At 33.9% G+C, this 72,089-nt stretch overlaps 2 protein-coding genes and 1 long non-coding RNA gene across 4 annotated transcripts; all 3 read right to left on the bottom strand.

The window, feature by feature from the left end:
- Positions 1–23,516: 23,516 nt before the first annotated feature.
- LOC108341402 (zinc finger BED domain-containing protein RICESLEEPER 1-like) lies at positions 23,517–24,502 on the bottom strand. Its single transcript, XM_017579089.1, has 2 exons — positions 23,909–24,502; positions 23,517–23,813 (listed from the first exon to the last, which is right to left on the bottom strand). Exons 1-2 carry the CDS (start codon positions 24,500–24,502, stop codon positions 23,517–23,519), a joined length of 891 nt encoding a protein of 296 aa, XP_017434578.1.
- Positions 24,503–30,355: 5,853 nt separating this feature from the next.
- Positions 30,356–34,879, bottom strand: LOC108342775 (uncharacterized). Its single transcript, XR_001833430.2, has 3 exons — positions 34,766–34,879; positions 34,540–34,637; positions 30,356–30,546 (listed from the first exon to the last, which is right to left on the bottom strand). It is a non-coding gene; the product is annotated as an uncharacterized LOC108342775 (long non-coding RNA).
- Positions 34,880–35,356: 477 nt separating this feature from the next.
- LOC108343201 (uncharacterized oxidoreductase At1g06690, chloroplastic) lies at positions 35,357–46,865 on the bottom strand. 2 transcript variants are annotated; one of them, XM_017581317.2, is made up of 10 exons: positions 46,324–46,865; positions 44,457–44,548; positions 44,350–44,390; positions 44,099–44,263; positions 43,733–43,755; positions 43,536–43,607; positions 42,840–43,007; positions 36,742–36,824; positions 36,598–36,660; positions 35,357–35,638 (listed from the first exon to the last, which is right to left on the bottom strand). In XM_017581317.2, exons 1-10 carry the CDS (start codon positions 46,541–46,543, stop codon positions 35,453–35,455), a joined length of 1,113 nt encoding a protein of 370 aa, XP_017436806.1. In that variant the 5' UTR covers positions 46,544–46,865; the 3' UTR covers positions 35,357–35,452. The 2 variants fall into 2 exon arrangements, with proteins under 2 accessions (XP_017436806.1, XP_052734734.1); XM_052878774.1 differs by having other exon boundaries at positions 44,457–44,544; positions 46,324–46,462.
- Positions 46,866–72,089: the final 25,224 nt, after the last annotated feature.

Raw genomic sequence — 72,089 nt, 5'->3', positions numbered from 1 at the left:
CCAAAAAGGTTCACATCCAGAGAAAGATCAAACAGATCAAGAAGAGACAAAATTCAACTTATTCTATTGCAAAAACTTATCAGTTGATTTTGATGAACTCACTACAAGGAAAAATCATACAATCTTCAATCTTCAAAAGATGAACGGATTCGTAAGAAATCTTAGATAATATTATAAAGAAAATGTGTGTTTTTAAATAATGAAACTCGTTTATAAAATTTTTATTTATACTTTAAACTTTCATTATTAAAATAATTGAGTCACACCCCACACTATCAATTCTAAAATATTATTTTTTAGGCTATTAGACATTTTATGAGGACACCATCTATTAATGAGTTTCTAGTAATGCTAAAATTAGTTAAATCATCAACTATTTACTTGTATTCTTTTAAATGATAACTAATATTTTCTACATTTATTTATATATCACAATTTTTCATCACTTTAATTTTAATTTTAAATTAATTATCAGAAGCAATAAATTTGATTTCACTTGCATAATTGTTTTAATTTTGTAACTTCAGTTAATTTGACCTCTTCCTATATCTTTTGGTCAAAACGTTTGTTTAGATATTACTTTTTAAAGTTGAATTTGATTACATTGAATTTAATATTTTTAGGATTTCAAAAATATGGTTTGTTATATTTGGATCTTCTATTCTTTTCATAATTTTTAGTTCGGAATTTCAATCATGATAAATTAGTTTCTTACGTTTAGTCAATTATTATGTTTAGGTTTTGTATTATTTTTCATTATTTAACATACTTATTGATGGATAGCGATGTCTTAGTATAAATTTTGTGAGCAATCTTATTTTAATCATTCTTAATTAAAAAATTTAGTCTTGATAAATTTGTTTCTTTCATACGAGTAAAAAGAATTTCTCATGATAATATGGGAGTGGATCAATTTTTTTTTTAGAATATACCTTGGTAAGATCTGAACCTTGTTTTTTTCTTTTGCAATTCACTTACCACTATAAGAAATTGGCTAATTACCGGCGGCATAATACCGAAGGCCTTGAGGCCGTCTGTAAAAGTGAGGTGCCGACAGTCATAAAGAGAAGTACCGACGGGTTTAGTGAAATTAAACTATCGAAGGTCAGGAAGAGAATAGCGAGGGATGTGTGACCTTCGGTAATAGGCTCGACCCATTAAAGTAAGTGATTGGGTCTATTCGTCGAGGTCGTCCCCAATTTCCTGAAATTGTGAAAACCCTCCCTGCCCTACCTCTCTCGTCTACGTCTGCCATCCTTTTACTTCGTGCTTCCATTCTCTCGTCTACCTCTCTCGTCAACCTTTGGCTTCCTTTTCATTTGTGATTCCATTCTCTCGTCTACCTCTGTTTGTCCGGTGGCATTGTGTACCTGTCCGTTCTGTTCGGTCTCATCGAGGTTCTTCGTGTCGTTGTAGGTGTTGTGGGTGGGGTAGCCACAGGGGTGGTGATTCGTCGTCATTACGCTTGGCGCCATAGGAGTGGTGGTTCGTGGATGTACGCGTGAGGCTTGTGTTGAGAGCTCGCGGTGTGCAGGGGCTTCCATCGAATTGGGTGTTATGTAGTGCGAGGTAAGTTCTGTGTTTGCTTGATGGGTATTTAATCATTTGATATCAGTTTCGTTAATAGTTTGATGGCTTGCTGCCCTTTTTTCATATCAGAAGACAACACCTGGGAGGAGTCGAAGCAATAAAAGAAAATGATAGGGAGATAGGAACCACGGGACAATAAAGGAAAAGAGAAGTGCCTATTAGCGCACCAGCTGAAAAATCCCTTTGCCTTTACTCTAACAAGTAAGCAAGCTTCACTCCTTTCTTGTTTATTTATTCATTGGGTTGTGGTTTTGTTAGTTTTACTGGAAATGAAATGAAGCTTAGGCAGGGTTACTCTCCATCAAAAGGTTTTCTATTTTTATTGCCCTCCTTTATTGCCATTAGAGTTTTCCTCATCCTTTATGAACCAGAGCACAAGTGATATCCAAATTTTGTTCTGTAATTTGATCTTTGTATTATTTCTGTGATTCTAAAGGTGTGTCTGTGTTGACCTGTATAAATAATTATATATTTGTAATCTGTATCTTATTTTTTATGCATTTGATTTCATATTGTCGATGGTCATTAGTTGTTGTAGAACAAACTTTTTGTGCATTGTTTTTGGAGGACATAAATACAGATATTTCTGTTGTTAATAAGTTGGAACTTTTAGCATGATGAACTAAGACCACAGAAGGAGGAGACTGTGGATGATTATCGCTCCCTATATGAAGATTATTTTGATTATTATATTTATGTCTCTCACCAGTATTGTCACAATTGTTACAATTCTGCTGATAAGTTCTTTCTTTTCTTTTCTCTTTAATAATAGTATAGGATTTTGCTAGCAGTTAACGTAGTCTTAACCCCCTATATCTGATATTACTTCCATTGTTACTGCCCATCTTGGAACCTCTAGTGGTACTAGTTCCTTCCTTTCATGTTGTATTAAGGTTACTCCTCGTACTATGTCCGCTTTTGGTTCCTATGAACACTTTTGTGCCCAAAATAACCCAATAACCTCCCTGATACCTTCCAGCTGATTGGCTGCTCCAACTGGCTGCCCCCTATTGATGCCAGAATCTTTGGTGACCTCCTTAACGTCCCTGACAATCTCTATTTCAACAAATCTTTGGGGTTGTGGGCCTAATCTGGCTCCTTATATCTCCCTATAGTCTAACGAAGAAATAGCCCAATAGGTGTTCCTCTATCAACTCAGATGCTTGTTTATTAATCTTTTAAAATCCTAAATATATTCCTCCACATTCCCTTTCTGCCTTAATGCTGCCAGTTTCTCAACGTACACCTATGTTTCCCCCAAATCTTGTAATTAAAGATCTAGTTAGTTCTTCCCAAGATTCTAGGCAAGGAACCACTCAGGTTGTTGTAGGAGAGGTCCCTATACATATTCAAGTCATAAGAGTTAACATAACAGTCTTTTACATAGAAAGGAAAATTAACATAAGAGTTAACATAACAGTCTTTTGAATGTGCCCCTGGTTCTGTAAGCTAAAACTGAAATATGATTAGGCAAAAAGGAAAATTAATGGTGCAACAAGGTGATAAAGACTTACACAAGGGTTTGACCTTCGATGTTGCTAAGAGACTAAGGACAGGATCCTGTAAGGATGTTATTGTTTAACCTCCTAGCATGCAAGTAAAATAATTTAGATTAATAAGAAACACAATTTCATCAGTCACTACTAAAGCAAATAACAAACTCATAATCATTGTAACCATTAGGTTCTTTAGATTTGGCACTGTGCATCGAAGCCTAGTTTCCCCATTTGAACAGTTTCAAATGTCCAAGCAGATCTCACAACTTTACCTTTTCTCTACTTTCACCATACATCATTTGTTGTAATCCAAACCCTTTATAATCCTATCTTGTACGTACCCCTTCAATCAGGGACTTTCTCTCTAAAATAAACCATCATGCTTTGCATCACTCAAGAGCTATACAAGTTTCCTAAATAGGTATTTTCTTATGCTATCTACTTTTATAATTTTAAAGATTCGTAGGCTTTTGGCTTGATATCAAAGTCTTTAACCATAAAGAATTAGGCTCAAAGTGTTGTCTGGTCCATTTTTGCCACAAAAATGACTCACAATTTGGTGGTTTAAGACATAAAATGTCACAGTAATGGCTATAGCTCAAAGCTAATCACTCCAACAACTTGATTTAGTGTTTTTAAACTGGTTCAAACTTTGAATTGGCTCAAATCCAAGCTGTTACTCAAAAACACCTTGCCACTTCCCAATTTTTACTCAAAATTGATGGTTTAGTATACTATTATGCACTTAGACCATTATATCACTAATTGAACTCTGCTAGCAACTTTTAAACATCATTTTAGACTTGCTCAAACTGTCACACAGCAAAGAAATGCTATCATTCGAAAACTTACTTTGTTATGGCCAAAAATGCAGAAAAATCACTCCATCACACCACCAAAATTGAGTTCATAAGATTCAATGGACTAGGCAATGTTAAAAGTGACTCTAAAATGTGTAACTACACAAGACCGAGCTGGAAAACAACAACTAGGTAGAGTTAAACTCGAATTATATTCACACACAACTCAAACAGCACGGTCCAAACTGCACTAAATTAGAATGCACTAGAATGGTCAAATTTTGCTAAGTACACTAAACTAGCCTAAGAAACTACAAAGAAATTGTCCTAAGAAGTTTAGAATGGTAAAAGAATGCTAACTAGAAACTCACACTACAAAAAAAACCTAGAACTCAAAATATGACACCCTAGAACCTAAAAAATGTACTAAATAGGTCACAATTTCGAAATAGACCTAAAGTAACCTAAGAATGTGTAATGTTCTTATCCTAAAAAGTTTAAAGTACTTAAATAAAGTTAAGAAAGATGTCAAATTGGATCAAGTAGCACAATCTCAAAATTTGGCTACTTAAACCTAAAAAGTGTACTAAATAGGTGAGAAAATGAGAGTTGACCTAAACTAACCTAAGACTATGTATTCTACACATCATAACAAGTTTAAAGTTGTTAAAGGAAGCTAAGAAACATGTCAAAATAGATGAAGTAGCTACATCTCAAAGTTTGCCTACTTGAAACCTAAAAAAGTAGATGAAGTAGCTAAAAATCACTACTCAAAGCTGAAAAAAATTGTATTACAATTGCAAACTGCACTAAACTAGAAAAATAAACTACAAATAAACTATCCTAACAAGTTGAGAATGGTAGACACCTAGCTAATTAAGAACTGACACTACAAAAAATACCTAAAACTCAAAATATGACAACTTAGAACCTAAAAGTAGTACCTAAAATACACTAAATAAGTCTATTAAAGTACTCACCAAAACAGTAAAATAACTATCTACACAACTTTTAAAAGATAAAAGAAAGATAAAAATGAAGTCCCAAATGAAAAATAACAAGAAAAACAAAATTTGACTATTGAACACCTATAAATAGACTAAAGTAGGTGAGAAATTCGAAATTGACCTAAATTAGCCTAAGAATGTCTAATCTTCATATCCTAACAAGTTTAAATTAGTAAATTGAATGTAAGAAAGATGTCAAATTGGATCAAGTACCTAAAACTTAAAATTGGACTCCTTAAAACCTAAAAATGTCTACTAAATAGGTGAGAAATTGGCAATTAGACCTAATGTACATTAATTTTAATTAATGTTAATTAGATTAACAAGTCTAAACTAGTGGAATGAAGTTAGGAAACTTGTCCAAAGCAAAGAATCACCTCAAACTCAAAGTTTGAGTATTTATAACCTAAAAAGTTCACTTAAAGGATCACAAATTGTCAATTCACCTAAAGTAAAGTAATTTTAAGTAATGTTAACATCCTAACAAGTCATTAGTAGTTAAATGATGCTAGGAAAGTGGTTAAAAGCAAAGAATTCCCTAAAACTCAAAATCACACTACTTTAAACCTTAAAAAGTGTAGTAAAATTGAGTCATTGCAGGTCATTTTTCATTTTGCTGTGATTTTGTGATGTTTGGAAGTTTAAACAAGTCTAAATTGATGTATTAAAGCTGTCAGAACCATTCATGTGAAGTTACGAAGACCTGTATGCAATTTAGTATGTCAAATCATGATATTTGAGCCATTTTTGGAACTTGCAAAGTGAATATGAGTTCTAGTTCTGTTTTGTGCCTAATTAGAGGTCAAACAAGTGTATTTTGATGAATTAAAACTGTTGAAATGATTACCAAAGTGTCAGAATGGCTTAGGCACAATATCACTTCCAAAACCACAAATTTTGAGTCAATTTTGGGAAGTAGAAAGGTGATTTTGAGTAGCAGTTTGGTTTTGAGTTAAATATCAGTTTTAACATGTTTCAATTCATGAAACAAAGTTCTTGAAGTGGTTAGTATTGATCATTGTTGTGTAATTTTATTTCCTTGCAGAAATTTGTTATCAAACTTGCATTTAGACCATGACTGAATGTTCATGTATATGTTGTATGTTGATGTATATATTGTATGTTCTTGTATATTGTATATTCATTTATTAGGCTACAACTTGATTAAGTTAAGTAGTCATTTAAAGTCCTATGGTACTACACACATTCTCAATGGAATGAGAAGGGTAAAAGTACCTTAAACACTTACATTGTACAAAATATGTGGAAGTACTCTATAAAAGAGAACTTTAGTAATGTCAGAAAATTGACTCCCCCAAATTTAATACACAACCACTTAGGATGTCAAAGGCATTTCAATACTGAGGACTTCTCTTTGCATGCCCTTATTGAATGCCTATGACAATAGTGTTCAAATTGCCTTCCATGTTCGACTTGAGTAGTAATAGGTTTATTACTTATGTCACATGGAGTGTTGCTGTTTTGGCTAAGTTTTTATTTGTTTGGCTTGTCACAGAACATGGCCCATTTTCCCAACCATCGTGGATGGATGTACGACCGTTGTTATAGTGGAAGGAGAGGTTTGAAGGAATCTTTTGTCATCGGAGTTGAAGAGTTTGTGGAGACGGCCCGACGATATCAATATTATGCTCTTGATGGAGGGATTCGATGTTCATGCATCAAGTGAGAATGTACAAGGATTTTGAAAGATGAAGTCGTCAAATTTCACCTATGCCAAAAAGGGTTCATGCCTAACTATACGGTTTGGACATTTCATGGTGAAGAAATTCCTTCGACCTCCATTGCAGCTGAAAATCGGCTTGCATCAGGTTCGAATACTATTGTACATACATATGAGATAGATCAATTTGCCTATATGCAAGAGATGGTCGACAATGCTCTTCGTCGCCATGATGAACAAGAAGCAAATGATAGTCATGATGAAGAGTCTCCAAATGAAAGCACTCAGAGGTTTTATAATTTACTGACAGAGGCAAATCTACCTGTATTTGAAGGTTCATCTAAGTCAAAATTGTCAGTGTGCATTAGACTCATGGCTGGAAAATCTAATTGGAACGTTCTCATTCAAGCAATGGACTTCTATACAAAATTGATGTTAGATTTGACACCACCAAACAATTTTATGCCGAAGAATTATTGCCAAGCGAAAAAATGTGTTTCAAAGTTGGGATTGGAAGTCAAGAAGATTGATTGTTGTGTTAATGGATGTATGTTATTCTATGACAATGATAATGGCAAAAATGATGCATTGTTGGTTGAATGCAAGTTTTGTGGCTCACCTCGATATCATACGATGCATGCTGGACGGAGGCAAAAAAAAACAATTCCCTTAAAGTCCATGTTCTACTTGCCTATAATTCCAAGATTACAAAGAATGTTTACTTCAATGCAAACATCAGAACACATGACATGGCATGATGGTAACAAAACTGGAGGATTTTTGCATCATCCTTCTGATGGTGAAGCTTGGAAGCACTTCAATCGTAAACATCCACCATTTGCTAGTGAACAGCGTAACTTCAGACTTGGTCTATGCTCTGATGGGTTTACCTCGTACATTCAGGCGTCTGCATCACCATATTCATGCTGGCCCGTGATAGTTACCCCATACAATCTACCACCTAAGATGTGTATGACAAAGCCTTACATGTTTTTATCGTGTATAATACTAGGTCCATCTAATCCCAAATCATTGATTGATGTTTATTTGGAGCCTTTGATTGATGATTTAAAGAAGTTATGGAATGGTGTTTGGACGTATGACGTTTCAAGGAAGCAAAATTTCCTTATGAGGGCAGCCTTGATTTGGACTATTAATGACTTCCTAGCATATGGCATGCTATCTGGTTGGAGCACGCATGGTCGATTAGCTTGTCCACTTTGCATGGAACATACAAAGTCATTCCAATTGAGTTATGGTCGGAAAAGTAGTTAGTTTGACTGCCATCGATGGTTCTTGCCCATTGATCACCCCTTTAGAAGAAACAAAAAGGCATTTCGCAAAGGGCAAGTTGAAACGGATATGCCCCCGCCGAAGTTGACTGGATCACACGTTTGGAGAAGAGTGAAAGACTATCCAAAAGTCACTGAGTCTGATCAGAATAGGATAGAAGGGTTTAGAGAATGAAATAATTGGACTAAAAGAAGCATATTTTGGGAACTTCCCTACTGGAAAGACAACTTGCTAAGACACAACCTCGATGTCATGCACACAGAAAAAAATTTCTTTGACAATGTCTTCAACACAGTTATGAATGTTATAGGTAAGACAAAAGATAATGAGAAAGCAAGAAAAGATTTACCTCTGTATTGTGGACGAAAAGACTTAGAGTTGAAGGCGCAAGGTAACAGCCGATTATTTAAACCAAAAGCAAATTACACTATGTCAAAACACGAGGCAAGAATAATGTGTGGATGGATCAAGGAGCTTAGAATGCCAGATGGATATGCTTCTAACTTGTCCAGATGTGCCAATGTTCAGAACGGTACTATTCAAGGGTTGAAGAGTCATGATTGTCATGTATTCATGGAGACTTTCATCCCTCTTGCGTTCAGTTGTTTGCCAATGCACGTGTTAAATCCACTGATAAAAATCAATAACTTCTTTAAAGATTTGTGTTGCACGACACTAAAGGAGAATTCCCTTAAAAAGATGGATGAAAATATCCCAATTATTCTCTGCAAATTAGAAAGAATATTCCCTCCTGCATTCTTTGATTCAATGGAGCATATTCTAATTCATCTTGCATATGAAGCTTGGCTTGGGGGACCTGTGCAATACAGGTGGATGTATCCATTTGAAAGGTTTATGGGAGAATCCAAACGTTTAGTTAAAAATAAAGCTAGAGTAGAAGGCTCAATTTGTGCAGCTTACTTGCACAGAGAGACAACATATTTTTGTTCACATTATTTCAAAAACTTCATGTTGTCCCCCACTCATGTCAAAAATGAAATGCAATGGCAAGTTGAACCACATGAAGGTGCATTATCAGTTTTCCGACAATCAGGCCGTCACGCAGGGAAATAATTCACTCATTAGTAACTGATGCTGAATTCAACTTTGCTCATGTCCATGTCTTAATCAATTGCAGTGAAGTTAAGTCGTACCTTGAGTATGTCATCATCCATCTCTTATCTTTCCAACGGTACAATTTTTATACACTAATGAATTTCATTTGTACCAGCTCATTTGTTGTGGTTGAGCAAGTCGTAGAAGGAAATACTTCTGCTAGAATACACTCAGAGTTTACCCATTGGTTTAGAAATCAGGTGTCCGTACTTTTTCCTATGTTTAGAGCAAGGTTAATTTGACTCTTGCTTTTATAATTTTTTTAGTATCTTTGTAGGTTTTTAATCAGGCATTAACTCCCACGGTTCAAGAGTTAAGACATCTCTCGAATTGGCCAATGAGATGTGTCAAAGAATGACACACTTACTTCACCAATGGTTACAAATTCCATACACATGAATGGTCTAAAGGAAAGAAAACATCAAATTGTGGTGTGTATGTCAAGGGCCTAACAGAGGGTTGTTATGATGATTTCTACAGCATCATTCATAAAATATATGAGCCAGAGTACAACAACACTACTTCTCGAAACATAGTAGTACTTTTTTATTTTGAATGGTTTGATCCTTCTAGAGCCGGTACTAGAGTGGATCCACGCTTTAATATTATCGAACTCAACCAGAGATTAAGATATGGACCGTTTGATCCTTTCATTCTACCAACTAATGTCAAACAGGTTTATTATGTGCCATATCCACCATTCCGCAATATTGACAAGCGTGGTTGGGCCGTAGCAATACAAACCAAGCCTAGAGGTCGCATTGACTCAAATGAGGTTGAGGAAGATGTTGCCTACCAACTTGACCAAATGTCACAACCACAAGAAATTATTAAAGTTGAGCGTATAACCGCATTGGTCGACCCTGATGGTGATGAAGATGAATTAGAAGCAATAATAAAAGGTGATGAAGAACAAGAAGAAGAAGAAGAAGAAGATGATGATGATGATGATGATGACGAAGAAGAAGAAGAAGAAGACGATGATGATAATGACGATGATGAAGAAGAAGAAGATGAAGATGAAGATCATGATGACGACGATTGAATGTTGGACATCTATTGTAGCAAATTGAACTATCATTTGAGTAGAGTTATCTAAAATACCATCTTAAAAGTTGTATGCAATTATTTATACATTGACTTTAAAAACCATTGATCCTTCCTTATTCATTTCTATTTTTTCGCTTTATTTGTAACCATTTTAATGTAGTAATGACAGGACAAGGTTCAAAACGTCCTGATAAAGGAAAGGGGGTAGCAAGGCCTAAAAAGAGGCAACGGCAGGCACCAAAGTATGTACTTAGGGTGCCTGCTAAACTACCTACCATTGCTGCCCGCAGTACATAATCTGTGGGGCCTTCTCCTACCCCTACAATACAGCCTCCTAGCCCTGCAGTAGACCCTACTCCTAGCTCTGCAATATACCCTTATCCTACCCCTACAGTACACCCTTCTCCTACCCTTGCAGCATACCCTTCGACTACCCCTGCAGTAGACCCTCTTCCTCCTCCTGTGATTATAACCCCCACTCGTCCCCCTGTGGTTATTACCCCCACTCCTCTCCCTGACCCTACTTCTATACCTTCATCATCTTGTATACCGCCTTCTAAGACTGTCACACCATCTGCTGATCCAGATTCAAGTGGTGATGGTGAAGGACTTGACCTGCCCCTCCATGATCGACCATGGATTGAGCTGTATGGTAAAGGGTAAGATTTTAATCCCTTGTTTAACAATTTTGATGTTTAAACCCTACTATAATTCAAATGACTTTTATTATGCAGGTTTATTCCATCTACGGTTGCTTCCTAGGCCATCACACGTTCAATTAAGCAACAGTTTTTAAGTTCATGGCCTACTTGGGGAGCAATACCTAATGACGACAAAAAGCCATTCTGGGAGCGCTTTCAGGTGAACAATCCATTAAACTAATTGTCCCTCTTATTTTAGTATGTTCATTAATCAATGTTTGTTCTGTTTAATGTTACAGATGAAGGTGCAGTGGAAACCTGAACATGAAACACAAATACAAAGAAATTTCCAAATGAAAGCATCTCATCAGCTGTTAGAGATGTTACTGGCTCATTGGAATATAGTAGAGTTTCGCAATAAGTGTGCCAAAGCGCAGAGGAACAGAGCATCTGAAAAGGGTGGCACCCTGCATACTGGTGGGTCGATAACCTTTCATGAGCATGCCATTCGTATGGTAAAATTTCATTACATAACTTTTTCTTTCATATATAAGTTATGTATTTTCTATTTCATATGTACACTTGTAATTCTAAATTATGTTACAGGCACAAGCTCTGGGACGGACGGTCCATGTTGATGAGGTCTTTGCACAAACTCATGTAAGGAAGGGCACTAATCAATTCGTTGATGAAAGATCATGGAAGACTCATGTAAGCAAATAACACTATTACTATTACTAATTTTTCATTTATGTTATTCTATCATTTCCCTAACATTGTTTTTAATATTTCAAGAGGAAGAATTTTCTACGAGACTTTCACAGGCTAGATCTGAACATGAGTCAGCTCCTACACCGGATGATGCGAGTAATGCAGAAGATGACATTCGTAGGACACAGTGCTGGGTTGACATCATTGGTGGGAAGAAAAAGGGATGAGTGTACGGTGCAAGACAACTTGCTGCAAACTATACAACATCGAGAGGAGGTACTCTGAAGCACCAACCTTCTTCTTCCACCATTACTGCTGACGAGGTCGTTCTCCGCCTCACGCAAGCACTAGAGCAACGTGACCAGGAAATCACTGATTTGAGAGCAGAGTTTACAAACTCTAAGCTCCTAGTCATGAGAGTGTTGCCTGAAACTTCACAGGATGAATTCAATATCCCTCCGACCCAGCCACGACCCTCTTCGTCACCCGCTGTCCCTCAGCAGCCCACATCAGCCCAACCCTCATCAGTCCAGCCGACATCAGTTCAACCCACACCAGTCCAGCCATCTATAGAGGAGCAGGATGATGAAGATCATTCTGATGATAACTATGTACATTATTAGTTTCATTTTGTTATTAGTTGTTATAGAAACATTTGGATATTAGAACATTTGGAGTTTAGATCATTTGGATGTTAGATCAATTGGATGATTTGGATGTTAGAACATCATTATGTTACATTGTTTTATGTTTTAAATATAAATACATGTTCTATGGATTAATGGATCATTCAAATGTTATATTGTTTTTCTGATCAATGATTACATCATTGAGATGCACATTATGCAGGTCTGTATGTGATTGGAAAATGTTATGCAGGTCTGTTTGTGTTGTGAACAGTTTGGTTTCATAAGAAATACAATTGTGCCTTAGATCTGCCTCCAACTTACCGAAGGGTTTTGCCCTTCGGTAACTACCCACGTTAGGTAATTACCAAACCGAAGGGCGGAAGCCCTCGGTAAATGTTAGCGACAACGGATTTACTGAGGTCTCTTTGACCGTCGATAAGCCATCTGTAATTACCTTTTACCGACGGTTTCGGGTTGTTTCCGAGGGCTCCTGGCCTTCTGTAATGCCCTTCTTTTTTGTAGTGTACGTTTGTAGCATTCTATAACTTTACTTCACCTATTTTATATTGTTTGTTTATGTGCATTAATGCTCACATGCCACCTATACAAGATTACTTTGTGTATTGTATATGGCCGAAGACTCTTTGGTTCTACCAACTATAACTTTAAAATGATGAGTTAACCAAACAACAACAAGACACCACGTATTGAGGATTTGATACCGGTTGCTTTGTGGCCAGTAGAACTCACACAATGAATATCGAAAACTTTGTAAAGGATGAATTGTCTATCGGATACTAAGGATTGTACCTTTAAAGGAGTAAGTTCAATGTCACATTAGCGGACACTAATGGTTGAATATTGAGTATTGTGTTCCCCAAAGTGAAGGCTATATGCCATCCTCTGATAAACGTATTCCTTATTGGAGTTGGGTGTTGCCTGTTGGTACATACCTCTACCTACCGAAGACATTCACACATTAGGTAACTTAGCTAAAAATGATTGCAGATCACCACATGTAAGTTGACCATGGTTAGCAAAACCACCTCTATAAATATATTTTAACTAGGTTATGACTTCAATTTTGCATAATCAAACTTTGACTAGAATCTTAGACCTAGAGTATTAACTTGAGCGTTAGAGAATCTTCTGCATGTATCTGACCATTTGGTAGAAGACAAAAAAGGCATAGAGGACGACTACCAGGTAGTAGGAGTTCATGAAGTGGAAGAAAACTTTGCATAATGCATTCGACTCTGTAAGTACACTTTGGATCCTAAAAAGGAGCATACTTGATAATGGATTTTGCTATACACCCATTGAAAGATGCATAGCAAATGGCTACTATCGGTTAAAGATGTCAAGAAGGACTATTATTATGAGATGTCCATAAGCCATTACTATTAATTTTTTTGCAATATTTTTCATCATTGGAGACTTGATTTCTAATATATATACTTTTTCTTTTGGTTGCTTTTATCCTTTATTTTTTGTTGATTACATATTGATGAGTGCATATTTACGTTCTTATTTAGCCTTTAATATTGGATTCTTAATTAGCTTTTGTACTTTAATAGAATATTTTAATTAGGATTTGTTATAATTAGGTTTATTTAGCATGAGATACAAAAACATGTTAAGAATATTATTTTAGTTGCATAAAAGTTTTTTTGGCTATTTTCACGTGTGTTAGTGCAGCTCTAGCTAAATTAAGCTCATTGAAGTGTGGAAATAAATTGGTTAAATTTTCATGACACCTTAAAGATAAATCCAAGAATAGAAAATAATCCAGACCACAAGAATTCAATCCAAGCATAGCATGAAAAAGTGAAGAAATTTGGCTAAGCTAAAAGGAGGGAACAAGCAACAAAAATTGGATGTTGCGATTTTCTCTATTTTTTCTACCAAAAGGGCTTTGCTAATTGATAAATGTTTATGATTAAAGATAATTTGGAAAAAACATATCTTAAGATATTTTACTTGATATTGTTAAATAATTAGCTTATTTATCTATATTAATAAATATCAAAAAATAATATTTGTCAAATCTTTTTTAGTCTAGCAAATATCTTCTCAAATATTTTAGATCTCCAAAACAATCAAATACATTTTGAAGATCTTAGATTATTTAGAAGATAATTGGAGGAGATTACATTATCATAAAAAAGATTACAACAATAGAAAAGCCTGGAAAAAGACTCAATCCAATTTCTATATAAAGAGACCTAGGGAAACACTTTAGGGAGTTGAGGAACCCTTTGGGGGGTTCAAATTTCGTCCACCTTCTCTTCTTTGATGTTCTCCACCCTCTCTTCTTATATTTTTCATGTTATTTGAATATTCCATGGAGTGTTAAGCCTTTGGGTTCATTCTGCTGTAATTTCTTAATTGCATTCTAAGGTTAGATGAATAAATTTGTTTGTTCTTTTGATTCTTGTTGTGATTTATTTTTATCTATCTTTTGCTTCTTAATCAAGTAAAAATCGTTACTTTTACTTGAAGTGGACATTAGAGACAAAGGAGATATTAACATAATGTTCTTCACTTGAAGTCATGCCTAAAAAGAACGTACAACCTACTTCAAGTTGACTAACCCAACGGTTATCGTACAAAGAAAGAGAGAGCCCGAGTATCAAGGCTAAAAGCTCAAGTCTAACAGACATATATCCATGAAGCATTTAAATAGAAGAGTCTTCAAAAGAAAAATCAAGAGGATAGCTTAAGTGGATAGTCAAGTGAAAAACTTACAACGAAATATCCATCCTACAAGCATTCAAGAGAGAAGAAGAGAAAAAGCTCAAGAAAAATAATACATCTGAGCTGAAAAAGAGAAAAAGAGAAGAGAAGATTAAAAAGAAAAAGAAATACTATCGAACTTCATTGTAATATTGCTTACTATTGTAAGAGAGAAGAGAAAAACACTTGTGAGTGTTTAAACTGCTTTGTATTGTATTTGCATCCTCTCAGTGAGAGTTATAGTCTGAATGACTTGTAAGAAATCGTTGATTGCAATTCGGAAGAGAATCAAAACACTGATAACTGAACTGAGTTTGAGTTGAGGAATCTAGGCGTGGTATTCTAGTACCAACAGTGGTGTGAATACTCAAGGAAATCTAGGAACGATAGTCTAGTATCAAGAGTGGTGCGAATACTCAAGGTAATCTAGGAACGATAGTCTAGTATCAAGAGTGGTGCGAATTCTCCCAAGGGTAATATTTCTCAGGGATGAGGGTATGAGTACTTGGTCGTCTTAAGCTCTTGATCTTCAGACTTAATTTTCTAGGAACGCTAGGAATTGCACGAACTAGGAATTAAGGCAGGCTTATTGCACCAAGGGATTGGGTTCTAAGTACTTTAGTGAGTGATGTTAACATTAATGCATAAAGAGGAATTCCTATATACATGAGAGGGAACTTGGTGAAATCTAACCCCAACAACATATTCATCTCATATTAAACAACATCCGTTCATCCTTGTGTTACTCTATTATTGATCAATTTGCATTCATATTTAATTTTCTGTCTTTGCATTTTAAACCAATGATCTCTTTTATTTCAAGTCTTAATTAATTAATTTATCACACGACTGTTTAGTGTCGAGAGTCCTCTGGGATACAATACTTGGTCTTACCATTTTATATTACTTGTGCGATTTGGTACACTTGGCAATCCATCAACAATACTCAAACCAGAGTGGTGAGAATACTCAGTTGTAATCTTGTGAATATTTTAGTGAAACCCTCTACGGAGGAGACTAGGCGTAGCTCAATTGGAGTGAACCAGTGTAAAAATATTTATGCAATTATCTCTTCTCTTATGAAAACGATCCTCTTGCAAAAATCTATAATTGTGTTTTCTTTACAAATACAAGAATCTTCCAAGCTAAACGATTATCTTTCATAAGAGAAGTTCTTACAAAACGCTGCAGTAAAAATGGATCGTTTAATGTCTTCATGTTTTGAAGTTTAACAAAAAGCAATAAAAACTTTATGAAATCTAAATGTCTAAAAGAAAAACTTTAGTAAATGTGCCGATATTTAACAAACACACCAACAAATGAGATTTCAGTAAACATTATAATATGTCTAAAAGATTCTTGTTAAATGCCCTCTTGTTATACATTGTTAAACAATGCTAAGCAAGCTCTAACTATATCTTGGAAAATAACGTGTAAAATGATTTTTTTTTGGGAAATGCACTAAAAGATATGAACATCGTTCCAAAAACAATTGTGTTGAGTAACATTGTTCTAAATGGGCTATTGAACCAAACATAGATCACGAAACAAAACGTTGTTAGTAAACGCCTTGTATAGGCTAAACGATACCTTATTACAAAACGATATCTTCATCCAACAATGAAATCTTTATGAATTACTTGGTATCTTTTTATAAATGCTTAAACTATCAAATCTTGTTTGAACGATAGAAAATTTGAAAAGCATATAGTTGTTTTGAACACGCATTAAAGAGCATTAAATACACAACCTTTCAAAACAACAAAAGTGATAAGAAAAATGATATATCTGCCTGCATTCACATATACTTTACTCTTTGTAGTTGCCTATGTCAAGTATCCAACTTCTTTATCATATATAGGTAAGAAGTTGACGTTAAAGACAAAGAAGACATTCGCGGAATATTCTTAGCATCAAAAGTTGCGCTGAAAAATTCGTACAACCTACTTTTGATAAAGTACTCAAAAAGCATGCATGCTCTAACAAGTTGACTTCAACCTAGTGCTGCTACCTATGAAAAGGCCATGAAGATTTGAAGAACAAAAACAAGCACTATCTGACAAATATTTTTCGTGAAGTCTATAAACTGAAGGTCCATGAAGAGAAAATCAAGAGAATAGGCGCACAAACACGAAAGAAATCATCTTAGAAGAAAATCAAATACAAAATGTTAAAATAGAATGACTTAGTTTCTCACACCAAGAGGGGGGTGAATTGGTAAAGTGTAAAAATATAAGGTTTCAAAACTATTTCACAAAATAAGATGCTTTTACACTTTTCTTGAATAGCAAGTTAAAAGATATGCAATGCAGCAGTAAACTTAATCGAATATACTGATAGCTTAATCGACTTAACAAAAGAGAGTAAGAATCAAAAAATTCAAAAACTGAATTTTATACTGGTTCGGCCAACCTGCCTACATTTAGTGACCTTCCAACCACAGGAAGCAAATGCACTATAAAGATCAAGGCTTATACAATAAGGTTTTTACAGAGACCTCACGTCAAAAGTGTTAAACACCTCTCTAACCCTATAATTTAAATATGGGCAACAACACAAACAAGACCAGCAGTAAAAACACCTTTTTTTGTTGTCTATCCCTTTGAGGCAACCTCAAAGTTAAGAACATCGTTCTTCTTCCTGCAAACACAAAGGGAATTCAAGCCAATCTTCAAAGATTGCAAATCCTGATCACACAGAATACACCCAGTTGTGCAGATTGATAAGACGTTCAAATCAACAAGTCTTGCTTCTCTAGAAACCTCAAGTCTTTGATCACCACGATCAATCTTGGTTCTTGGAGTTTTTCCTTTCTCTGTAAGATCACACAACTTTCTCTAAAAGATATGAAAATGTCAAATGCTCAAAAGTTCTTACAGAATTCAAATCAACGTCAATTTATAGTAATACACACATCAGACACATTTTAATCGATTTAGCTACTAATGAAGTCGAATACATCTTACAGTTATAACAGACTAACATCAGTCGAGCTCATTAATTGAATGCACATTTAATACAGTCGACTTACAATAAATGTTTGGTCAATATATTTAAAAAATATGATCGTTAAGACAGTTATGTCAAGTATTCAATCAATTTTCAAAATAACAATCAACTTAGTCGAATACAAATTGCATGCAGTCGATTAAGAAAAATCACTTAGCACATTTTTGAAAATTTTTCTCTTCAAAATAACTCACAGCATGTACACTTGATAAAAGTTTGTGCAAACACACGAGTTTTAATCGATTCATCCCATAATGTAATGGACTTAAAACTGTTGTTTTGCTACACATTAAAATTCAACCAAAGTGCTTGTGGTTTTCCATTTCCAAAAACTTATGTCATGCATACACATATAAAATCACATATTAAATACAGTGATATGCAATGAACAACACAATCATATTCACAAATATGCTTATACTGATTTATCAGAGTAAACAAAAGCATATAACATGTAACACAAAATACTCATGTGTTATTAATTATTATTTTTTATGAAATTTACATGTATTAAAGTATTTATATATTTAATGTAATTATTATTTATTTAATACTATATGTATATTTTTTCTTTACCAAGACTCTATAGGTACTATTATAATTTGTCATCTAGTATATTAATTGTTAAATATTTATTTATGTAACCATATTTCATATTAAAATAACAGTTTAATTACTCTTTTTATTTCTATTTTGGTTGAAAAGTTTAAATTAATTTTCATTTTTATTTTTGTTTCAATCAAGTTTTAATTTTCAAAAAATTAACTCAATTAGGTTATTTTCATTAGTATTTTATGATATTAAATTACGATATTAAAGACATGTCAGGTGTCAATTGAAAGTGTTTACTTATTTTTAATTTTTAATTTTTTTTTATATTTCTTTGCAAAATTTGATGTTTTCCACATGTGTTAGTGTCACATGACAAGATAGTGTCATGTGGCAAGGCAATGTTACATGTTATTATCTTTTATTCAATCCAGTTTCTATATATTTTTGTTTAGTTTCATGTTTTTTTAAGATAGAACAATGTTGTCCTTCTCTCAATTGGGACCAAATTTATTATTTATGCATATTTTATAATGATAAAATACAAAATTTGTATAAATTTTATACTAACAATGTAACATCCCAAAATATAGTATAAAACCATATCAAAGAGTGGTCACAGACATGATCATGATAGAACAGTTAACAATAATATAAAGTCTAACTTACAGTTATCCAAAACAACTATAAATTTAAACTTTATATACAATGTGGATAAACCAAAACTATTTACAAATACTAATCTAAAGCTAATTAAACTGTAGTATCTTCATCACCAAGAGCCTGCTCCATTGACAATTCATCTCCCCCTACTCACACCCACAGGATGATCATTACAATTCAAAGAACACAGCCACATACAAAGACAAGCACAAAAAGAAGGGTAAGCTAGACATATAAAGATTTATATACAAGTATAACATACATCCATACTCAATTCATGCATATGAAGTAGCCAACTTCAAACATCCTAAACATGTTATAACTTAGACTTGACTGTCCGGACTTAGAATGATTGTCGAGCTATGGCAGGTTGTGAACTCGTGGTGGTCTCTACTGCTTTGCAAAGCCATTGCCAATGGGTTTCACCCTACCACACTCACAAGGTTAGTCTGTTCTGGGCCTTGAGGCATACTAGAAGCCCCCAAGACTAAGACCTCTTGCTACTCCTCACCACATGTGTCAATCCTCTCTACGTGAGAATAAAAGACCATTGGAGTTCAGGATAACCCCCAAGACTGAGCTTCCTACGATCCTTCTAAACATACTTGAATCTCACCGAGAGATTCCACTTTGAAAATTACTTTCACCACTTAGAAACCATACTTTGAATCGCAACTCATAACTTCGATACTCATATAACTCATACACATTCATAATTGAATCAAGATATGACATAAACCAAACTAGTGAACAAAGAAAGGAAAAATAAAACTCTAACCTGGACTAGTCGCTCAGCGAACCCACTCGCTAAGCAACCCCAGCTTTTCTCGCATAGCGACCCAACACGCTATGCGAATACACAAACAGTACATCCATACTCCAAACTACTCGCTCAGCGAGCTAGGTTGTTGAGCGAATTAAACTACCAATGATACCAGACCCCAACCTCTCGCTTAGCGCTCCAACTCGCTATGCGAAAGTTCAGATAGTGGTCTAAACCCCCCAAACACTCGTTGAGCGCACCCGTTCGTTGTTCGAATAAAACTCACAATGCTTCCAAACCTTAACCAGTCGCTCCACGCACCTTCTCGCTCTGCGAATAATCAAACAGTGAGTCAGCCTCCACCATCACTCACTGAGCAACTCCACTCGCTCAGCGAGTCTGCATAATCTGCAGCACCAAATCTGTAGAATTACGCAACTTACACCAAGTTTACCAATTCAAACTTCTAACCCTACTAGATTGTGTTATGGACTTAATTAGACTTGAACAAATGTTTCTAAACCTTACTAACATCATTCTAAAGTCTTTTCTGACCAAATTCCACTTCATAATCCACAAAATCCCAACTTATGAACTCAGTTTTCATTCTACCACTTTTTGCACAATTTTGAGCAACTTAGGGACTCTAACAAGTCCCATAAGACTTACCAAAGCTATCCCGACAGACTAAATAAGCACCTAACCTCAAATTCCCATTTTCACTAGTCTACTTCCTCAAAACTAACCTTAAACATGACAATGTGCCTCTACTCAAAATCACACAAGATTATCACACATTTCAAACATTTCATACAGCCAATAACAAATCCAATATGATCTCATACAGTTCAAAATCAAAGTTCATCAATATACACTCGAATAGTTAAATTTCACATGATACATCTTCTCTAAAAACCTAAATTTAGTTTCAGTCAATACAATGCACATAGAATCATCACACATACACATTAAATCACTAATTAAAGTAATAATCTAGCTTCCCTTACCTCAACTCAACAACTAAAGATCTTTAAACACTCTGCCGATTACTTGTGGTTAGAAAACCTACAATTTACCGATTGATAATTGAAGAACAACCTTAGAATCACAAACAAACTAAGAATCTAGGAAGAAGAACACTTGAATCATGCAAAAACAAAATTGTTTTACATAATAAGAACCCTAAAGACTAAGAAAAAGGGGTTTACCACTTACTTGCTCTATTCAACAAATTGATTGGTCAGTTTGGTAGCCCTCGACGCCAGGATCACCTAGATAGTTCCTTATCGTCGATTAGATGGTTGAGAAGTGAGAAAGGTTAGAGAGAAGTGAGAAAGAGAAGAGAATAATGTTTTAGAGAGATAGAAGGTATTTAGATAATAAACCGAGCTTTAGAAAGTTTTATTTATATTATAAGATTACTTTATAATAAAATACTCGGTCTCATTATTTTAATACACGTATCTACTTTAATACTCTATTTTCTAGGTTTTTACAAAAAAAGTATTCTTTGACTTAAAATAAAATTTAAGGTTAAATATGTGTTTAGTCCTTGATACATTTTGGTTCCTAAACTTTAAAAATGAGTGAATATAGTAATTTTAATTAAATTACATTAAATTTTTGTGACGTGTTAAACATATGTATCAAAGTTGACATTGAAGTGAAAATAAATGCATTCATTTTTTAAAATTTGGGACCAAAATATATCAAGGTTTCAGACAAGAACCAATTATAATTTTACGTCAAAGTTCAGGGACTAAAAACATATTTAACCCTAAAATAAATATTTGTTTGACTTAAAAAAATTAAAATTTAAAAAATCAATTTTTATTATATAATAAAAAAATACAATAATTTAAATAATTAATATCTATAAATTATATTTTAATTACTTTTATTGTTATAACAATAAAGTAATTTAATATGTAATTACTTTAATTATTCTAATTTAATATGTTAAAGAATCAATTTTAATAAAAGTATCACTAGAACATTTATACAAATAATAAATTTGGTTTTGATATTGTGATGAACAACATTGCTCCATTTTAAAACAAATCGGGGATGGAATGAATCACACAAACATATATATAGACTAAATTAAATACAAGACAGTGATACTTGACATTATCCTACCATATGACATTGTGTCATGTGTCACATCACGAGACCTAACATGTGGATAAATATAATTTTACCAAAATTTTATTTTAAAAACTAGAAAAATTAAAAAACCACACAGTGACACATGACTTATTCTTAATGCAGTTTGCAAAATATTAACAAAAAGACTTAGTTAAATCAATTTTTCAAAAATTAAGACTTGATTGAAAAAAAAAAGTTGAAACCTTTTTCAATTAAAATGAGTAATTAAGTTTAATGTAAAAAAACTATTTTATTACAATATTTATTTTTTCTTTAAAATTGAAATTTTAGCCTAAAATAATTTAAAATAACATTAATTTTTTGTTTGTAAAGGAAAATTTTTGTGCATAAGTTACTGAAAATTATAATAATTAGAAAAATGAAAAATGATGCAGTTTTTTAAATTATTATATTTTTTTACATAAGAGTTAAGACAATAAATTTTAGATGTTATATGAGGTTTTAATAGTAATATAGTTGAGATAGATGTCTAACACAAATTTATAAAAAAGATGATAGTGGAATATTTAGAAATATATATTAAGACAAAATCGTCTAAGAGAAACTAGTCTCTCTAGCAATCCATGATTTGAAGTTTATCAAACTATACTCAATGAAATATTGTTCATAGAAAGAAGGGTCCAAAAAATTAGATATGCCTAAAAGACAAATACATACACTAAATGCTTAAGCATTTATATTCAAGCTACTTGTATCACCAAGAGTCTCATAAAGAAAATAATGTGTAACGTCTAGAAAGAAGACTCTAAATGCTATAAAAAACATATAGAACATAGTGTGTCAGGATAACCAATAGTCATTCCACTAAGCAATTTGCTAGCTAAATTCCACTAGCAGAATATTTATACTTTATAACGTCTGAACTAAATAACGCATGAATGATCTAGCATCCAAGCATTAACCTCACTTAAACATAGACACAAGATTGCACAAACTCTCTCATAAGAAAAGCGTCTAAAGAAAGTATCTCTCATTGAATTTATCTAATAGACTATATGAGAAAAACAAGCTAATGTCTCATGGAAATAGAAGTCTATCTCTTATATAACACTAAGGTTAAAAAAATTATTCGATACAGTGTTATATCAAGCAAAGCTTTATATAGAGCTGTCAAAACGGGTAACCCGGCCCGACCCAACCCGACCCACCACGGGTTGGTCACTTAGTGAGCCAACCCGACCCACCACGGGTTGGTCACTTAGTGAGCCAACCCAACCCGGCTCATTTATTAGCGAGCCGAAAAAATTCGAACCCGACCCGACCCACCACGGGTTGGTGGGTTAAACGGGTTGGCTCATTGGCTCACTTAATTAACTTCTTTTTCACTCTCTTCTTCCAAGATTCTTATAACATGTTACTTTGATCGATCAAATTGAAACAGTAATAATATGATCAATTAATATAAAAGAAAATGAAACAAAAGAAATATATTGTTATATATATTTTAAGCTATCAAGCATAAAATTTTGCCAATTTAGTTTAATGAGACATACGTAATTACATATAGCCATTAACAAAAATATATAACTCAAGATAAAATTGTCATGCTTGTAGATAGATCTAAAAACAAGATAAAACAAATGATATATTCCTGAATTATCCAATCTATAATATTATCCATCTATTAAATTTGCCTCAACATTCTCTGGAAGAATGGATGAACGATATTTGGTTAGCACACGAGAACCAAGACTAAAGGCAGACTCACTAGCAACTGTAGTGATTGGAATGCTAAAAACATCACAAGCCATCTTAGACAAGTTTGGATAACGATCTTGACGATCCCTCCAATAACTTAATACATCTAACTTATCAAAAAACTTTGGATCAAGATTCCCTTCATCTAAATAAAGATCTAATTCAGATCTTCCAGTGTCATTAACATGTTGGCTCAAATAATCAACATATTCCTAAGACATCAAACAAAGTTAATATGTCATTAGTCACAAGTAATAAATAAAATATACATAATAAAATAAAACAAATATAAGAATTAAAGACTTACATCAAATGCATCCATCAGTGGCTCATCATTAGTAAAAGAAGGTTGTTGTGTTGGAGGAGCAACTCGAGAACTTGAAGTATTTGACTCATTTGAATTTAATTTGACATATTCTTCAAACAACTTATACATGTTATCCTTTAAAACATTAATTTTTTCTTCACAAGTAGAAGGATTAATCTTTCTATAACAAAATCGAATGGCTTCAAACTTCATCCGTGGATCAAGAATAGCCCCAATAGCAAGAATGTCACAATATTGATCCCAATACTTACTAAACTTGTTCATCATACTCAATGACATATCTTTAATCGTCATATCATCACTTTTTACATTTTCTCGTAACAAACATTCAATTTTCCAAACTTGCATGAAGTAACGATTAGAAGTTGGATAAGAAGAACCTGAAATCAAATTAGTCATTACATAAAACGGCTTCAAGAACTCACACATTTTTTCAGCCTTTTTCCACTCATCATTTGACGGACAATGAAAATAATTTCTATCACGGATAGCCAAACTTCCAAAGGCGCGTCGATATCGAATTGCACTCTCAAGCATAAGATAGGTAGAATTCCATCTAGTAGGAACATCCATTTTCAAACCTACTTTGGTATCAATACCCCTCACTTGCATAACACATTCTTTAAATGCAATTTTTCTTGCCTCTGATCCTCTCACATATTTTATGCTCTCTCTAATCTTTTGCAAAGCATCAGAAGCCACCTTTAATCCCTCTTGCACAATAATATTCAAGACATGTGCACTACACCTTATGTGAAAGTAATCACCATTACATATCAAACTATTTTGCAATTTCAATTGCTCACTCAGATTTTTTGCAACACCTCATTGGCACTAGCATTGTCGAGTGTAATAGAAAAAATCTTCCTATCTATTTCCCAATCAAGCAAGAGAGCAAATATTTTTTGTGCCAAATCATGACCTGTATGTGGAGGTTCCATTTTACAAAAGGCAATAATCTTACTATTCAACCTCCAACTAGCATCAACAAAATGAGCAGTCAAACAAATAAACCCTTCTTGATTTATAGAAGTCCAACAATCAGATGTTAAACAAATTCTACTATGAGATTTACACATCGCAAGTTTAACCCTCTCTTTGTGTTCATGAAATTTCTTTGAAATATTAGACACAGCTGTATTCCTACTTGGAACTCTTACTTTTGGATTTAGATATAGAAGTAATTCTTTAATCCATTTATATTCAACAAAATTATATGGAAGTCCATGTTGAATAATAGCCATTGAAATAAGGTCATCTACAACTTTTTGGTCAATTTCTCTAGATCTTAATTTCCCAGCATGATCAATTATCATTTTCCCTATGTCATTGTCTTTTAACTTCTTTAGGACCGAACACTTTGACAAATGACGCAACATTGTTGAGGTCCCTATTTTCATACCACCAGCAACATACTCTGTTCCACATGCATTGCATTTTGCCTTTTCTTTACCATCTTTAATACCAATTTTCGTAAAATGATCCCAAACTTTTGAAGTACTTAACCTAGGTCTCTTAGTTTCTCTGTCAAAATCTTTATCCTCATTCTCAATGTCTTCTATGTTAGGTGGCGAACCATCTTTCAAATGATCATGAACACTTTCATCATTTACTGTTTCAGATTTCATTTTGTTCTGTAATAATTATACAATATTATTAATATAATGATCACAACAAAAGATACACACAATATTTTTAAACAACAATTTATTCCACATTAAATTCAATGATCAAATAGGTAAAGAAACAAAAGGGTTTAAAAACCCTTAGTTTAGGGGTCTGCGGGTTTGGAATGAGAAAAGGAAAAGAAATATTCATGTGGGGCCAATAATGATTCTTTGGTAGTTGATTGGATGTGTGGGGGCAAAAGGGTTTTATTTTTTCATTTTTTTTATGCATGATGGAGGGGTCTTACGTAACAAATGGCAGGGAGGATATTTCATTCAAAGAATGAAACCAAATAAAAAATGAAATTGTGACCTTCTAGACTTAGGACTGGACTGCTATGACCGTAGGGTTATCATTGCTCCAAAATCAAAATATCTCAAGCACTAAGCTCCTGGAATCAATGCACGGTTCACTCTCAAAATAAAGAACCCCTCACATTACACTTTATTATGGCAAAAACATGGAGCAAACGAAATTTGAAAGCTATAAAAATATAAATCGTTTCTTACCTGAGATATTTGAGAGGACAGCAAGGCTTTCACGAAGGGGAAGGAGAGAGTCTGTTACACGGCTCTGCTAAGACGAATTTTTTGCTGCACTAGGGGGAAAGGCTGCGTCGAGTGAAGGGAGCGTAAGGGTAGGGTAACTTAGGGTTTTATTTACAGAGGAGAACTTGTGACAAAACTATATATTACTAAGTAAAAATTATACATTTTGAATAATTATTTTAATTAATTTAATTTTAACAAAAAAAATAGAATTTAAATAATTAATTTAATTAATTTGATTTAATTAAAAAAAAATAGGTGGGTTGGTGAGCCAACCCAACCCACCACGGGTTCAACCCATGTGAGCCGGGTTCTTAGTGAGCCGGGTCAAAATTGGCTCGCATAAAAAATTTGACATTTTTTTCCAACCCAACCCGGCTCAAACCCGTGGTGAGCCGGGTTGGCTCATGGGTTTCAACCCATTTTGACGGCTCTAGCTTTATAGACGCTTTAGCCTTTGAAAAAACATTTTATATTGATATCACCTAATGAATATACATGTTATTTGTCTTACTAAACGATGCATTTATGAATGAAATGAAAAATGATAAAATGTCTTTAATAAACTACACTGTTTTATGCTTATGAACGTTCAAAAAATTTAATGCATGTATAAAAAAGTACTTCGATGATTGTAGACTTTGTTCTTGGTATTCGTGTAGTTCATTAAAGTAGAAAGAAATTATCAAAATCACAAGAAAGAAAAAGACATTGTGAAAGAAGAACATTCTGGGAATGTTTCCCTTGAAGCGATATGCTTTGTCACAATGTACAAGCTCAAGTTTTTCTTAAGACTATAAGGAAAAAGCTTTAAATGTTATAATGTAGGCCTGAGTCTGACTAAGCTACTAGAAAAGTCTATAAAGCCTATCCAGATTTCAACTCAGTCTCCAATGATCATCTCTAAAAAAAAGCCTATAAAAAGAAAATCAACTGAAGAGAAGTAGTAGTTAAGAAAATGTAGAAGAGATAAGAGGTGGAAAAGGAAGAAAAGGGAGAGTATGTTCAAAAATGATCATCAAACATCAACTCTTCCTTACCTTGGTGCATATATTGTTTGCTACTCTTAAGCCCATCAAATATGATGAAAGCATGATCTAGTAGAATAGAATGAGAAGAGTGATGAACAAGAGTGAAGAGAAGAGTCATCATCACATGTCTATCTTGCTACTCCTTCTCAAAGCTTACAAAGTTTGAAGCTTTTAGAGAAGAAAAGAGAAAAGAAGAAAAGAGAAAGAAGAGAAGAGAAGAAAAGAAAACCTTATTGAGAATCTACTTTGAAGTTTGTCTATATGCTCATAGTGTCTAATGCAAATCCTCTAAGAAAAGAAGAGAGAAAACTAGAGAGTCAACAAACATCAAGTGTTCTAAGGTTATATTGTCTGATGTCTTCAATAAAAAAGGAAAAGAGGAAGATATTACAAGAATTTAGGAGTATCTTGTTTTAATTAAATATTCTCTCAATGAGATTTATTATTTAACGAGTTATTATTCCTCTTGTAATAAAACACTTTTGTATGCCAGGAGTGAGAGATAATACTTGCAATCAAGATTAAGTTATACTCAAATGTCAGGAATGACAGATAATACTTGCAACCAAGAGTGAGTTATACTCAAAACGAGTAGTTGTGTAAGAATACTCAGTTTATATGTGTTGTCAAGGGTTAGATCAAGTAGTGGCTAAACTTGGACTAGTCAAGATTGATTAAGGGAACCGAGAGTGATTTATAATACTCGGACTAGTCGTGTTGGCTAGGGGACCAAGAGTGATAATAATACTTACAACTAAGAGTGAGTTAAACTCGTTGTAATCCTTTATAAGATTAATAGAACCCTTTAAGTGTTCTTAAGAGAGAATTGGACGTAACTCAGATTGAGTAAACTAGTATAAAAGTTGTACTTTGTGATTTTACTTTTAAGCTTTTATAAAGTATTTTGAAACATCATCGTCTGAACGTATTTTTATTTAACTATTTTATAAAACCAGTGTTTAAACATTTTACACTTTTGTATACTTTCATTACAAGTCATTAAATGATGTGAAAATACTTTAGGGTTTAGGGTTTTAGGGTTTAGGGTTTAGGGTTTAGGGTTTAGGGTCCATCTAGTGTTCTTGTGTATTTTAATATAATATAAAAATATTGAAATATAAAAATATTGAAATATAAAAATTTAAATATAAAAAAAACTTAATATAACTAAATAATATTATAAGCATAGTTTTTTTAAAATTTAAATTATAAAAATGATTATTTATATTGAGTATTTTAATTAAATTTATATATATACATACAAATTAACTTAAATGTAAAAATGAATAGGTTTATAATATATATTAATTATTGTAACTTGTGTGATGTATATGTGTTATCATATATAAATTTTGAAAAGGGTTTCGCTAGCTTATATTTTTTACAATTTAAATTTTTGAAGATATATTTGTTGGAAACTACATTTTAATTTTTGAATTTCAATTTATTTATTTATATTTTAAAATTTAACTATGAAAAAGGTGTCAAACAACCAATAATTTTAAGTATGAAACTTTTGAAGAGATTTACAAGTTCAAATCAAACTTTTAAATAGTTTAAACCAAACTAAAAATTTATTTAATAAGAAAATAAAAATTAGATTCAAATATGACAATTTCAACTAAAATTAACCTTTGACTTGTTAATTCTATGTTGACCTGACATGTTTTCAACTATGAAAAAGAGAAAAAGTACATGTATTAGTGATTGGTTAGTAGTGCAAGCATGGTCCATTTTAGTCTCAACAACACATAAACACGTTTCTCCTTTTTTATCACAAAACTCATGGCTTGATTTGCGGCTTTCGCGCGCAACACATTAATACATTATTTTATAGGTATACGTGGAAATTGATTGGAGATGATTTTTGATAATTTTATGTGTTTAGTTTAAGTAATGTATAATTATTTATGATCTTTTTTTAAAAAAAAAAAACAATGAAGTGATAAATGAGGAGAAAATAATAAATTTGTATAAATTGTTGATATATTACTAATTTATATATTTAACGTTATTGTTAAAAATAATTCTATTTATTGGATGCTTTTAATATGCTTTATAATTATTATTGATAATTAATAAATAAATTTTTTTAAGAAATAGTTTTTTTCCTCAACTAATTTTTTCAAAAATAAAATATTTATATTTTAAAAAGTATATCTAGGAAAATTTTAACATTACACTCCACACAATCTATCAATTATAGTTAATTCAATAAAATCGATCATATTTATTAATACGTTTTTTTTATTCAAATCCATTATCTTTCTATTAAATTAAACCATCTCATTTTTAAACTTTTCAAACTCTAATTTCAACCTCTTCAAATAAACAAAGGATTAAATAACATTGAATTCATCCACTTTTATTGTCCACAACTACATTTTCACTTTTACCCTTTCAACATCACATAATTGACATCACCTTATGCTTAACATAGTACGTAATTATCTCCCTAAACACTTTTTAAAGTTAAAGAAGACACCATAATGATCTTATATGGATTTTCTTTCTATATATTTTTAGAAATTCAAAAAAATATTCAATAGTGTGAAAAGTGGATCGTTGACATTATCAAGTCAACAAGTCAGTAAATTAAGAGTTAATATATACAATTTTTTTTAATCTTTAAATTTTAATGTAAAATTAAAATTTATTTTCATCTAATATTTTTTACTTTTAAATTTTAAAAATAAATAAATATAATTCTCTTCATTACGTTATTTTTTTCTTTTATCTATCATACGATATTTGACCTGTTACACAATTTGATATATTATAATTCAATTATCAGTCAAAAATACATGTAAATTATAATTCAGTCAAAAATACATGTAAAATAAATTTATGGTAAATGATTTAATTTGGTCCTCCATTTTTTTTCTTGGTTATTTGTTTTTTTCTTAATAAATAAATGATAAATATATTTTAGAATGGCAACATTGAGATTTCAAAATATATAAAAATGTCTAACATCACTTAAAAAAACTGTTGGAAATTCCACGTCAAACTAGTGATTAAGTCAATTTAAAGTATATTGGTTTTTTAAAATTTAATTTAATTTAAAATCCAAATTTGATTTGTTAAATATATTATTTTTTTTATCGGATCACCTAAGTTAGTTATGTAAAATTAAATTAAGTTGAACATATTGTTGCTATGCTACCGAATTAAGTCTTAACGTAACATTCCAATTTAGTAATAGAAAATTACTAAAATGAAACATTACATGGATAATGATAAAACAAAACTACAAATTTGGTGAATAAAAATTTCAACTGAAGAGCAAAAATAACTACCTATACTATCAGTTGCACTCCCTCCCCCCTTCAGCTGCTCCAACTGAAAAGACTGTATCCCTAAGCTCACACTATTAAGGTGATCATCGCAAAAGAGAAACAACATACAAAGGCAGGCCACAGAAAAGTAAGGGTAAGCTAGAGTAATTTAATTTATTACAATAATCATGCAAATTAAACAAATACATAAGCATGTGTCAACTGAGCATTTCAAGCATGCAATGACCAACCATACATTACAAGCAATGACCGAACACTTGACTTGACCATTCAGATTGTATAAATATGTAGCTTGAGGTCGTTCCTGCGCCCGGGGTGTAGTAACTGGAACACCCTCAGCTACCACCCGGGGTTAGTCCGTTATAACTCACCTACGATACCCTATAGGCTAGAACCTCCTGCTATTCTCACGACATGACTTATCCCTCTCTACTTGAGACTTGGTAATCCTTAGAATGTTAGGATGAACCTCGTGGATTTCACTATCCATATTCATACTTTACCACCACATTGATAACCAATCACTGAGACATTCCTCCTTGGAATTCTCTTTCATACCAGTTAGAACATCATACCATACTTTCAATTTGACACCATTATGATAATGCATACATTAGCCATCAAAGCAATTGGAACAATTAATTAAAAGGGTTAAATATGTTTTTAGTCCCTAAACTATCAAGCGAATTTGTTTTTAGTCCCTCTTTCAAAGTAAGGTACATTTTAGTCCTCCTCCTAAAGGAAACCTTAATTTTTGGTCCTCCAAAACTAACAACGTTAGAAAGAAGGTGAGGTGGCTAACGATGGTGTGTCAGGTCATTTTTTCTTTTCTAACATTGAGTCAATCTTTGACTGCTTCTCTCCTTCCCTCTTCCTCCATCTCTTTCCTTGCTTCTTAATACGGTTGCTCCAAGTAAGCTACGAACTAGAGGCAACGGAAGGAGATGCTTGTGGTTTGGCAGCGGCGTACAGAGGTGGATTGTAGTGGTGTCAGTGATGGATTGAAGATCTTGTTAGTGAGGGAGGAGCTAGCTCAGGCGGCCTTCCACCAGAAGGAAGCTAGATGGAGAGGGAAAGATCATTTGGGTGACTTTTGACAGAGTTTCGGGTGCTGGAAATGCTTCAACAGAGTAAAACTCATTAATCATCAAAAGTCCTTTACAATATGAAGCTAAGGTGAATTTATAGTAAATTTCCTTAGCTAGTGCACGCTGATAATCAATCTCCTAAACGTGGATCATAGGCCATGTGGCTAAGCAATGAAAACATACAGAATTCTAGAAGGGGGCACTTAATACACGTGCTAAAAAATTAAATCTGGAACGGTGCCACTCGGTTGCTTCTTCAAAGCTTCTCTTTCATGGGTTGAGATGGCTCTTATTTGACCCTCTTCTAGCTTCCATTTGGAGTGTGCAAAGAGGTGTTGGCTTGTTTTCAAGTTCATTGTGAAGCCTTCTTTATTCTTCAAGTAAATGGTTCCTTGACTAATTATGGTGCTTGGTCCCCGCATATCATCCCCTCCCCCTTGGAAAGGATTTGTCCTCAAATCTGATGGTGTGTATTTGTGAGGACTTATTTTTATTGTCTGAGTCCTCTGTATTCATCATCTATTGCAGCATGATCAATACTTTTTGCAGGATAGCCATAGTTGTCCAAAGAAGAAAAGGGGTTCCAAAAGAAATCCCATTGGGAAGCTTGAGGTGAAGGGGGAGGGATACTAAGCCTATTATTGGGAGAATAGGCAAAAATTGAGGGATTCACCGGTGAGGATTGCATGTTGAAAAATCCATCAAAGCCATACTACTACATTGGAGGATAATATGTCTCAACACGTACCCTTTCCAGAGATTAAGGCCTTTCATCAACTGAAATTGTTGGGTTACCACCAGGTCTAAGGTAATTCACTTTCAAAGTAGAGTTTGGTCTGATCCCAAACTCAATAGCTCTTGTTGCTGCGAAGGGTTTTGCTGATATAGGAATGAATCTCGGGCCACTTTTCTTCTTCACAGGTGTGAAAGATAGGGTGATGGCATTGTCCAATGAGAACTCGCGAGGTTCATCACCTTTAATGTAATCACAAAGTGTTGTTGAAACTCTTTTCAGAGATTCTATGTATGCTATGTGTCCAGTGGCCAACCGAGTCCTTTACCCAAAGTAAAGTACCAGATGCAGTTAAGGGAGCTTAGAGATCAACAACTGAGGGTTAAGCCAAAATTTACTTGCATGTCTCCTGATTCGAAAAAATTTAAATTATGGGAAAGATGGAATTCAGAGTTTATCAGCTCAATCCAGATTGAAGATACAAAAGCATAAACCACAATTAAGATCTATAATTTCTGGGTGGATGGATGGCATGCTCGGGCGGCGCATATGCGAGTCGTGGCCATGAAAGGAAACGTGTTGGTTGCTGATCTCTCTTAGATGGACGCTCGGACGACGTTGTTGCTTCGGAGCTAACGCCGGATGGGCGGATGGATGGAAGAGTTTTGTGATATTTGAGAAGAGTTTTTGTGATACGATGGCGTGGCGGGAAGAGTGGAAGAAGGAGGGCGAGAAGCTGGGCGTGAAGAACAATGGAAGAATGAGGGCTAGAAGTTGGGCATGAAGATGCAAGGAAAGAGATGGAGGAAGAGGGAGGGACAATGTCATGAAAGAAGAAAAGAAAAAATTCCCTAGCACACCACCGTTAGTCACCTCACCTTCTTTTTAATGCCATTGGTTTTGGAGGACGAAAAATTATGGTTTCTTTAAGGAGGAGGACTAAAATGTACCTTACTTTGAAAGAGGGACTAAAATCAAATTCGCTTTATAGTTAAGGGACTAAAAACATATTTAACCCTAACTAAAATAGCACACTGAAATAAATATAAATATGGGCCAAACAGAAATCACCAAACATATATGAACAATACCGAACACCTTGTGAATGTTGGAGATCGGTCGTTCTCTCACTACCTAAAGAACAAGACCGAACGGTCAATAATAGATACAGCTGAAGAGAAGGTCGGACAATATTACTGACTGACAACTAGAGGATTCCGAGTACCACAACATGACCGAATACTACCACTATACCAAGTACTAAGTTTAGACCGAACACTTATGGCTTAGGCCGAACACCTATAGCTTAGGCCGAACACTTAAAGTTGATACCGATTACTAAAATATCGCCGAACGGTCATTACCAGGTAAGGCCCATGAGAGGTTGAACGAAGTTAAGACCGAATACAAGTACGAGTTCGAGGACTAGTACAAGAACGAGCGCTACTAAAAGACCACACAATCCACTAAGACAGATCGTTACTAAGAGACCACACAACCTACTAAGACCGATCGCTACTAAGAGATCACACAACCCACTAAGACTGATCGCTACTAAGAGACCGCACAACCTACTAAGATCGGTCGCTACTAAGAGACCGCACAACCCACTAAGACCAATCGCTACTAAGAGATCACACAATCCACTACGACCGATCGCTACTAAGAGACCACACACCCACTAAGACCGATCGCTACTAAGAGATCACACACCTCACCGAGAACGATCGTTATGACTAAAACAGAATACGAGTACAAGACAGATCGGTCATTAGCTGAAAAGCTCTACAGAAGTAGAATTCAGTTGAGACCGAACAAAGGAAGAAAGCCGAAAGGTCAATGAATGACATTCGGCGATCTGCATAATTCTATAGAATAACTGCAGAATTATGATCAACAATTATCTTCACCAATTTACTACAACTTCCCAACTTCTAATCCTCCAATCATGATTCATATACCAATTTACGCCTATCCGAAGGTACCTAAAATCATTCTATCATCATCCCAAAGAGTCCCATACCAGATTTCACTCCCAACCCCAAACCATCATATTCGCATACCCACTTTCTTAAGATTATAACAGACTGACACTTATGCAGAGAAACTCCAACTAGTTTAGAGGTTCCTGTATTCACAGATTCAACACAATTCAATCAAACATTCAAGTTATATACATGCAACCATCCAAACAGTCATTTCATATATAGAAAATCACAATTAAATTAACTAGCTTCTCTTACCTCTTAACCGAACAGGAATCTTCTACCCTTCCAGAAATTTGCTCACACTTCCAGAAAATCCCAAGAACACCTATAGCTCACTGATTGATGAGGATAAACTACCAAAAGACCAGAAATGTGATCAGAAATAGAAAGAAGAAGTTGATTAACACATGCAACCAGAAACTTGGTTTCATGTGCCAAAAAGATTTGGAATCTCACAAGAGCTGAAGAAATCGAGACTTACCAGCTTTAAACAAGACTTTGATCGGTGGAAAAGGATGTCTTTGACTCCAAAATTACTTAAGCTCAGTCTGATTGAAAATCAAATGAAGTAAGATGAGAGATATTTAGAGAGAAGGATGAGAAAAGAAAAGAGAAGAAGATTTAGAGAAAAATGGTTGTATCAGAAAATGGGACGAACATTTGAAATTTTCCTTTATATAATAATATTATTTTAATATAAATCATTCGGTCTCATTATTCCCATACACCTGTACACTTCAAAATCTTTAAAATTTTCGGTTCTTACACCTTATGGACTAAATAATAATTTTAAATACAAGACACGATAAATTATTGAATATTACTCTCTTCGAGCCTAATTAAACCTAGGAGGATTACAATAATTAATAGGTAATGCTCATTAACAAGATAAACTCCTTTTGATACTGGTTTCGAATTAAAGAGACTAAAGCCTAAAATAAATATATGCTTCTAATAATATATAGTTTATAATTGAATACATAAGAAATAAAAATAAAATAAAAGAAATTAAGTTAGGTGAAACCCCAAGTTAGTTTAAAAAATCATATTATGCATTTGGTAAAATAAGTAATGAACAAATAATCAGAGCTATATTGATAAACATATATGATTTTTACAGTTGATTTGGAAGGTGCATGCAGCAACCATTTTTGTGTTTAACAATATTCTAGAGGTTTTCTACTGGAAAACCAATGACAGGCTTAATTTCTGAAGCCAAACTACGCAGTTCAGCTACCTCTTCTTCAGTTAGTCTCCACCCAAGTGCACCTATGAATTCCTTAGCTTGTTCTTTTGTCTTGGCTCCAGGAATTGGCACAACATTGTCTTGTGCTACCAACCAGTTCAGTGATACCTGACAAAAATCATTTCAAATGTTATAATAATTTTTAATTTTGAAAATCTCACATAGACCATATGAACGAATCATAATATATAAATGAAGTGAAAACTTTATTTTCTAAGCTAATTTTGTGAGATTGAAATAAATATAAACCCACTTGTTAGCCTATCTAAATCCCACACATTTGAGATGTGTTCATTCTTCATGATATTGGTTGAGTTGTTGAGAAGACAAAAGACTCGTACTCTAATTTTCTATGTTAATCATTTATTTACTAAAGTGTCACATTGTTTTCTGTTTTCAAATAATTGTACAAGAAACACTGAAAATAACTTCGTTTGTTTTCTCTATTTCTTGTATAACTCTTAGTAAGAAAAAAAAGAGACTGAAAATAAGATGTCATTTAGTGAAAACCGAAAATGAAAGCAAAAGTAAGCGCCCCCTAAATTGTTTATGCATAAGTTTTAGATAAACAAATGAGTTTAATTTAGCATAGCTTTTAAAAAAGTTTATTCTAATTTATTTTTCTTATTTTCTTATCACATGATAAGTGTTTATGAAAAAATTATCTATATAGACCAAATTCACAAATCATAAAGATCGAGTAGAAAAAATACACTTTGTTCGATAAGTTTCCAGGATTAGAGTTCTCTAGAACAAGAAAATGCATAAAGTTAAAAAAGGATAAATTAACTTCTTGGAAATTCCACATTAACTAACAATAATGTCAAAAATTAAGTTTAAAGTCTAACCTAACCCTTAATATGAACTAAAGTAGTTATAAACTAATCAAGAATGGTGCACCCGTTTTTAACTCCAAACCTTTATAAGAGCAAGATCCTGATATTCAGGTCTGGTGGTAGCATGAAAAGTTAGTTCTAGTGTCTTTAATATTGCCAAAGTAGATAGAAAAATGGTGCAATATTTCAAATTGTTCAACTTATAGAATGAAATTGAAGAGCAGCATGAACCTGTGTAGGAGTTTTATCGTATTTCTCTCCTATTTCAGTAATCTTGTTTAGTAAAGGTTGGAGCTGCAACAAAAAGTACACACTTGAGGAAGTAAGTAATGTGGGTGAAAGTTATCAGATCTGAATATATCAGAAGAGAACTACCCTTGTTAGGAATTCAGGAGTATAAATTCTGCCTCGAGGCCCACTTGGTGGTTTATCAGGAGTATACTTTCCACTTAGAGCACCTGTTCAAGATAAGAATGTTGCATAATTTCAATGGACGGAGTTGGAATACATTAGATAACAACCAGAAAACCTGTTTAAGGTAAGGATGTTTGGCATGAAGTATAAAGCATTTCACTGCATGGTGTCTGAATATTATTACAGATATGGTTTTTATCTTATGTATTATGCTTTTCAAATATTGTTCTGAAAGTAGGTTAACTCATACCAGTTTCAGTGTTTTTGCATGAGAAGGTTTACTCAGTCTGTCTGAGTTTTTTAAAACTGCAGTTTGAAAAAGGAAAATGTTTTTTTGACACCACTTGCACCAGTTGACAGCCCACTTTTAGGGATATTTTGCTCGTTAAAAAAGTTTACTTATGTATTTGTAAAGAAAGAACTACTACTACTAAGAGGATCTTGCTAAACGATGTGTTTAGAACTCTAACTAAGGAATGAAAACAAGAAAAAAAATTAATACTTCTATTGAAAATCATACGAGAGTACATTGAACACATTTTCATTCATCTCAATACAAGCTTTCTACTTACAATTTCTCAACCAGTGCCCTAAGGAAACTGGTTAGCATTTGCCATAATTATAACAATAATAGTAATCATTCATGCAAAAGTTAGGCCAAGATGACAAAATCCCGGAAGAGGGGTGCTGCATTGTTTCAAGTATCAAAAGATCAAGTCCCTATGTGTTGTAATTAGAGAAAATATCTTTAGAATCTTCCTAATTAGAAGATATAGATATATAATCTTTTATTTTATTTTGTTTCCCTATTTCCCTTTTTAGGAGAATTAGATTATTACAAATAGAGGATATGAGAATGTATTTTTCATGATTGATAATAATAAATAAGTCTTATTTTCAACTTGGTGTCAGAGCTCCAAATCTTGGGGCTCCATTCCGCTGCAACAGAGTCACACCGCCGCCGTTGTCCGACCACCGCCATTGCCGCCGTCGCCGGTTGGGGTCTTTGATAGGACAGAAAGGTGCGCCCAACACCGGCGATCACAACGCCGAAAGTCGCTCCGTGAGAGGAGCTGCCACGCGCCGCCACAGTCGCCGGTGCGTGTAGCCCACGCGCCCACCTCCGGCGAGACCCACTCGCCGCTGCCGCCACAAACAGGGTCGCCGGAGCCTCCTGAGTCTGTTCCTGGGGTCGGTGACGTCTCGTTTGGCCTATATTTGAGCAGATATGAGTTTGAAGGTTTTGCTCCTCTTCTCGGTGTGACCCACATGCCGTCGTCGTCTCGGAAAAGGTCACCGGAGACTCCTAGTTCCGTTCTACAGGATGTCTGAAGTAAAAAGGGTTCCTTTGGGAGTACCTAATGACCTACCAAATATAGGAGGTACTGATCGGTTGGATGGTCAAAATTACTTACAATGGAGCCAATTTATTCGAAGGGTTCTCAAGGGTCGTTCAAAACTTGATCACATAGATGGAGGAGGACCAGAACCAGATGACACTTATTTCTCAATTTGGGACAATGAAGATTCATTAATTATGACTTGGATGTGGCAATCCATGATTCCTGAGATAAGGAGAAATTATATGTTTCATTCTTCTGCAAGAGAAATATGGGATGATATACAGAGAACTTTTTCTTTAAAAAAGGATCTTGCTGCTTACTATGACATTGAGAACAAGATATTTAATACAAAACAAGGTTCCCTTTTCGTATCAGAATATCACGGAATCCTGAGTGGTCTTTGGATGGAATTCGATCAGATCCAAACAATAAAGATGTGTAAAACAGATGCTGCCGCTCTTGCTAAATTCATTGAAAGGGGAAGAATCTTTAAATTTCTCTAGGCTTGAATCATGAGTATGACCCAATCCGGGTTCAGAGTTTTGGAAGAGAAAAATTACCATCCCTGTCAGAAGTTTTTTTTATGGTAAGAGGAGAAGGAACTCGGAGAACTATCATGCTAAATGGAGGGATCTCCAACACAGGCTCTGCCATGACAACTGGAAAGGGAGTCCACAAGGGAACAAATGCTGGGGGAAAGACGTTTGAAAAAGGTACTCATGAGGACTATTGTTCATACTGTAAAAGATCTGGACATACCAAGGAAATATGCTTCAAACTCCATGGAAGAAAGAATGTTCTCGAACGCATGGGAAACAACAAAGGGTCTACTCAAAGATTGGTAAATCATACTACCTCAGAACAGGAAGCCACCAATCAATCTAGTTCTTCACAATCTAATCCACAACCACCAGATCTTGATATGAAAGCTTATAAGGAGAAACTAGAGCACTTGGAAGCAATGGTTGAATCAATGAGTAAGCCCTCTAGATCATGTACTCTGTCCATAAAAGGTAAGATTTGTCTCAATAGTGTTGGTCAAGTGTCTCAAGGTATTTGGATCCTTGATTCAGATGAAACTGATCATATGACACCATTTAGTGGGTCTTTCGACTCATGGTAAAAGCAATAAAGCACAACTTATTACAGTTGCGAATGGTCAGGGTATACCTATATGCGGCTCTGAGAATATAATTTTGGACTCATCTATTATATTGAAGGATGTTTTACATGTTCCTCAATTAGCTAATAGTCTTATCTCTGTGCAAAAACTCACAAAGGATTTAAATTGTTCAGTAACATTTTTTCCAACTAATTGTTTTTTTCAGGACCTTGCCACGGGAAAGACGATTTTAACTGCTAAGGAGCAAAGTGGGTTGTATTTTTTAGAGTTTGATGACCAAAGCAACACACAAGTTATGAGTCAACAAGCTACATCTGAGACGTGGGCAAATTCCCAAATATGGCTATATCATCAAAGGCTTGGGCATCCTTCATTTAGTCTTATCAAGTCCTTGTTACCCCATTTGTTTACCAAAGAGCCTGTTGAGTCTTTTAATTGTGATATTTGTCAATTGTCAAAACACCATCGTGCATCTTATCCTATTAGTAATAAAAAGAGTATTTCTCCATTTGATTTAATTCACTCTGATGTTTGGGGTCCTGTCATAGATTCTATTTCCGGAGCCAAATGATTTGTTACCTTTATTGACGATTGTACCCGTGTCACATGGACATACCTTATGAAAAATAAATCCGAAGTTTTTCAAATTTTTGTTAATTTTTTCCATCTTGTCCAAAATCAATTTGGAAAAAATATCAAAAGAATTAGGTCTGATAATGGTACTGAATATGTGAATCATGAATTTCTCAAGTTTTTGTCTCATAATGGTATTGTTCATGAACTCACCTGTGTTAATACCCCTCAACAAAATGGGGTTGCTGAAAGAAAGAATCGTCATCTTCTTGAAGTAACTAGAGCTATTCTTTTTCAAATGTCTGTTCCAAAAAATTATTGGGGAGAAGCTGTGTTAACTGCCACATATCTCATCAACAGGTTACCCACTCGTATCTTAAATGGCATTAGTCCTATAGAGCCTCTATTGTCTTTTGTTCCTTCTTCTTCCATAATAACGAGTCTACCTAGTCGAGTCTTTGGATGTGTTGTTTTTGTTCACTCTCATCATCCTAACTGTGGTAAATTAGATCTTAGAGCTCTTAAATGTGTCTTTATTGGGTATCCTTCTAATAAAAAAGGGTACAAATGTTATCATCCTCAGAGTCGTCGCGTCTTTATCACCATGGATGTCACCTTTCATGAAACACAATCCTTTTATGTCAATCCACCACTTCAGGGGGAGAAAGCACTTGAAGCAATGAAGCTATGAAGTCCACAGTGAGGATGCCCAAGACCTGAGCACTTGAAACACTCTCCTTCTTGTCATTACCACGTTTGTCTTTGCAGGATGCCCAAGACCTGAGCAATGAAGCTACCATAGTCCACAGTGAGGAAGAAGAGGAAGAAGACAAATTTTTTGGCAACAAATATGAAAGAAGAAAACAACCCACTTCAACTCTCGAGCAAGAAAAATTGTCTAATCCGGAGGTGAGAATCCCTGAAGATATCAATGAGGAGGAGGTAAGTATTACTGAGGATTTACCCATTGCATTGAGAAAGGGAAGAAGATCATGTGCTAGATATCCTATTTCTCAGTATGTTTGCACTAACAATCTCTCTAATAAGCACAAAAGTTTTATTGTTGCTATTGATGCCACAGAAATTCCTACCTCAATCCAGGAGGCCATGAAAATTGAACATTGGAATCAAGCCATGAAAGAAGAGATGAATGCATTAGAAAGAAATTCAACTTGGGAGATTGTTGATAAGCCAAGAGACAAGAAGGCAATAGGGTGTAGATGGATATTCACAGTGAAACATAAGGTAAATGGGACAATAGATAGATATAAAGCTAGATTGGTGGCAAAAGGATATACCCAAACATATGGGATTGACTATGAGGAGACATTTGTCCCAGTGGCAAAGATGAATACAGTTCGAGTTATTCTCTCTTTGGCTGCCCATTTTGGATGGGACTTACACCAGCTAGATGTGAAGAATGCCTTTCTTCATGGAAATCTAGATGAGGAAGTGTACATGGAGATTCCCCTAGGTTTTGAAGTGAAAAATGAAAGAAACAAGGTATGCCTCCTGAAGAAAGCATTGTATGGTCTTAAGCAATCCCCTAAAGCATGGTTTGGAAGATTTACAAAAGCAATGGTTTCCTTGGGATACAGACAAAGCCAAGGAGATCATACTCTATTCATAAAGCATTCTTCTACAGGTAAAATCACTCTATTACTTGTCTATGTGGATGATATGGTTATTGCAGGAGATGATGAAACAAAAAAGTTGGCATTAAAAGATAAATTGGCAGCTCATTTTGAAATGAAAGACTTAGGAAAACTCAAATATTTTCTTGGAATAGAAGTTGCCTACTCCAAGAATGGAATTTTCATCTCCCAAAGGAAATATGTACTTGATCTCCTCAAAGAAACAGGAAAGCTGGGATGTAGAACCTCAACAATTCCTATAGAACAGAATCACAGAATTGGAAGTGAAGAAAGTGCTCCTATAGAGAAGACCCAATATCAGAGATTGGTAGGAAAATTGATTTATCAAAATCACACACAAGACCAGACATTGCTTATGCTGTGAGTGTAGTGAGCCAATTTATGCATGATCCAAGAGAGAGAGACATGCAAGCAGTTGACAAAATTCTCCAATACTTGAAGTCAAGTCCAGGAAAGGGGTTATTGTTCAAAAGGAAAGACACATTGACTATGAAGATATATACTGATGCGGACTATGCAGGTTCTATTACCAACAGAAAATCTACTTCTGGGTATTGTGTATTTCTTGGAGATAGTCTGGTAACATGGAGAAGCAAAAAGCAAGATAGAGTATCTCGTTCTAGTGCAGAAGCTGAATTTCGAACCCTTGCTCAAGGAATGTGTGAAGGACTCTGGATGAAAATCATTTTGGATGATCTTAAAGTCAAAGTGGAGAACTCGGTGCAACTACACTGTGACAATAAGTCTGCTATGAGCATAGCCCATAATCCAGTACAACATGACAGAACCAAACACATTGAAATTGACAGACATTTCATTAAAGATAATCTTGACAGAGGATTTGTGATTACAACTCATGTTCCTACAGAACTTCAAATAGCAGATATTTTTACAAAAGGGCTTCCTTCGGGTAGATTTCAAGATCTTGTAGGCAAGTTGGGAATGATTGATATTCATTTACCAACTTGAGGGGGAGTGTTGTAATTAGAGAAAATATCTTTAGAATCTTCCTAATTAGAAGATATAGATATATAATCTGTTATTTTATTTTGTTTCCCTATTTTCCTTTTTAGGAGAATTAGATTATTACAAATAGAGGATATGAGAATGTATTTTTCATGATTGATTATAATAAATAAGTCTTATTTTCAACTCTATGTTTCATGTCAGAGGTTTCCTTGTCTCAATATCCGTAAACCAAATTTTGTGCTATGTTCAAGTAACTAAACTTTTATAAGCAAGATTACAATTCATAAAAAATACTTTTCTTATGCTATGTGGTTATGGCAGATATGTTTAATGCAAAATTGAAAAAACATTATAAAAAGACATAGTAAAGATATACAAGAATGAAAAGGAGTTCACCTTGAGCAATTGGTGAATAAGCAATTATTGTAATCCCAAGTTCATCGCAGGCAGACTTTACACCATTTTCTTCAGGGGCACGGTAGATGAGGCTGTAGTTTACTTGGTTTGAAGCTAATGGAATACCTCTCTTCTTCAGCTTCTCATAAGCCTCACGGAGTCTCTTTTCTAATTATATAGAAAAATAGATGTTAACTATTTGTGCTGATAGAACTTGAACAGAACCAGCAGAATAACATTGTATTTTCAGAGATTCTGCCGCAGGTATTGTGTATACCAACAACAGTAACAGTGGCAGGCTTGAACATAAATAGTAGAATCCAACCAATTATCAGATTCTCTAAAGATTCCTCCCTTGATACGCCTTAATAATCATCAATGTAACGAAGTGCTTACTAACAAAGTGAAATGCTAGAAATACACTTTCCAACACCTTTTGTATACACAATCTCTTATTGGTTAAAATTCATTGCAAACTATAAAATCAGAAGAGATGATCATTGAATAAGTCCTGAGACCGCCACAAATATCTTTGATCTATAATACATTCTAGCTAATTATCTATATTATATCTAACATTCTTCCTACAATATTAAGATGTCATAGGTTAAGAGATTGCCCATTTTACAGTAGAAGTGTCAAATGATTTTGCACAATATTTAAGACTTCACACATATAATAGCCATAAAGATTTACCATTATAGTTTGAAACTCCGACAGCCTTCACAAGTCCCTTTTCAACAGCATCTCCTAGACCATCAATATACCCTGAAAGGTAAAATAATTGAGGAACTAAGCATTCTCTTAATCTGATCATAAGTAAAGATACATACGGTTCCAAAAGCCTTATTAAATGACTGGTTCAATGAAAAAATTTTGATACGCTGTGCAACCTTCATTTCCCCAAACTCCAGGCCTGAAAAGCAGGAAATATATTATCAACAAAAGGTTTTGGATAAAAACTAATAGAGGATATTACACTTATACTCTTGAGATTTTTTCAAATTACAAAGACCCCAGTTCTCTTAAAATTTTATACAAACTTATCCTATGTTTTAAGAACATTACTTTTGCCACACTTTTCTTACATTACAGATGCACCTTAAGTTGTAAAAAGATTACAGCTAAACATCATTATAAGGGAGAACATGTAATGATGAAACTAATAGGGAGTGTAAGTGTAATATGAAAAAATCTCAATGAATGTCATTGTAATATACTCAAATTAATATCATTAGACAGGCTCATCAAATACTGACCAATGAAGCTGATAAAGATCCACTGAAGTCAGTCCTAATCGACAAAGGGAATCGTTAAGAGCCTTGAGAACACTTTGACGGCCGAATCTCCATGGCAGTGCAGCAAACTTGGTTGCAACAGCAACCTCAACATCTGGATCCTTTTCTTTTCTTTCCTTAATATATCTTTAGATAACAAACAAATGGAACCACCAATGTGAACCTTTCATAATTGCAAACTGGTTATGAAAATCATGTAAGCTCATTCATACCTTCCAAGAAGAACCTCAGAGTTTATGGCTCCTAAAGCAAGCTGAAAAGAAGAACATCTTTGGTGAATTTAGACTCATCAAAGAATTCTAGAAAAATGAACACTCACCCCAGAGCCATAGACTTCAGCAGTGTCGAAAAAGGTTAGACCTCCATCAATACTGGCATTGAAAGCATCTCTAGCAGCCTTTTCATTCCTATCTACAATCACCACATAGCCAAAATGAATACATTCTAATTTAACTTTATTCATTTAAAAACCTATTTCAATCCATTCAACTCAAAACACGATATACATTATCTGATAGAAAAGGCCTCTTCATTGTGTCTCAAATCTGCAACTTTTATACATTATAATCAAATGTCATCTTGAGTAGAAATTAGAAAGAATTTTTTAAGATAAAAAACAAATAAAAGTCTAACAGAAACACAAACAAGTAAAAGCTTTGTAATAAAATCAGTTCCCAAGATTAACTAAAAAGTTTGTTACATTAACTACCAATAATATTAACATTAATTTGGAATATCTATATTTCCATCTATTGAATAATACTGATGCAAAACACATCTTGACCTTTTTCCAACAATAGAACTATTGATAAATAGCCAAATATATGGGGGAACACACCTTTAAAATTTAGCTAATAAGAAGGAGAACCAATCACTTAAATATATGGGCACCCATAATACCAAGTTCCTATCACCCTCTTTATCCCTTTTTTACTTATTTTCTTCACTTTCAGTTTGTCAGCATATCAAACTCCAGTGGTAGATATAAGCTCAACACAAAGTAAGAGAGATTGATTACAAGCAATTAATTTGGTATTATCAGTCTCAGCATTAAAGAACTTGGACAAGGGTGTTTTCTGAACTGAAATGTTTCATTTTCTAGCTCCTGTTGTTTTAGGTTAGACCCAATATTATTGGGGATGATTTGCTTGAACTATGAAATCATGTGTTTGAATTCTTTACAGGTCAATTCTTACTTTCACATTCACTTCTCTCAAATTTTTGCTTTAGTACTTATTGCTTATCACCTAGACCTTAATGATACAAACACTTGCTATAACACCAATATATGTTTTCAAGCGAGTGATCTTCTTCCACAATCCTTATCACTCTCACAAGCCAATTTTACCACAGTAGCCCATATATTAATTAATGCAGATAAACGTGAAAAATATTACAATAACCATTAACATGGGATTCCAATTCTTTCCCATCACACCTCCTTATTAGACAACTTCCGAAAATTATGGTACAGAAGCTGTACACCTAAAACTGGTTTCAGACAGCAAATAATGTGACACTCTCAGGTTTTAACCAACAAAGAAAGCAACAATCCTCAAATTGCTGTCAACTTCCCCACCCCCACCAAATGGATAGGAATTGTTGCATATTCCAACAATTATGCTTCAAAAACAGTTGACAATTTAACTTCAACATTGAAAGCTATTTTCCTAACATGTGCAACTCACAGCCTCCATCATTGACCATTAATAGAAATAAAAAAAGAAGGCTTAAATATGTTGTTTTCCTTAAAATACCACAATGCTTTTAATGTCTCTGCAATGACTGTGTATAAAATTCCAGACTATTAATCAATAAGGAATTATAATAAATATCACTTTCAAGATCATTATCTCAAAAGTTAACAACATTTTCATACAAGACAATGTAAATAGCCCGTACACTTGATGTTAATACTTTTTACTCTTTGTGAAGGGAATATAACTTTGGTTAAGTAAGTTGTTGCAAACTCGTTTATATATGTTTACTTCTCACATTAAAATAAATCCTCTTAACTCTTTAGTATTTACTACATATGGTTTTACTGGGACATAAATTATACCATTTTGTTAGATATAAAGATTTAAAAAGCATAAAATTTTATCAGAGATTAAAACTAAAAATTGTGATATTTTCAAGAAAGATATCCCCCAAATAAAAAGAAAAAGTGGAAAAAGGAAAGTTACCATTCCATTCCAAATCGTTCCAGTAAGTGGTATCACCCCAAGACCAAGCTCCAATTCCTAACCTTGTGACCTTCAAATCAGAGTTACCCAAATTCACCTTTTCCTCCGTCACTGTATTAAGAGTAGAAGAACCCTCTGAAGCAGCAGCAGTAGCTCTTATTCTGTGAACTCTTGAGTGACACATCACAGCAAAACAACTACTGCTAATATGAAGGGCCATGTGAACAAAAAACCAGTTCAAGTCCAAAACTGGGTCTGTGGCTATGAAATTAAAAACGCAAAAAATCAAGTCTTTTATTGAAGTTCAAAAGTATACAACTTTTAACACAAGATTTCAACAAATATGATATCAGGGTGACAACTATGAATCTAAACGTTCCTTGGAAATTGACGGGGGAAAAACACAAAATTACGTGAAGAGAATAAGAAAATTTTGCAACATTTGTTGAAATGAAATGAAGAAAGTGAAAAATTGAGGATTCTTGTAGAAGAATGGTGGGGATGAAATGATACACGTCATTGCAATCCATTGGACGCAGAACCGTTGAAGAGATCACTTGTGGACCCATTTTCATATTTTGTACTTTCAATTATCAGAATTCTAAATGGTGCCAGCCTATTTATAGTTTTTTTCCCTTTAAATAATACAAAAAAGACTTGGTTTCAATTTTTGTTTGTTTTCGAAATAATCTTAATTTTTTTAAAATGTTTAATGTACTCCTAAACATCGTAATTTTTATTCAATTAAGACCTTTTTTCAAACGTCGTTTAAATCGTTAACGGTAAAATGTCCAACTGTGCAATCAGCAAATGAGAGACTTCTACGTGGCAGCTCCTCCACCACCCACAAATTTAGGGTTTCTGAATGTAAGGGGAAAAGGCTTCCTTCCGCCTGCACCGCGAGAGGAAAACTGAACGGGTTTCGAAATGTAGGAGCGTCGCGATTCGAATCTAGCTTGTGGTTGCTTGTCTGCGATTTGGTTTCTTTGGTTTCTTTCTACTTGCAGGTTCGAAGAGCAACTTCGCAATGGCTAGAGAAGATGAAGATTGATGGAGAATGGCGCTTTTGCGGCGGCGATTCTACTCCAATTGGCTTTTTCATTCTTTGTATTTCCCTTTGCAGGTTGAAGACTTGATGGAGAAGATGAGCTCGTGCATGGCTCACTATCTCGTTGCGGCGGTCATGGTTGTCGCGACAAGATGTTGATGGCGATTCACGATGGAGGAAGGGGAAGATGGTCATGGTGGTGTTTCTGGGTGGTTGTTAGACGGAGAAGATGAACAAAAGTGGTGGTGATGCAACCATCTAGTTAGGGTTTCGAAATGTTTAATGATGGAGGTGCAAAGATGGTGGCTGGTCATGAGCGTGGCGGCGACGGTTAGGGTTATGTGGTGGCTAGGGTTTCTGTGTAAGGAGAAATTAGGGTTTCTGGAGGTAGGAGATGATATGACATGTCAAGGGTGATGTGTCACTGATTGCACAATTGTACATTTGACCGTTAACGATTTAAACGACGTTTGCAAAAAAGACTAAATTGAACACAAATTACTCTTAATTTTCCAAAATTGCAGAGAAGTCCCAGAAATTTCCTTTATTTACACTTTAGCCCCTCCTTTCTTTTCTAAAATTGCTCAGAAGCCCTTTAGTTGACAAAAGTTAATTTGTTTGACCAAGGAAGACTTATTGACCAGATTTGACTCAAGGTGGACGCGACCAATGAGGGAATGCCACATGTCACGTGGTAACCCTTTTCTCATCCAAACTAGGGTTTCAAATTGAGATTGAACAACAAAGGTGCTATCACGCGACTATAGCAGCTCGAGGCAGGGTTCTTTAGTCAAATGGCACGAGGAAGAGGAAAGGTGTGATGGTTGTGTGATTTTGGATCTAGATTTCTTGGTTTCTCTTCTTGTAGGTGCAAGGCTCACGAAGGAAAATATGAACTCGTGATTCGTGAAGACGCGAAGTTGGATCGTGAGGACGGTTTCACGATGTTGTTCGAAGGTTGAAGGAGAAGGCGCGTTGTTTATGGGGTTTTCTCCTGCAGGTTTAATGGAGAATTAGGGGTTTCTAGAGATCGCGAAGAAGGATTTCCTGGGTGCACGTTTTTCATGGCACAATGGTTGTGTGTGATGGTAGAGGCTGAAGCACAAATTGGTTTTTTGCTTTTCACGAATTTGGTGTAGGTATTTAATGTAGGTCTTTGATGCATTCTTATGTCTCTCCTACTACAACATTGCCTCTACCTTGGCCAGATCCATGGATATCCCATGAGTTAATATCACATGTCCTAAGAATTACACCTTTCCCATTTAAAAGTCATATTTGGACAGTTAGGCATTGATAAGTCCTAAATTTAAATGAATTTTAAGATAATTTTGACACGTATCTTATTTTTATTTGTTTAGATTATGCTTAATGCACCCCTATTTAGTTTGTTTTGCAATTCTTGATATAATAGAGAGTTAAAGTGGAAAAATAAAGAAAATGGATGAAATTCAAGCTATTTTGGGCAAAACTAATATTGGTGTAGTTTAGCAGCAGAGTTGGAACTTGAGCCACAAAAGAAAACCCATTGAAAACAAAAATGTTAAGCACTAAACTTGAGGCTAAACCATTAAGACTTATTCTTAAAGAAGTTATCTCAAAGGTTGGAGCACTAGAGGATGAGGCTTAGGCCATAAGAGAAAACCCTCATGAGGAGAAAACCCTCATGAGGAGAAAACCCTAAGCACCTACCTTTGGAAAGATATGAAATATAACTTTTACAACTTGAGCCTAAAATTTGAACCTTAATCTCTAAGAAAGATGATATGGAAAGGTATGGAATAAAACCTTTGCGGCTCAAGCACCAAAGCTGGAGCTAAGAACCACCCTGGACAATTTATAAACACATACCTCATGTCCTCATTTTAGGCATTGAGTGGAGGATCAAATATGTACTAGAAGATTAAGAATAGGTTTGTGAGGCTCAAGAGAGATTCTTTATTGTAAATCTTATGTCTAAATGCTCTTGGGATTGCATTGCAATTCTATGAGTAGCTAAACTCTCTCATATCGAGGTTGGATATAATCAATTTTAACTCTCTGTACTTCTACTTCTTGGATATTTATTTATGGTTTTATTCAATCTATTTGTGAATTAATAAATGCTTGTTATTTGATGAACTGATTATTCATCGTATTTCATTTGGTTGTGATTAAGTGGGAACTAGTTCAAAGTTGTGGTCCAACTAATTCTCCTACTGTTTTTAGATGCTATGAATATATCTAAGACTCTAGTTGGTTACAGAGTAAAGATCTTAATACAAGTGATTCATCCAAACAATCACTAAGGGGTTATACTAATGTTTGATGAACTTAGGCTTTAGGTGCTAGGAAGGAGCCTATAGTTATATTTAAAGAGCACTCCCAAGACAAGGAAGGATTTGTGTAAGTACATAGACAAAATCAATAGTAGTGTAGTGGAAGAGCATGAGATGAAATCCACTCATATCATCTACTTCACTCAATCTATATAATATATACTACTATCAATTTTTCCAAATGTAGAAACCCAAAAACAAACTACCAATATGCTTTCTAGATCTCCGTGGATACGACATCCTCAATTCGATTATAATACAAATGGCTTGGTGCACATCATGAATAGGTCATATAGGTAGATAAATCTTGTAAAAATTGATATTCTGTGATGTTGAGGATTATGGGACTTAAGCCTAGTGAACATAAAAATCACAACCCAAGTTTACCCCATCAAGCCATGAAGAGTCCTTCACCTAGAAGTAATCTAAGGAAGGCTCCAACCTAGAAACACATAACTTAAGCCATAAAGGAAACCCACCTTAGGAGGAAACCTCACGGTTGGAGCCATGGAACCCACCGCTGAAGTCACACTATCAGAAGTCTATAAAAATAAGATTTTACCCCTATTTTATAAAACTTTTTGGAGAGCTCTTTGGAGAACTTTTGAGATGCTCTTTTAGAGAGATTTAGAGAGAGACTTTAGAAAGTATTCTCACACACTTCCTTGTATTTTAAAGAACATTATTAGAGGATTAGGAGGTGGACTTTCTTCCATGTATTAACTTCATTCCATCCATTATGAGAAGATAAATCTCTTAAGTGTTTAAGTGAGATGTAAAGTACTTTGAAATTCTCTTGTATTTCATAATATTTTTATTTATGAATTTTTGCTTTTGATCACATGTTTGCCAATTGATTTATGCTTGTTGTTGGATGAACTGGTCACTCATCTTATTTCACTTGCTTGGGATTTAGCATAAAGTAGTTTCAAGTTGTGGTCTAATCAATTCTCTTGTATGCTTTTATATGATAGGAATAGATCCAAGGTTGAAGTACTGATCTTAATGCAAGTGATCTATTCAAGCAGTCACTGATGAATCATACTGAAGTTTGGTGATCCTAGGCTTTAGGTGCCAAGAACTCACCCAAAGTTACATTTAAAGAGAACTACCAAGACTTGGTTATTTGCAACGTAACTTCAACATAGTTTAATTTTCTAAAAGTCACTCATTTTGTAATCTAAACTATTGTCCAACATTTTTTACTCTATTTGCATAAAACAAATATGTTTCATACATATTGTTGAGATTGTTGATAGGGGGTGCACAGGTTTAGCTGAACCCACAATCTTCGTGATGTGTGTTTTTGATGATGACAACACATAGTTAATAAAAACACATGTATATGTATTGTGTTCTATGTGTAATATGCTTACTCTGAGATTTAATACAAGTATAACTGCGAAAATATTATCTTGTTTGTTGCATACTACTGTGTTGGAAATGTGATTATATTTGAGTATGCATAATATGTATTTTGAAATGGAAAAACCACATGCACCAAGCATATATGCATGACTTAATTGATTCCAATGATGGGTTAATCAATTAAGGTCATCAGACAACTTAAGCTTTAAACTATGGCAAAACATGTTTTAAATCGATTACGTTAGTGGTTAAGTCGATTACACGCATGTTGTATTCAATTAAGTTTCTTAAATATTTGAAAACTATTTCATTACTTGACATAATGGTCACAAGGGTCATATTTTTAAATATGTTGACCAGACATTAATTGCAAATCGATTACCTTAATTGTGCATTCAATTAATGACTTTGACTATTGTTAATTTGTTATAACTGAGATGAAATCGATTAGATTAATAGTATAATCGATTTAAATGCGTCTAATTTGACCTATGCTATATATAGACTCATGATTTGAAATTCTGTAAGGAGAAGAAGAATTGATTTTAACACTTTCATATCTGTTTTAGATAAATGCTTTGAAGTTTTACAGAAGAGAAAAACACTCCAAGAAACAAGAACTATCGTGGTGAACAAGACTTGATGTTTTCTTGAGAAGTTGGATTGATTGATTCAAACTGTCTGATCAATATGCACAATAGAGGTGCATATTGTTGGATCAGGAAGCTCTTGCAAATGCTTTAGTGCCTCTGTTTCCCTATGGTGTATACAGGAAGACGAACATGTGGTTCTTGACTTTGAGGGGGATCTCAAAGGGGTTGACTGTAGGAGAGGATTGTTCTTGCTACTAGTCTATTGTAGTTGGCTATTTTAGATTAGTGACTTAGAGAGGTTGTTTACATTTTGACGAGTGAGGTCGCTGTAAAAACCTTGTTGTAAAATCTCATATCTTATAGTGCAATTGGCTTTCGGTCTAAGGTTGATCGGAAGGACACCAGATGTAGGCTTGGCTGAACCAGTATAAAAACTCAGAGTTTGAATCTTCTTCTCCCTAACTCTCTACATTTAATCGATTGCATATTACTTGTACTCGAATACACATACTGTCACATTGCATACATTTTTACTTGCGATTGAAGAAAAGTTTAAAGACTGTAGTTTTGCGAAAATGATTTCAAAAGCAATCATTTTTATACAACACCAATTCACCCCACCTCTTGGTGTGAGAAACGAAGCACATCTTTTTTAACAATTGGCACCAGAGCTGGTTTTCAAAAGATATTTGAAAAACAAATCGATTAACTTTTTTGTCTAATCTTCGATCCTGTGATGGCTTTTGTTTGTCAAACATTTGGCGAAGGTGCATCAACAAATAGACCACTTCTATTTGCTGGTGAAAATTATGCTTTTCTGGAAAATAAGAATGCAAAGTTTTCTTGAATCAGTAGATAAAGGTGTATGGGATGCAACACTCAATGGTCCATTTGAACCCACTCATATTATAAATGGAAAAACTGTGTTGAATTTTTTTTAGTGGACTCAAGAGGAGAACCGGAGAGCACAGTATGATGTTAAAGTAAATAATGTAACTGCTTCTGCTCTCACAATGGATGAGTTTTTCAGGGTCTCTCAATGTAAGACAGCAAAGGAAATGTGGGAGGTTCTTGAAGCGAGCACGAGGGAACTGATGAAGTAAAGCGTGCTAGAAATATTTCATTGGTACAAGAGTAGGAAATGTTCAAGATGAATGTAGGAGAAACCATCTATGATGTGCAGAAAAGGTTCACACACATTGTCAACCATTTCATGGCTCTCGGCAAGGCATTTGAGAAAGAAGAAATCAATATCAAAATCTTGAAAAGCCTGGACAGAAGCTGGCAGCCTAAGGTAACTACTATATCCGAATCTAAAGATTTGACTAACATGAATATGACAACTTTATTTGGTAAGCTTAAGGAACATGAGGTAGAGCTTGGTAGATTGAGGGAAGAAGAGGAGATTGAGCAAAATCAATCGATTGCCCTCAAGGCTACAAGCAAAAAATTCTCCAAGAAAGCAGAATCTGAGACTGAGTCTGATGTAGAAATACTAGCAAAAGAGATCATGAACATGATGGTAAAGAAGTTTTCTAAATTCATGAGAAATAGAATTATTGCTACTAACAATATAAGTTATTCAAAAGGAGGAAAGAAGAACTCAAAGAACAACACTGTGACATGCTATGAATGCGGCAAGGATGGTCATATAAAGCTGGAATGTCAAGAGTTAAAAAACAAGCAAAAGGCTGACACCAAGTATCCACAAGACAGGAGAAGGGGTAAGCAGAGAAAAACTTATATAGCCTAAGAAAATAGTGATGACGATACATCTAGTGATGATGATAGTGTGGAAGAAGAGTCCAATCTGTGTTTCATGGACGGATCCGTGCACTCAGAAGACAACGACAGTGACTTTGAAAGCAAGCGTATAGAAGTGAAATATAGTATGTTGTTGGATGCATTTCAAGAGATTGAAGCCATGAAACTTCAATACAAGGTAAATCGATTAAATTCAGAAAGAAGAGATTATGAATATCGCATTGATAACCTTGTAGAATATAATGAAAAGCTTAAAAATGAATTAGAAGCTACTTTACAATCTGCTAGAACTGTTAAAACTGAAGTTAAGATTGTAGAGAAGAAATGTGAAAACTGCCCTGTACATCTAGAGGAAATGGATTACTTAATGATACGCTGTCGTTGAAGCTATCAAATTAATACTACTTTTCAAGGCAACTTCAGTATTGCCAATAGTATTCAAGAAAGTAGATAGGGTTAAAGTAACCTTGAGTTGTCTCCCAATGAATACGGAATTGCTTTTCAATATCTGACTCTTATGAATGCAATGCAATTCTTAAGATTAAAAGTGAGAAACAATGCTAATGAAATTAATTTATGAAGAATGTTTGAAGAATAAAAAGGAAACTTAGAAACAATTATGATGAATAGACTAATTCCAATGGTTTTCCAAGACAGATTCATCATCGGTTATCCACAAATCATTGTTTAATTGATTATTGTTGAAGTTTCAAATTAATAAAAATACATTCTTAATTAATTTGAGGGCGATCATGCAGTTAACCAAAGTAGATTCTCAAAATGCAAGACCTTTCTAGATTATTCACAATGAATTCAACCAAAGTACATTCTCAATCAAATTCTACTGTGTTTAATCATGTTTATTCTTAAATCTCCTAAGCAAATTAAAAGCTAATTAATCAAAGTAAATTCTCAGTTAATTATAGTTGAAATTATTACCATCAATCAAAGTACATTCTCAATTGATAGCAAAAACCTGTTCAATCATATGAAAGTTCCTAAATTTAATCAAAGTAGATTCTCAACTAAATCTATAAACCCTTGAACTCATGTGATTAATATGCATGTAGATTCAAACACGTTATGATGCAAAAATCATTGATTTTAATATGATTAAGAGATGAAAGACATAGAAAGAGAGCAACTCAAATCAATAATCAAATGAAACAATTGCATTAATTCAACAGCCCTTCATGGATGGAGTAGAATTCATGGCAAAATAAAAGTGAGAGGAGTTTGAGAATGAATGAAGTATGCCTCCCGAGTCTCTTTATATAGGCTTAATTGGGCTTGGAACTGAATATTTTGTTAATAAAATCTTTTATCTTATACCTTCCAAATAACTAAAAGATTTAGATAATTATAAAATTATTTGGAAGATATTTTCTGTTGATATTCTCAAATTAAATTAATTCAACAACTGAATTTTATCTTTTAACCTTTATGAATTTTCTGTTTTAGCCCCTTTGAAATTTCTAAAATTGCACATTGCCCCCTGTTTGACCAACTTTGACCAGACTTAAACAGTGTTGACCAGCTTTGACCAGATTTAACTCAGCATGAATGCGCCGATGAGATGTCGCCACGTGTCAGCCCCCTTTCCACCCAAAATTAGGATTTCAGATTGGGGGAAAGAGGCTTCTGTTGTTGCACCGTCACGCATGCGCAAATAGGGTTTCGCCTCTTCTCCTCTACCACGCCGTGGAGATTCATGGTTGTTCTTCTCTTTTTGCATTTTCATAGATGCAAACTCACATGTAAATTGGGAAAGCTTGATGAACGAACTTTTGTAGGGAAGTTTCTATAGGCATCGCGATACGAAGGTGGAGCCTTGCGGCTTTGATGGTGGTTGCGGAGCATCGTGATCTGGGTTTGGTGCTGTTGGCGTTCCGATGATGGTCTGATGCGGTGGAGATGATTGAAGTTGATGTCGCAATGGAGATCGCGTTGTACCTAAAGCGATAAAGGTGGTTGCTGTGCGACGGCGGCTTGGGCATTTGGTGATTCCTACGTGTTGTGTTTGTGGTTTCTGATGCAGGTGAATCTTGATAATGGAGATGGAGGAGATAAACTCGTGGTGCTTCGGCGATTGGGGATGAAGAAGATGAACGGTGACGCGGCTGAAAGCTAGTGGTGGTGAGGATGGTGGTCCAATGCGAGAATCTATGGCGTTCATGGTGGCCAATGAGGGTTGAGGTGACGGCTGCTGGCAAGACTATGGTGATTGCAGCGCGGAAACGATGATGTAGTATGGTGCAGGAAGGGCGGCGGCTAGGGTTTGGCTGAGGGTAGAGGAATTAGGGTTTTTGTTGGTGAAGACAAAGCTGACGTGACAAAAGGGATTGCATGACATGCTTTGGGTGGTTTGATCTCTTAGTGGAGGATTTGGACATGTGGCAGAATCTGACTAGTTAGTGGTAGGAGGGGTGTGTATAGGGAATTAGAAGGGTGCAAGGGTAAAATTTGCTGTTTAGCCCATTTTGTGTCTTGGACTTTTAATTTGACAATTTAAATGGATCAAACTTTAATTTCAGCTGCACAAATAAATATTAGAACATCCAAGAATAATTTATGCGCTAAAACTCACTTTTTTCCATCTCTTTAATTTTCAATTCCAATAAATCCAATCATAACAAATCTTATTTTAAATCAATCAGTTAAGCACAAGAATCTCATAAAAAAATTGAATTTTAAAGCATAAATGTGGGCATAAATATGCACTCATCACTTAACAAGCACTCTATCAAAATTTACTTTAGGAAGAGATAATCTAGATGTTGTGTTAAGATCTCAGGGTAGAGCAATAAATAAATAAGGCATAGGTTACAAAGCTAAGAGCAATAGAGTCCACCATAAGAAATTTATTGATCTGAGTAAACCTATTACAAATGCTTCTTTTTATTGCAATACTATCGGGCATTCTGTTAAGAACTGCTACTATAGAAAGGTTGGAGCTCCTAAAGAGAAATATAAGTGGATTCCTAATAACGGTTGAAAATACCGTTATCTGTGATTCAATTTTGATACTAAACGCACCCTTTTTGACTTAGAAACTTGCTTGAACTAATGTTTTTGCTTTAGTTTTGTGAATAAGTGAGTAGAGGTTATACTTTATGATTTTATCACTAAATTCCCTTTATTTTGTAGCTAATAATGTGCTTGAAAGAATCTTCAACAATATATAGAGCTGTATAGAGCTGAATCAGCCAAAAAAACAAGCAAAACAGCAAAAAAAGTGAGTTTTGGAATGCTACTGCCAAGGTTGAGCGCCCCTGAGTGCCAATTTTCTTCCCGCACCATGCCTGGGCGCCCTTCCAAGGGCGTTGAGCGCTAGTTTTGACCCCTACCATGCCCGGGCGCCCCACTTAGGGCGTTGAGCGCTAGTTTTGTGGGCTCGGACCTGTTTTATGTTATTTTTATGTTCTATTTAAGGACTTGGACGTCCTAGGGATTGTATCTTTTTGATGACTTAAGCATAGAAACACAATTTTCACCCCTTGGGGGTAGATTTTGGGGATGTGACAACTCTCCTTTTCTTTGAGGGTAGATTTGGGGATGTGACAGCTCTCCTCTTCTCTTTTTCGGGTTTTTCTATCTCTTTCATTCTTTCATTGTTCATCTACTTTCTCCATAATGATGGGGAACTAAACCTTATTTGTTGTTGGGGAATGATGTAACCTCTTGAACTCTCATGTATATTGAATTGATTCTTGATTATATATGCTTCTTTCATTAATTGTTAGGGTAATTCTTCTTCGCGTACTGCTTGCTTTGTTTAACTCATTCTTTAGCATGATTGATGATTTGCATGAGTACCAGGAGGTATCTTACAATTCATGTTCTGGAGAATTATTCCCAGAAGTAGTATTGCTCAAGTATGGGAGTATGAGTTCTGGTTGTCTTAAGCTTCTGATCTTCAGAATTAATTATTAGGAATGCTAGGAATCGTATGAACTAATAATTAAGGATATGCTTTCTTCGTCGAGGAATTGAGTTTTAAGTAATTTAGAAAGTGACATTGACATTAATGAAGAAGATGAATTCTTATATACATGAGAATGATTAGGTGAAATCTAAACCCCAACAACATATTCATCTCATATTATCAACTTCATCCATCAATTCTAGTGTTTAGCCTCAATTGATCAAATTGCATTCATGTTTTTTTTTATTGCATTTGCATTGAAAACCCCAAAAAATTGTTCTTAAGTCTTAATTAGTTAAGCAATTTACATAATTGTTTAGTGTCGTGAATCCTTTGGGATACGATACTTGGTCTTACCATTTTATATTACTTGACACGATTCTGTACACTTGTCGGAGTCTTAACAATTCCAAAGGAACAACCTACTGTAACTAACCACAAAGGACCCAGGTTTGTTTGGGTACCTGCTTCAAAATCGTTCAACTATTTTGCAGGAAAGTAAGCTGCTGCTGAAGTAGAGTAGTGCTCAAGGATGGACTGTAGTGGAATAAATCACAATTTCTTGAGTATCTCAATGTGGTAAAGAAAACAATTATTTTCATACATCCATGCATCATGAATTGTTGTATGTGAATGCATGTTGTGTGCTTGCTCACTGATTGACTATCTGATTGATGTGATTGTTTGAAAAACTATTTTCATGAGTTTTAATCAATTATGTTAATAATGGAATCGATTAGGACTTATCTGTGTTTCTCTGTTTTGAGTAAAATTCTGTTAAACACGGAGTCGATTCTAATAGTAATGAAATCGATTAAAAATTCTCTGATATGGGCTTTCATTGTTTTAATTTTTTAAATGGGCTTGCTTTTATGAAATATCTTTGCACGCCCTTAGAAGCACTAGATTTGAGAATCTTGTATACATTGTTTTGCCTCTATATTGCATGTCACAAAACCCTTATCTGTGTTAAGACCTCTCTAAACACTTCAACATCTGTCATGGCCTCTTCATCTTCTTGGGGGGGAATACATCCTGCTCTCATGATACGAGCGGCAAACCCATTTGGATGGTTCAACGATGATGATCAACGTACTGACTTCATATGTGAATGGGGTTTCAAAGAGGTCATCCGACACAAATGTATGAACAACTTTTTCTTTCTCATTGAATGGTTTTTGTTTCAAGAATGGCTATTATACTTCGGCCTAACCAAGTTTGTAGAATTTGAAGGAGATTATTACCCAAATTTGGTGAAAGTCTTCTATGCAAACTTGAAGGCAGAGAGAAATTTCCTTGTGTCCAAGGTAAAGGGTGTAACCATTAATATTGATGAAGCCGTATGAGGAATAATTGTTGGATTTCAATCACGAGGGTTGAAGTCACATCTTGGTATAATTGGTCTCAACAAAGTGAACATCTACAATGACTGCTTAAGGAATCCAAATATGGTAGGAAATTATGATTCATTTTGCATTGATCATCTGAGTAAAGATGAAAGGGTATGTGCATCTATCATTACCAGGATTCTACTTCCAAGAAGTGAAGATCAGTCACTATTGACAACGAAAGATGTTTATCTACTGCATGCCTTGAGGATCAAGATACAAACAAATTGGGCTTCTGTAATAGTTGATCGCATTTTAAAAGTCACAAGTCAGAATGAATATCATCTTCCAAGTCTTAAGGTTTCATGGTGTGGATGTCACAAATGAAATAACTATTGGTTGCACTAAAAGGAATGTGATTGAGAATTTGTTTCTAAATCACATAGAACTTAGAAGGAATGTATATGGATGGTCCTACAAAGATGAGTATCATCCTGAAACTGAGGAAGCTGAACCCATTAATGTTGATACATCAAGGCATCAGTTTAGACCTCAAACAGACTTTGAGAAGTTTGTTGTCGACCAATTCAAAAGACATGATAACAAGATGTCAAAACTTCATAAATCCCTCTCTGGACTATGCATTAATGATTCATGCTTTTGGTGGTTCCCCCGAAGATGAATCTGAAAGTGAAAAGAACAGTGCAAATGAGAAGTTGTTAGAGACATCTGACTCAAAATAGGGTCTTAGTTTCTTAATATGGACTCTGTCTTTGTTTTGTCTCTGTTTCGGTTGATTGTTTTGTAATGATTGGCATGATATGCCATAGCTGTTGGTTTTATCTAGTTGTAATAGTTTTTTTGTTAATGAATGAAAGTTCTATTGTGGCTTAAATCAATCTGTGTGAATTAAATTTGTGATTGATAACATGATCTGATTGATAAATTGATGAATTGGTTTGTATGTATGCAATTTGAACATATTACTATTACATTCTCATCATTGCATAATCATACTTTAACTTTGATAAAGATCACCGTACTACATAAATACTAAATTGCTTGATCTAGATAAGCCTGATGGGTTATGCAGGAATATAGTTTGTTGATTGAGCTAAGATGAAAAGTCGACATTACTCTACAACAAAAATCGATTAAGATGAAGCTTTAATCGATTATGATTCGTCCTTTGGTTTGAAGATTCCAAACTTCTGAATACTTTAAACCTTGACTTATATTCTGTTATATGTTTATTGATCATATATCTCTTTGCTTAATCCGTTGTGAATATGATTTGAGATAATAAGTGTTTAAACTGTTGTGATGATTCAACATGTATCAATACTGCTATGATATAATGTTTGTAATATTTCTCTGATACATTGCTTGAATATTCTTGAGTGATATATGCTCTGATATAACTGTATTATGCATCTGTGCTATGATATCTGAATATGCATAATGACAAGGGGATCATTGTATGTTGTTTAATTGTTCACATGCATGTTACTATTAGGGGGAGAAAATGATAAAATCATGTGAAGATTATTGACAAGGGGAGCATCAAATTATTCTGATATACTGATTGATGCATCTCAAATTACTTTATTATATATGTTTCAATTACAGTGTGCTACATGCCTTTTTTGGTAATGTCCAAAGGTGGAGAATATTTGATGTAATTGAACGGTGTTTAATTGTGGATTGTACAAACTGTGTGTAATTGTGGATTCTACAACATGGTTTTTGTTAAAATAGAATGACTCAATTTCTCACATCAAGAGGGGGGAGGGGGTGAATTGGTGAAATGTAAAAATAAAATCTTTTTCACAAAAATGATGCCTTGATACTTTTCTTGAATCACAAGGTAAAAGATTTTCAATGCAGCGGAAACTTAATCGAATGAATGCAGAACGTAATCGATTGAATAAAGAGAGTATGGATGAGAAAATTCAAACATTGTGTTTTTATACTGCTTCGGCCAAGCCTACATCCAGTGCCCTTCCAACCACAAGAAGCCAATGCACTATAATGATCAAGGTTTTTACAACAAGGCTTTTATAGCGACCACACGTCAAAAATATAAAACACATCTCTAACCCTCTAATCAAAATATAGGCAATACACAAACTAAACTAGCAGCAAGAATCCCTTCTCCTGCCGTCTAAACCCTCTAAGACACTCTCAAAGTCAAGAACGCCACACGCTCTTCTTCCTGTAATCACAACAGGGAACCTCAAACCAATCTTCAAAAGATTGCAGAATCTGATCGCTCAATGACACCTAAATGTGCAAGTTGATCAGCCTTTGAAAAACACAGCAGTTTTGCTCTTCGAGAAATCACAAGTAGTTGATCACCACGGTCACTCTTGTTTCTTGGAACTTTTCTTCTCTTCCTGTAAGACCACAACTTTCTACAAAATATATGAAAATGTTAGAATCACAAAAGTTCTTACAAAATTTAAATCTGCGTCAATTTATAGAATAACTCATCTCAGACGCATTTTAATCGACTTAGCTACTAATGCATTCGAATACAACAATTATGTTATAACAATTAGCAGTATTCACGGTAATTAATTGAATGCGCAATTAATGCAGTTGACTAACATTTAATGCTTGGTCAACACAATAAAAAATATGACCGTTAGACAGTTATGTCAAGCATTAACAGTATTTCAAAACAATAACTAACTTAATCGAATACAACACGCGTGCAATCGATTATGCAATAGTGTTAAACATAGCTTTGAAAAAATTTCTCTTTGAAAACTCTCATAGCACATTGGAAAATAGTTTGTGCAAAGACACGAGTTTTAATCGATTCACCCCATAATGAAGTCGAATTTAAAACTATTGTTTTGTCACACATTTAAAGTTCAACATAAGTGCTTGTGGTTTTCCTTTTCAACATCATATGTTATGCATTCAAATATAAAAACACATATGTAACACAATGATATGCAATGAACAACGAAAAACATGCTCTCATATACACTTAAACAGATTTAACACATTGATCAAAAGCATATAACATGTAAACATAAAACATGTAACACAGAATATACATGTGTTATTAATTATGTGTTGTCATCATCAAAAACTCAGATATTACTGAGATTGTGGGTTAAGCTAAACCTTTGCTCCCTCTATCAACAATCTCAACAGTTTTATTAATCATGGTTGTGCATCATAAAAAAATGGGGAGATTGTTGAGATTGTTGATAGGGGGAGCACAAGTTTAGTTGAACCCACAATCTCTACGATGTCTGTTTTTGATGATAACAACACATAGTTAATAAAAACACATGTATATGTATTGTGTTCTATGTGTAATATGCTTATATGCTTACTGTGAAATACAAGCATAACTGCGAATATATTGTGTTGTTTGTTGCATACTAATGTGTTGGAAATGCGATTATATCTGAGTATGCATAATATGTGTTTTGAAATGGAAAAACCACATGCACCAGCATATATGCATGACTTAATCGATTCCAATGATAGGTTAATCAATTAGGGTCATTAGACAACTTAAGCTTTAAATTGTGGCAAAACAACATGTTTTAAATCGATTACGTTAGTGGTTAAATCAATTAAAACTCGTGGGTTTGCACAAATCTGTTTCAAGTGTGCTGTGATGGATTTTGAGAAGAAACATTTTCAAAAATATACTAAGTGTTAAACCTTAATCGATTACATGCATCCTGTATTCAATTAAGTTTGTTAAAGATTTGAAAACTATTTCATTACTTGACATAACAGTCACAACAGTCATATTTTTAAATATGTTGACCAAACATTAATTGCAAATTGATTACATTAATTGTGCATTCAATTAATGACTTTGACTGCTGTTAATCTGTTATAATTGTGAGATGAAATCGATTAGATTAATAGCATAATCAACTTAAATGCGTTTGATTTGACTTATGCTATATATAGACACATGATTTGAAATTCTGTAAGGAGAAGAAGAATTGATTTTAACACTTTCATATCTGATTCAGATAAATGCTTTGAAGTTTTACAAAAGAGAAAAATGCTCAAAGAAACAAGAATTGTCATGGTGAACAAGACTTGATGTTTTCTTGAGAAGCTAGATTGATTGATTCAAATTTTCTAATCATTCTGCACAACAGAGGTGCATTCTGCTGGATCAGGAAGCTCTTGCAAACGCTTTAGTGTTGCTATTTTCCTGTGGTGTATACAGGAAGAAGAACGTGTGCTTCTTGACTTTGAGGGGGATCTCAAAGGGGTTGACTGCAGGAGAGGATTGTTCTTGTTGTTAGTCTGTTGTAATTTGCTATTTTAGATTAATGAGTTAAAGAGGTTGTTTACATTTTGACGAGTGAGGTCGTTGTAAAAACCTTGTTGTAAAAACGCAGATCTTATAGTGCAATTGGCTTTCGGTCTAAGGTTAATCAGAAGGACACTAGATGTAGGCTTGGCCGAACCAGTATAAAAACTCAGAGTTTGAATCTTCTTCTCCCTAACTCTCTGCATTTAATCGATTGCATATTACTTGTGTTCAAGTGTGAGAAACAAAGCACATCTTTTTTTAACACATATCATAATCATTATTATTTTTTTTATGAACGATCAAACTAGTTGGAGCATTGTGTTTTCTGCCAAATCCATGTGGATACGACACTTGATATACTATAAACCACCCAATATACTTTATTGGTATATTTGCTTGATACGTTGACACCCATCAAGTTTTTGGTGCCGCTACCAGGGATTTGTGTCAAAAAAATCTTTGTTTTAAACCATATTGATCGTTGTATAATTTTGTATGAACATATAGTAAAGACAACTCCTGAAGCAGTTGCAACAACAAATAGGGCAAACTACTTGACTCATTGATATAAAATATTTCCTTCAAAGGGATGTAGGAAACAATCAAAGGTGGCTGCTTGGAGATTACTCACAATGTCATTTTGTGGTAAAAGAAGGTATTGTTCTAGGCCAATAATCTCTAAACGAGGTATTTAAGTTAATGTTGCAAAGGTAGAGGTCATTTACAAACTTCCTCCCCCTATTAATGTTAAAGGAGTATGAAACCTCCTAGGCCATGATGGTCTATAGAAGGTTAATACAAAACTTTGCAAAAGTTGCCAAACCTTTGAGTAAGTTACTGGTCATGGAAACCAAATTCAATTTTGATGAAAACTGTCTCACGACTTTTTGAGTAGCTCAAGCGCAAGTTAAGCTCTACACCAGTTATTACACCACTAGACTAGAACTTCAACTTTGAAATGATGTGTGATGCACGTGATCGTGCTAGGTGTTATTTTGGGGCAAGGAAAAGAGAACAAATTTCATGTAATTTATTATTCAAGCAAGGTTCTTAATAAGGCCCAAGTCAATTATGCCAACACAAAAAAGATCTTCTAGTAATTGTCGATGGGCTAGAAAATTTCAGATATTACATAATTGGCACTAAAATCACAGTCTACACAGACTATGCAACTATAAAATATTTGATGAAGAAGCAGGACTCAAAGTTGAGACTAATTAGATGCATTATACTTCTACAAGAGATTGACTTACTCATAAAAGATAAAAAAGGTCATGAAAATAACAAAGTTGATCACCTATCCAAGTTGCAAAATCTAGAAGTGAATTTAAAAAAGGCAGAAATTCAAGATGAATTCCTTGACGAGAAGTTGTTCGCTATAAAGGAAAGGTCATGGTTTGCTAACATAGAAAATTACAAGGCTAATGGAGTCATTTAAAGGGAATTCACATGGCACTAAAAGAAAAAAACTATTAGAGATGCTAGATAGTTTGTTTGGGATGACCCTCACTTGTTCAAAATAAGTGCAGATGGCTTGCTACGAAGGTGTATATTTGGAACTAAAATTAAAGATATCCTATGGCAATTTCACAATTCACCATATGGAGCGCATTTAAGTGGAGACAAGACTGTTGCCAAGGTCCTATAATCGGGTTTTTTCTGGCCATTATTTATAGATGAATTTGAACATTGTATGAGTTGTGATAGATGCCAAAGGATTAACAATATATCAAGAAGGCATGAAATGCTTCTACAAAACATCATAGATGTGGAAATTTTTTATTGTTGGGGTATTGACTTCATTGGTCCATTGCTTATGTCTCATTCACATGAGTATATATTAGTGACTATAACTTACGTGTCTAAATAGGTAGAGCTAGCTATAGTGCAAGATGCAAAAATTGTCATAATATTCCTTAAGAAACACATCTTCAATAGATTTAGTACTTCTAGAGTACTAATCAATGATGGAGGAAGTCACTTAAAACATGTATATTCTATAGATTTTGCCATAGTTCTTAATATCTCTTAAACCATGTATATTCATTCTTTTGATGTTTACATTGTGGGCACCATAGCTAGGAATTTTCGAGGTTTAACATATTCTCTATGGAATGGTGTTGAATTCAGAGCATTCATGAATGTTTCTCAAATTGATTGTGTGAACTTTGCATCTTAGTTTTTTACCTTTGTTGAGTGTTGCTTTGTAAGCCAAGTTACCTTTTGCTTGAGGACAAGCAAGGTTTTAATTAGGGAGTTGATAATTGATAAGTACTTGATATTATTAGTTTTCAATGTTAAATTAGGACTTATCTCACTTTGGTTGTGTATAAAATCTATGATAACTACCCTAATTTCACTTGAGCTAGCGAGAAAACCCACTCAAGAAGGTTTCCTCAAGTCATGACCTGAAGCTTAAGCCATGAAAGACTCCTTAACAATTAAGTAGCTTTAGGCAGCTCTAGGCAAGAACTTCCTTACTTAAGCCACCGAGGAAAACCCCTGAGTGAGGAAACCTCAACATTAAAGTTGTGGATCACCACTTGAGTCGTTGTATGAAAGTCTATAAATACAAGCATCCTGGACAGATTCATAGGGTGAAGAAACAAAGAGAGAAAAACTTTGTTCTAAGCTTTCTTAGAGTGATTATAAGATGTTTTCTTGCTTTTTGCTTGTACTCCTCTGATCATTCATGATTAGCTAAATCTCCCTTGTGTTAGAGCACAATGTAACAAATTCAAACTTTCTAGTATTAGGTAAAACTTTTCGTTTATGAATGCTTTCATTTGATTTAAAGTGGTTGATTGATTTATGCTTGTTGTTAGATGACCTGGTCAATCATCTTATGTAGCTGGCTTAAGATGGAGTGAAAGTTAGTCTTAAATTATGGTCAATTTAGTTTTCTTGTGGGCTTTTGGATATTAGGAATAGACCTGAGGTGTACATCTGGAATAAAGTCTTCATCATAATGTAGGTGAGTCGTATGTAGTCACTAATAGGTTTAACACTGGAGAATAGACAACATACTAGGCTTTAGGTGCCAGGAATGGACCTAAAGTTACTATAAAGAGTACTTCTAAAACTTGATCATCTAAGGCTTTGTATATGGAGGTGGATCTAATACAAGAGAGGAGAAATTTGTGAAGTCAAGCTTCAACATAGTTCAATCACAAAAATTACTCTTTTGATTACTTAAATCAAATTCTAAAGTTGTTTGTACAACACTCTCAACTTCCACACTCACATTTCTTACACAAAACGAGTTTGTTACATATCAAACTTGTTGAAACATTGTTATTTCTATGAAATACCTATGGATACAACACTTTTTTACTACAATAATGATAAGTGCTTGATATTAGTAGTGCTTAATGGTTAATTAACAATTATCTTGCTTTGATTGTGTAAAATATATGATAATTACCCTTATTTTACTTGTTTTGTAGAAACATATGAATCCAAGGAGTTGAATTTGTAACTTGAAGAAAAATAGAAGAAATTTGGCACTTTTTGATGAATCTGTCTTGTCACGAATCTAGAGCAACCCGAGGGCTTGAGCCATGAAGAAAACCTACTCAAGAAGGTATCCTCAAGCCCTAACCTGAAGCTCAAGCCATAAAAGATTCCTTCACAATTAAGTAACTTGAAGCAGCTCCATCCCAAAACTTCATAGCTTAAGACATAGAGGAAACTTACTAAGGAAAAGGAAGCCTCTATGCTGGAGCCGTGGATCACCGCTTGAGCCATTTTGCAAAAGTCTATAAATACAAGCATCTTGGAGAGATTCTACAAGTGGAAATATAAAGAGAGAAAGACTTCAGTCTAAGCTTTCTTAGAGTGATTTTAAAGAAAGACTCTAGTGAGTCTTCTCACATATATCCTCTATAATTTAAAGACATATCTTTAGAGGATTGGGAAATGTTTTCTTTCTGTTTGATTGTACTTCTTTCATCATCCATGAGGAGCTAAATCTCCCTGGTGTTGGAGCACAATGTAACAAATTTAAACTCTCTTGTATTCATAAAAACTTTCTATTTATGAATGCTTTCGTTTGATTTAAAGTTGTTAATTGATTTAAGCATATTGTGGGATGACTTAATCAATAATCTTATCTAACTTGCTTAAGATTGAGTGGAAATTAGTCTTAGTCCAATTAGTTTTCCTATGGGCTTCTAGATGCTAGGAATAGATTTGGGGTGTGCAATTGGAATAGAGTATTAATAGTAATGTAGGTTAGTCATACACATTCCCTGGCATGTTTCACATTGGACAGTAGACAACACACTAGGCTCTAGGTGCCTAGAATGGAGCTAGAGTTCACATAAAAAGTACTCCTTAAACTTGATCATATGAGGCTTTATATCTGGAGGTGGATTTGATAGAAGAGAGAGAAATGTGTGAAGTCAAGCTGCAACACAGTTTAATCGTAAAAGTTACTCTTTTGATAACTTAAATCAAATTCTAAAGTTGATTTTACAACACTATCAACTTCCACACTCACATTTCTTACACAAAACTAGTTTACTACATATCAAATTGGGGAAAACATTATTATTTCTGCCAAATATTTGTGGATACGATACTTGTTTACTACAACAACCCAATATATTTGTTGGTATATTTCAAGTGTTGCAACCGCATGTGAACACATATAATGACAATTTTGAGTTCATAAAATCTAATACATTTATAAGGTTTTATAAGGATATATATATATATATATATATATATATATATATATATATATATATATATATATATATATATATATATTGGTGACTAATAGGAGATTGTTAGCAATTTGGGTCACTCATATATATATATATATATATATATATATATATATATATATAACAAATCATTTGAATGTGTTAGGGCCATTCTATTTTATTAGTCAATTTATTAAAGTGATCTAATTAATTAAGTTGTGACTAAGGACATATATGTATGAAAGATTTACTATATAGAGACCAAAAACACTATTTTAATTTCTTGAGGAACCAAATTAAAATATTGCAACATAAGAAAAGTAATCGATAGAGAAGTTACATAAATGGATCATGGTCTCCATATGTAAGCATGTACATTATTCTTATTTCTTTCTATTTCTCCCTGTCAAAAAAGAAAATCAAGAGACAACGTTAAGTTTTTCTACAGTTAAAAGATTTGATACCAGTTCATTGTTTCCAATAATCAATCCAGATACACTTCCGCTTACTGTTCTAAAAAATTGAAAATTGTTCTATTAAAAAAAGTTTATTACTCATTAATTAATTATTGATTTAATTTTAGATTCATATTCTAACATTAACACCTAATAGATGAACGAGATGGGTGTGCAACCATCTATCTATAAAATAAATATTTTTTTATAAGAAAAAAATATATAAAATAAAGATTTTCCCTTTGCAAAATTCGATAGGATATATATATATATATATATATATATATATATATATATATATATATATATATATATATATATGCAGATAAATAAACTTGATAGTCTCATTATAATGGAGAATGTAGTTTTTATTAGACGATGTCTTCACTTAACACATTACTTTGCACTATTAACACCAGAACACAGAGTCAACCACAGTACTTCATATATTAGATTCTAATTATGCTAATATCAATAAGCAGAACACTATGCTATAGTTCTTCAATGCATTAAAATAAAGATGCTAGTTCTTCATACTTTAATTAATCCTTCAAGTTAGGTTAGCAGATTAAACCAGTGTCAACTCCCTACTTTGTATGATCAATTATGTCAATGGTTTGTGTTTGATCTCACATTTCTAGCACTCTTTTTTCACTTTTTAAGAACCAAACTTGATCAAGAAAAAATAAATATCAGATTCACGTTTAACAAAAGTTAATCAGTGTTTAAACATTCTTAGTCTTCTAGACTTGGCTTCTTCTCGTTTTATTTAGGTTTTATCTAATTTCAGTCTCTCTTTTTAGTTTCTTTCGAGCTGTTAGCAAACCCTTTTTCCATTGGCTATAAGAAAGTGAAATTAACTCTCAAGAGAAAACCATATATATATATATATATATATATATATATATATATATGGTATATCATGGAAGAAAAATAGAAAAATGAAAACATGGTGTTGCCTACACTATAAGTACTGCCATGAATCAGATTTTGTTGACAATGGAACAAAGTTGAAAATGAAAAGGTGAACCATTTGTGAAGTATATATTGGTGAAAAGTCATGGCTTTAAATCATTTCTAATACATACAAAACATTTGTTGGGAGTCAGAAAAAGTCTTGGAAGGAAAACTTCATACACAATATGTATAGATATGTATTAAAAATATAAGTATATCAGTTTCAACTGATGGATAAGCCGTGACCAAAACATTAAACATAGTATTACATATTAGGTAAACATGAGTAACTATATATATAGTGTAAGCAAGTCTATAGAAGCTTACACCCCAATTACTACATAAATATAGATAAATACCCCATGTTTATGAACCATAAAAGGTGCAGCATGTATGAGAATACTGATGTATTATTACATGCTCAAGGTTCTTCATCCTCTGCAGCATCTCTTTCCAAAATTATGCTGCTGGTGCTACATCGATTCCACCATTATCATCATCGTCGTCATCATCATCGCCTTCACGATGAAGGGGAAATATAGTTTCTGGCCAGTCATTGGCCTTGAGAAACAAAGGAAGACCAGATTTTGTGCAAGAAACGAAAAGCTGCATATTGCAGTGTTTATCAGAAGCAGAAAGGAACTATTTTTTCAGTCACAAACTGCACTTGTTCTTAACTGCTTTGGTTGACTCTGTGAAGTCATGGGTCTCCCACTCATTTATACCCGAAAATTAGGCTATTTTTTTATAAAATAAAAATGTATATTCGATGAGTTTTTATGCCCTAAGAATATATACAAAAAAATTCTTTTATCTTTCAGTTATAAATTATACATTGATACTCTTCCATCTTCAAAATTACCAGGTTTAACTTTCAACAAATTTTTCGGATAAACAAAAAGTTTTAAAATATTATAAATTTTTTATGTTTTTCAATTTTAAATGACATCAGTTTTTGTTCTTAATTTGTCTCCAAATAATTATTTGAGAGAGTTTCTATACTTAGAATATTTATTGAGAAAGTATTAAAATCATTTTAATGATTGATATTGATTATGTTGTCAATATGTAGGTAGACAAACATAATAATTAAGTGGATAAACATAATAACATTTAAAAATATAAGATTAGTTTAGGATTTGAAAAGAAAAGTGAGAAAGGATGTAAGTTTAACTCATTCATTAATAATAGAATACTAACAATTAATATTTTGCTGACTAAAAAAGAATAGCTTTGACCACTTTTGTATTAATTAACTTAAACTGGAATTTCTTATCAATCCTTGGAAAAGTTCTACGTCATGGGTTTTTAAAAGTTACTCTGTCATCCATACTTACGAATAGATTATACAAAATAGATTTTGATACTAAAAATAAAGTTATTTTCCCAGTATAAAGTTATTATAAGTATAGGATCCAATATAATAAACATTGTTCATTTTCTCTCAAACAGGATCATACTATACAAAAGGATTCCCAGATCTAAGTATTGATTTGAAAAATCTTAAAAATTAAATTGTATTTTTTGCTCTCCTTGTGTCATGCTATTTTAGTTATCATGTTATTAATGAGAGATATCCAATAATGATTAATGTTTTTGAAAATTTTATCAACTATTTAGTGATATCTCTCCTAATCATATCTTTCCATCTAGTTTTAGAAACTTGAATTCAGTTCCATTATGCTGATCTCTTTTACTATATAATATCAGCATAAAAGAACATAAGAAAAATAAAGTATTTGGAGACATTTATGATATTAGCAATACTTTTTTAGTACAAATACATTTTATGTGATGCAGAAGAGTTAGAGTATAGTATTAGTATACACCAAGTGTTAGATGGAGATTCTACTGAGAAATGTGATGGTATAATATTCCATTTTATGGTATATTATACACTATTGAGAACAAACAATTAGGTGCTTTTGGTTTCTTTTGTTGTTGAATTAGCAACTTGTTATGCTTGCAAAGAGGGTAGAATGGTCAAGAAAGTTTAACCTAGTGGAGTGTGAGAGGGCCATGCATAAGCTTGAGGAAGGCTCATGGCTAGTTGTTGCATAGAGTATGCAAAGTGTGGAACCATGAATTTTCACACACGCTTTAGTGCCCTTGTCGCATGGACACACATGATGACTTGGATATACCAAAAATCTCTTCATAAAGGTGAATGTAGAGGCTCAAATAAAAAATTCTGCCACACGTGTGTTTGGTCAAATGTGACCTTCCACAGAAAGAAAGGTTAAAGGCACGTGTGAGCTTCTTCATTTCTCTTATGGCCTTTCAATGATGTTCGTGGCTCTCCATTTCTAAAGTGTGACTAGTAAGATGCATATATTCTTTTGTGTAGTTTAAGTTTCACCGCAAAACATTATCATATGTTGTTCTATATCTTTGGTTGTGTGGACCAAAGTGTTTTTCTCATTCTAACTTTTAGCTGGAATTCATGGAAATGAATTTTGGGTAGCAAGGAAATATTGCCTCCTTTCAAGTGGGAATTTGGTTTCTTAATGTTACAGGGCGGTTTATCGAGTAATTTCGTTTGATATAATTCAAACTCTAATCCATGAACCCATGTGGATTTTTTTTTTTAATGGCTAGTAAACTTACCTTTTTTTAATGAGTATGTTAGTATCTATGAATCCATTATTAAAATAAAGTCGATGAAAGTTATATTATGAATTAATGTCATTATAAATATCATCAAATTACTAAATTCTCTCTTAACATATATTTCAATCAAGAACTCTCCATCAATCATATATATTGCTATTCTTATTTGTTTAGAGATGGAATGGGGACATACCAAAATATTAAAATAGAGAGGATAATAGATGAAGAAGAGACTCGAGATGAAGTTTTTTTTTAGGAATATAAATTGCAATCAAGTAAAGTAAATTATTAAGGATAGAACAAATACTGATAAATAAAATCAATGAAAGTGGTGATGCAAATTGCTAAAATCAACACTCGATTAGTCATTTCTTTTTGTTTGTAG

The sequence above is a fragment of the Vigna angularis genome, chromosome 6 (genome assembly GCF_016808095.1).
Source record: "Vigna angularis cultivar LongXiaoDou No.4 chromosome 6, ASM1680809v1, whole genome shotgun sequence".
NCBI lineage: Eukaryota > Viridiplantae > Streptophyta > Magnoliopsida > Fabales > Fabaceae > Vigna > Vigna angularis.
Note: the sequence above shows the minus strand (reverse complement) of the source record. Positions and strands in the feature narration are given on the sequence as shown.

Bases quoted from the DNA above. Each gene is read 5' to 3' on its own strand.
- LOC108341402 (XM_017579089.1), bottom strand. From the start codon at position 24,502: ATGGATGTTCCTACTAGATGGAATTCTACCTATCTTATGCTTGAGAGT. The intron at 23,814-23,908 runs GTAAGTCTTTAA...TTGATGTCTTAG, and splicing joins CACTGATGGATGCATTTGAT to GAATATGTTGATTATTTGAG.
- LOC108343201 (XM_017581317.2), bottom strand. From the start codon at position 46,543: ATGGCCCTTCATATTAGCAGTAGTTGTTTTGCTGTGATGTGTCACTCA. The intron at 36,825-42,839 runs GTGAACTCCTTT...TATCTTGAACAG, and splicing joins TTATTCACCAATTGCTCAAG to GTGCTCTAAGTGGAAAGTAT. The intron at 36,661-36,741 runs GTAGTTCTCTTC...TTTTTGTTGCAG, and splicing joins CTCCTGAATTCCTAACAAGG to CTCCAACCTTTACTAAACAA.